The sequence below is a fragment of the Crocodylus siamensis genome, chromosome 1 (assembly GCF_052110815.1).
Source record: "Crocodylus siamensis isolate JL-2025a chromosome 1, ASM5211081v1, whole genome shotgun sequence".
Lineage (NCBI taxonomy): Eukaryota > Metazoa > Chordata > Crocodylia > Crocodylidae > Crocodylus > Crocodylus siamensis.
Genome location: NC_143395.1, coordinates 235,115,468 through 235,187,556, shown reverse-complemented (window position 1 = coordinate 235,187,556; position 72,089 = coordinate 235,115,468).

Below are 72,089 nucleotides of genomic sequence, written 5' to 3'. Positions count from 1 at the left end.
AAATGCTGTAGTTTAATCCAGATTATAGAATCTTCAAACTCATGTTATCATTCTTTATTAGTAAAATGAATAAGTTATCTATTACTCACTTTCAAGTATTCATTGTCACATAGTATTTAAAACAAGGATGGGCAAAAGAACAGCTCACCAGGCCATTTTATCCAGCCTGCAGGGCCCCCCAAAATTTAGAAAATTAATATTTATCTGCTCCTGGCTGCCTGTCAAAGATGACAGGAGCCAGGGGCAGTAGGACCCAGGGGAAGCCAGTGGGACCCAGGCCCAACCCTGGCCCCAGAGTCTTCTCCTGCCCCCCACCCAAACAGAAGCCTCTGCATGCTGCAGATTTCACTGCTTCTCTGCATGTTCACCTGCCATTCAAGCACCATGTGGCCCCTGGCTGCATCACCGGACCATGAAGCCCATGCTAGTACCCTAGGGCCAGTAGCGGGAGATAGGATGGGAGTGTGCATCCATGTCCATGTCCATGCAATGAGTGGGAGGGGGAGAGATCATAGGGTAAGTCTCACTTGCATCCCCCACCATACTCATGCATGCACACCCCCTCACACTGCCATACACACAGACCCCCCCATGCCCCCTTGCACAACCCAGCCACCCCCCCAGTCTCCACGAACCCGATATTCACCCACACCCCACATATCCACACACATACCTACATGCTCCCTCACTCCACACCCCACACAATCCCTACATTCACAGCTTCTCACAAATTTATACCCACTATGCCCCCCACAATGTACAAGAGTAATACTTCATTTTAAACTACTGTGTGATCACTTCTGTGCATGCTACACAAACACATGTAAATCAGGATACACATTTTTTTTTAAACAAATTAATAAACGTTGTAGATGTTCACTTTTTAGAATATAATTTGGTACTTTTCTGGTTCTGAAATGGCATACCCCTTTGCTGAAAGGAGTACTCCCAGGGGCAAGGGGAGGGATTTTTGGTGCCAAAGGCTGGGGTTATGAGGCAGGACTTCCAGTTGCAAGATAGCGACCAGGGGGTAGAGCTACTCATGTGGCCCTTGACAGCTTGCCAAAACTTGGTAAGTAGTCCTATGCCCAAAGTAATTGCCCGCCCCGATTTAAGAGCTGTACACATGCCCTCTTCAATAAATAATTTTCAAAATATTTGGAGTGATAAAGGGTTGAAAACATGTTAAATTGCCAGATTTATAGTTGCAAAGGGGTGGCATAATACATTTATCATACCAGATAATTTTCATTGTAAAAATCGTAGCCAAGATTTTCAGAAGTAAAGTGATCCTTTTGGAGTATTTATTCTTAAAGATCCAATTAGAGAATACTTTGAAATAGGCCAGTTTCCAAAAAATGTTGGGCACTCACATTCGGAGTCAAATTCATTTGAAGTATCTTTAGGTGAGTACGCAAATGAAATGCTTTTGAAAATGGAGAAAAATCCTTACTTTCTTTCTTTATGCACACCAGTATAATTAGTCCATAGTGGTGAACTGATTAAATCAGGGAAATAGCATGACTATCCAGACAGAACTATGTTCAATGTTTGTGGTTTTAGTGTTTCAAACCAAAAATGTGTGTGATATGTTACTTTAGTCCTCTAATCCAAGGCTTTATGTGATGTCCCAGGTTCTCGTTTGGTCTTTTCTTGACAATTCTTTTTTGAGAGAATAATTCTTCAATGACCTTTTTTCTGTCATTGGTAAAAGGAATTCAAAATACTTTGAGGCAAAAGCAACCAAGGAGCTTATTGACTATAGTGTTATAGTTTACTTACAATAGCATGCAATATAGTGGTACCTAGATGTATTCAGTCACAAAGCAGTCATGGGCCCCATGCTCCTGAAGTCCAACGATGCAACTGGGGGCCACATGGTGCTGGAGTGGCAGGTGAGTGTGCAGCGAAGTAGTGAAAGCTGCAGCAGGCAGAGGCTTCCAGTTTGGGGTGGGGGGGCAGGGGTGGAAGGAGGCTGGGGGGCGGGGCTGGGCTAGCCTTGCCCTGGGTCCTACTGTCCCTGGCTCCTGTCATCTTTGACAGACATCCAGGAGCAGATAAATATTAATTTTCTAAATTTTTTAGGGGTCCCACAGGCCAGATAGAATGACTTGAGGTGCTAGAGTTGGCCCACAGGCCATAGTTTGCCTGCTTTTGACCTAAACCCTGTGCTATCAAGATTGTGTGAAAAATTCATTGAGGTCCTTGATTCACTAACTCTGCCAAAAACTAGGGGTGCACCAATAGAGATTTTGGCGGCCAATACCAAGACCCAATTTTTAAGCAGGCATATCGGCCAATACCAATCCAATTTCTGATATAGCTGCATGCAGCTGGTAAGTCTGTTGTGGTGGAAGGGGAAGTGGGAGGGAAAAGGTGGGGGGGGCAGATCAACACCCTGCCCAGTGAAGGAGGGAAGGGGCAGGGGCAGGTGCTGCCCATCCAGGATGGGATGAGGCATGGGACTGAGCTGCGGCTTGTTCCAGAGGTTGCTTCTGCCACCGTGTGCATGCTGGGAGGGCATGGTGGGGTGGGGTATATGCCCCTGGATCTGGTATGGGGCAGGCCGGCTGAGGGCTAGAGCCAGGGCTGCACCACCAGGCTCTTCCTCAATGGGGGCTGGGCACTGGGCAGGGGCTACTGAGGGGACTGCAGCCATCCCAAATTTTGCCATAGCCTCCCTTCCAGGGTAGGCACAGTCCCAACTCTTCCCAGCATGTGGGTGGAGGTGGGGCATTGAGCCAGGCCTAGGCTCGGGGCAGGTGGTGGCAGCGCTGGGAGGGGGCTATGGGGAAGCTATAGCAAAATTTGGGGTGGCTGCAGCTCCCTCTGTAGCCCCTCTCCCAGCACCACCACCTGCCGAGCCCAGCCCCCACCAAGAAGAGCCTGACACAGCCGCATCTCCAGCCCGCCTGCCCTACCCCTCACAGATCTGGGGATATGCTTCCCCCCCCACACCCTTCCGGGATGTGCACAGTGGTGGGAGCTGCCTCCTCCTCACCCACACCTCCTGGATGACCCAGAGCTCAGTCCCACCCCACCCCAGCTAAGCAGCACCTGCCTCTCAGCCCCTGCCCCCTCCCTCACCACAGGCTGCCTTGATCTGGCCTGATCCAATATTGGACCAATGTATCGGTGCACCTCTACCAAAAACATTTTTGCTCAGAATGTAAGACAACTGAGCATAAGAGGATTTGGACACCTACAAAGCAGTAGTTATGCCCCCTCCTCCACTCTACTATTTTTATGTTAAAAACAACCAACCAACCAATAGGAAAACAAAAAAAACCCCCAAACATTTCCTATCCCTGTTCTGAACCCCTCCATAGGCAAAGATTCTGATAAGGAATTTTAACTAGGTATCCTCAAGTATGGTAATTTTTTCCCCCAAACTTTGATTTTTGAAGGTGCCTAGGAAATTTAATGAAATTTGTAAATAGAAAAGTAAAACTACAAATCTACTGAATTTAGTGTCTGATGGGAAATTAGCAAGTTCTAAAGAGGCCAGCACTGAACACCTTCCCCATATTAAATATATGCCCAAAAGATTTTGGGACTAGATGGCAGTAAAATCTGGAATGTGTACCTTGCGGGGCAAGGGAAGGAAACTTTCTACACAAATGCAAAAATGCTGACTAGAATTGTCACCTCTAGCTGTCACAGAATCATAGAAAATTAGGGTTGAAAAGTGACATCAGGAATCATCTAATCCAACCCGTGCTCCAAGCAGGACCATCCCCAACTACATCATCCCAGCTGGGGCTTTGTTGAGCCAAGCCTTAAAAACTTCCACAGATGGAGATTCTACAGCCTCTCTACATAACCTATTCCAGTGCTTCAACATACTCCTAGGCCATGTCCAGATGAGTACAGCTGTGTGGTGTGTAGCACCACAGACCTGTCTGTGACACTACAGACTGCACATTCAGGTGTTTCCTGTGCTGCTAAAAAAAAAACCTATGCAGAAAAAAGTGGGCTGGTGCACATGGAGGCAACATGTGCCACCCAAAACCAGAGCCTGGATGCCCAGAGCCATGCTTCAGCTGCCAGCCAGGCTTCCATCTATAGAAGTACCACAGCTGCAGCTCCTTGAGGGCCCCAGGACCCCAGGTAAGGCTGCTGGGGCCAGCGTAGTTTACAGTGGGTAACTGAGGCTAGGAGACACCAATGTCCAGATACAGTACTTAAAGCCATCTAAGTCCCAAAGACTTCAGCTGCAGTTCGGTAACTAAATACCTTTAAGGGTCTGAACCAGAACAATACACAAAAAGTCTAGTACAGAGCAATTAACTGAACTCAGAGCCAAGTACAGGGCCATTCTTCCCTGTTATTCTGTGTCTCATTGTATGGTGAAGTTCACAGTAACCAGGGCTACATCAATAGAACTTTAAGATGTTTACAAAAACCCCAAGAAGACTTTTTTGAGTGTAATCTTAAGCATTATGAAGATTAAAGGAAACAAAATTGTAATGATCTTTCTACCCAATTCAGTTATACATTAAAATAAAAAACAGAATAAATAGCAAGTAATCATAAATTATAGAACAACAATTCTGCTGCAGAATTCTGCTAGCATCAACACAGAGAGCAAAGCAAAGTTGTTTATGTATCCACAAGCAGCCCAAAATAGAAGTTACAGCTCTCAAATTGGAGTTCAAACTGTTGTATGTCTTATTCCACCGCATTAAAAATCTAGTTATAAAGATACTCAAACAGGAAAAGAATTTCCTAATTTCCTCTGGCCTAACTTACATATTAAAACAAGCTATTCTTATTCTTTACTGCTTTTTCAGACTGACCAAAAATTTTGTCTTTTTCATTCTTTTAAAATGGAGGCAACTGGTAATTGTGTCATTTCCTACACTGGCTTTAAGTGCAATTAGATCTTTTGTGCTATAGTATAACATCCACAAGCCAAGAGCTAAATTCACCATGTGTAAGTAGTTGTGTAAGTTAAGTATCAGGTACAAGGTGGATAGGAAGTGCCTACGAGGCAAAGCATCATCATTTACATTGGCCTATTGTTCAGAAGTTGTGCAAAATAAGTGAACTGTGGTAGACAAGCTTCATCCCTGGCACAAGTGAATGTAACCTATTTTCTTGCTCCAGGGCTCAACTGAGATTTGTAAACCTTAGGGCCCTGGCACACATTATACTTAAGATATGATTAACCAGGCAATCACATCTTAAGTAGTTACCCAGCCACATGTTATTGCAGTAAAATGTGTGATAAAAAAGGGAATAAGCCACAAAGTTATTTTATACAAAATACATGTGACAAATCTGTAGTCAGTTCCTATCACACATTATAGTTTCATAGTTCCTAGGGTTGGAAGGGACCTGAGTAGATCATCTAGTCCGACCCCCTCCCATGGCAGGAAGGAGTTCTGGGGTCAAACAACCCCAGCAAGGTGTACATCTAACCTCCTCTTAAAGACTCCCAGGGTAGGAGCATAAATTGAACGTGTGGCCAGGCTGGGGCTCCCAGCCATGGGTACACAGCTAGGAGCCCCATCAGCTGAACCAGGCTCCCAGCCATGAAAGCACACCTTGCACCACTGAGGTTGGGAGCTGCCAACTGATCTTGGATCCCAGCCACAGGGGCACACCAGGAATATGGCTGGCCCCCATGGGGATCCTAGCCACAGAAGCTTGCTACTTGCCAGTAGCAATAAGGCATGATGGAATGTGATGTTCAGTCTCACAGTCACATTTCCTTCCATACATGTGGCAGGGCAGGAAGCGCGATTGCAGGAATCATGCATCAGATCCCATCATGCCTTTAACTGCACATATGCCTTTCAAACGTCATTTACTCAATAGGTGTTCTGAGCTCTCTCTCCCAATTAGTTGTCCCTTAATCTTGCTCTTACTGCTCAAGCAGTAAATATCAGCCCTGTGCAGGGCAGTCTGTTCCAAGTCCAGTTTGAAGACTTCAGTGTGCAATGAATGGGCTCTCACAAAGGTCCTATACACAGAATATTACACTTTTACTGAATTCCAAATCTATGCAAAGGGCACAATTTTTTGCCACTTCCATTAACTGGATTACTATTTTCCATTTGATGTTCCGTGTGTATTTGGCACACTGCCTCCTATGGGGATCTGTATGTACGTCCTCTACACAAAATACATTCAGACCTAGAAAACAGGGAGTGGGAGTCAAATTAATCAGAATGATGGCATTATATTTTTTGGTCTCCCAAGAATCGATGCCTATCCTCCCATTTTTGTCCTCATAACAGTGTGTCAGAAGTCTAAGGAGGGGGAGGAGGAGCTAAGCTGGAAATAAATGCCTAGCAAAAAGTTTCAGCTAAGGAGGTAATATATTAACCTGGGACATCGTAGTAGGAGGGGGGAGATGTTGCCATCACTGTATACAGTATTAATAAGATCATTACTGGAATACAGTTCAGTTCTCTTGTTCCCAGTTCAGACATTAATCAATTGGAAAGGTAAAAAGAAATGCTACCAGAATAATCAAATTTGAGGTCTGAAAAACTGGTAAGAGTTTTTAGTCCATCTAGTTTCATTGTAGGAGAATGTTGAAAGGTAACTTAATCTAAAGCCTGTAGCTGTCTACTTCTGGGAAAAGTTCCAGACATGATTCTTTAATTTATCAGATAAAAGCATAACAGCCTTCAAAAGCTAAATACTGAGGGCAAACACATTTAATCATATTATTAAGAACAAAACTAATTAACCAGTAAAACATCTTACCTGGGGATGTGTTCAATTCTCCATCACTCAACATCTTTAAATAAAAGCGTATGGCTTTCTTTAAATAAAATTTAAAAAAAGGAATTGTAGATCCTTTTCTGTAGTCAGAAGATATGGGCTGGATACAGGAATCCTTGTCAAAGTTCTGTGTGGCTACACTGTGCAAGAGGTCAATCAATGGTGTGGGGGAGAAATCAACATGCTTGGGGCAGCCGGGGCGGGGGGGGGGGCTGCGGGAGCAGGCAGGGGTTCCCCCATGGTCCTCTCCCCCCCATTTACCAGCTCCAAGTCTGGCTCCAGCTCCCTGCTGCAGCCACCAGGGACTGGCCATATCATCGAAGCTCTCCAAATCGATTCAATTCAGACCTTTTAATCAGTCCCCTGATTCAACTTGGATTTGGAGATTTGGCCACAAAATCGAGCTGAATCTCCTCTGAATTGAATCAGCAACCAAAGCTTCGCACAGCCCTACTGTTCACTATTTTTCTGATGGAACATTTGAAAATATAAACAGTGTGACATCTCTAAACAAATGTGTATTTGAGAGAGTTCTGAAATGAATTTGTTTCCCCTCATTCACTGTGGGGAAGCCCCTAACCTTTACAACAACTGACACATGCCATACTAGCATCATTATGATTAGATTTCAAGCCACAAGACATAGAAACTCATGAAACAAATATGTTGAAAAGAGAGAGACCTAGCTGGCTTAGCAGTATGATGTCTGCAACACAGCCAAGCAAGCTGTAGGTCTGCATTGATCTTAATGACTTCAGTAAAGCACTACGATACTCATATTATCTGCTACCAGCCACAATTCAATAACAGCCTGGATACAGGAGATGAAAGGAGAAAGCCGAGAGAAAAATGACAGCAATATAAATAGTCCTATAGATATATACTATCTATATCTATAGTATATAGATATAGAGATATATCTATACAGACAGATAGATCTAGTGCATCTCTGTAGAGACATAGATATATACACACAACATACAGAAACACTCGGACGCAAGAGCACGAGCAGAAAACATTATCCAACCAAGCTAGGAACATGGACAAAAACAGAAGTCATGAGCTTCTGAATTCCAGTTTCGCTTTCTAGATCACCTTGTTTCTAGTGGATAAACACACAAGCAGACTACTCAGAAACATGCACTTATGAATCATCAGTGAGTAACAACTGGGTGTCCCAAATCAGGAAGTCTGGTCTCTTAAGGTCACATTTTTCACATTACCTTTTAATGTGTTTGTTTATTTTGACTATTAGTTGTTATTATTACTTTTAGTAGTCAGTTTGAGAAATGTAGTCATTACCTCAGCACAGCTCTTGCTAAAGTACCAGCTGAATATCCTTCTTCCAGTGGGCAGAGAGGAGCAGGATGATACAGAACTAAAGTAACGAGACAGCAGTTCGATTTCCTCTGACTTAAACAGAAGTCCCTCTTCTTGAGCTCAGCAGGGATAAAGATTCAGACTGCAGTGATGGGGAGGGAGCAAGAGCTCTACAAGAAATCCAAAGTAAAGAATTAGCTAACACTTTCACTTCACTATTAACTGATCAGCTCACAGCTAAGCACAGCTTTGGGAGTCACAGAGAACAGCAGATTCCATTTACAGACAGCACACACAGTTTTGCAGCTTATGCTGTGAAAGGGAAAGGCTATTTTCTAGTACAAAAGAACAAATTTCCCCATTTACCTCTTCAGATATCAAAAACTATGACTATATAAAAAACAGGATTTTTCTTAATTTAAACCTCTCAAGATGTTTTAATGTGTGAACTTGAAAACTAATCACAAAAGACAGAAGTAGTCAAAGGTTCAGTAGGATTGATATTGCTATGAGAGACTAATGATATGAATATCTCTGGGCTCTTGAGGTGTATATGGGAAACCTTGGTGTGGTAGATCAGATTTTTAAGGGATGGGGGGATAGAGATGCTTGGTTAAGCAACTTAAAAATATATTCACTCACTCAAAACATTACAGCAAGCAAAAAGCTGCTGCTCCATAAAAATTATAATTATATTTTCTTTTGAAGTAACCATAGTTGAAAAAGTAGATGGCATTGAAAGGCATTGGATAGAACTTCCTTTGTTGTGTAAAAAGGTGATGTAGGCCAGCAGAAGGAAAGACTGGTCAGCATAGAGAAAGGAGTGGTAGTTTTCAGGAAATGATTAAATTAAAAACACCAATGACTAAGATCTTGATTATGCTCCTATACAACTAATGATCAAACCCATTCATACTTTGGTAATAGAAAAATGGAGTGCATACCTACACTTGTAACATTCAGAATGTTCTCACTGTGAAAGAGAAGAGGCACTGGAAAAATTCTCTATATAGCAGCGGTGCTCAACCTCTGACCCATGGGCCAAAATAAGTTGTGCAGAGCCATGTCATCTGGCCCCTGGGGCTCCCTGCAGACCTGGAAATTCAGTGGTATGGAAGCAGTTATAACATTAAACTGGTGCAGCTCTACAAGCTGCACTACCGCTGTAGAGCAGTGGTCTCCAAAGTGGGGTGCCCAGGGGGTACGCAAGATGATCCATTGGGGTGCGGGAAGAATTATTAGAAATTCTATTTTTTTTATATATATATATATATATATGCGCGCACACACACACACACACACACACACACACACACACACATATCTTGGGGGTGCATGCTCAAAACATTTTTACTGATAGGGGTGCACTATCAAAAAAGTTTGGAGACCACAGCTGTAGAGAACCTGTTCCAGTGCCCTCATAGTGGGAATATTCTGCCTAATATCTAAACCTGAGCCCAACTTGTCTGTTAGTTTGTAGCAACCAGCTGTATTTCAAAATTTGTTCATATATTCTTTGTGAAGGTGTTTAACATTCTGGATAAGCACTTTTAAATGCTATAAATATAAATAATAATAGGGGGAAAAAATCACTTTTTTTTTTTTTTTTTTACAACCAATTTTCCATTTTCTTGTCAATACAAATTCTCTTTTTTTCTTTTCACCATGATTTCTGTGCATTTGCCACCTCATTTCTCTCGCACAGTGGCTTTCAACCTTTTTGCCATTTGTGGACCTCTAAAAATTTTAAATGGAGGTGCAGACCCTTCTAAATTGTAAGTGTGGGTATTTACATACTTTTGATTGATCACACTCATCTTTCCCAGACTCCTTAGACATAGTTAGGCCTGATACCACATTCAACCAGGTTTATCTCAAACTGGTTTTAGCCATTTTCAAAACTGGTTTATGTTCACTGAACATCTGTTCTGTTACAGATTTAAACCAGTTTCTGATCACTTAAACCAGTTTGTATGTAATGTCTGTCCCTAGCCCCAGAGGTGCGTGGACTACAGATTAAAAAACACTGCTCTGATGCATTTTCATTCTTTCCCCTTCACCTTTTGAACCTTCCACTGCCAAACACAAACACATTCTCTTTCTTAAATCAAATGCCGTGACAAAACATGACAATGTGCTTTAATAACTAATCTGTTACTAGCCTGGTCATTTGTATGTTATGGTTATGCTACTAGGAGAAACTCCAAATAAATCCCAATAAACCTTTGGTCTCTGGCCCTTACCTATCTCAGTGGAATCTCATAGTTCTACTATTTAGCCCTGCTTGTTCTTCCCTTTGAGAGTCATGACCAATGAAGCAGAGACCAACCCTAATAAGTGCTTTAATGTACCAGTTTATATAAAGCAGTGGAGAAGAGATATGTTTATACAAATGTTTCTATGAACAGTTTATATGAATAATGAAGTCTGATCTAATCTTCTGCTTCACTACAAGCAGAAGGAAATGGGCTTTCCTCTTACAAGAATAGAACAAATCAACTTATATTTGCTGCACTTACCAAGGTCCTGCACACAGTGAGAACATGACCATCTCTCTTGACCTCTCATCCTATTCAGACTGCTTTGTCGACTCCCTAGCAAAGCAGTCAGCAGCTATGAAGGCTCTTTGCTGTAACGCTCTCTCCCAGTGTTCTTTAGACTTTTAGACAAATAGATACCCTTCTTTCTTGCAGCTCCATGCTGACCCTAATGAGCAAAACTGATCACTAGGTATGGCAGAAACACCGTGAAAGAGACCAATCTAAACAGTATTTAAAATGCATCCCTACATTTCTCACAAATGCAAATGTTAGGTTCTGCTTGCAACTGAACTTTCAAATGCCACAAAATTTTCATATTGCACCAAGATTTTGATATCAAGCTGTTTTCAAAAGAAATTCAGATTCAGATGCAGAGTAACAGATCATCACACATCTCAGTTCATAGTTGGTAGGGTCAGAAGAGACCTGAGCTGATCATCAAGTCTGACCCCCTGCCATGGCAGGAAAAAGTACTGGGGTCAAATGACCTGAGCAAGGTGTACATCTAACCTCTTCTTAAAGACCCCCAGGGTAGCAGCCAGCACCACTTTGCTTGGAAGTTGGTTCCAGATCCTGGCCGCCCTGACTGTGAAGTAGCGCCTTCCTGATGTCTAGTCTGAAATTTACCCTCTGCCAGCTTGTGACCATTATTTCTAGTCACTCCTGGTAGTGCTTGATTCCCCCAGTCCCTGCTAGTTCCCTCTGACTAGTTTGTAACAGGCCACTAGATCCCCCCTCAGCCTTCTCTTGTGGAGGCTGAACAGGTTCAGGTCCCTTAGCCTCTCCTCGTGGGTCCTGCCCTGCTGCCCCCTGATCATGCAAGTGGCCCTCCTCTGGACCCTCTCCATGCTGTCCACATCCCTCCTGAAGTGCGGTGCCCAGAACTGGACGCAGCACTCCAGCTGCCACCTGACCAGTGCCACATAGAAGGGGAGGATCACCTCCTTGGACCTGCCTGAGATGCATCTGTGGATGCATGACAAGGTACGGTTGGCCTTCCTGACCGTGTCCCCACACTGCCGGCCCATGTTCATTTTGGCATCAATAGTGATTCCAAGTTCCTTCTCTGCCTCTGTGCTGACGAGAAAGGAGTTCCCCAGCCTGTAGGTATGCTGCTGGTTCTTCCTCCCCAAGTGCCCTCCCCTCCCCCCCACCACATCCAGCCAGCTGGCAGCACCTATGCGGCCCCCAGAGGAGTGCTGCTGCTCTCACCCTGCCTCTGCTCCTGAGAGGCGGCAACTCAGGGTGATGGGTGGTGATGCTCTGTCCCTGCCTGCCCATGTGTACCCCGTCTAGGGCCTTCCAAAGTACCCCCACGGATCCGCGTACCCTCAGTTGACAACCCATGCATTAGATCTGGTTGTTGTGCTTTGTTAACATCAGAATGAGCCTACCCCTTGCATGGGTTGTACTAGCAAAACTTGAACTTCAAAATAAATTATAAAACTTAGGATCAGAACTTTTATTTTCAAGAGGCAGGGGGACAGGCATCACCTACCTCTACACAGCGCAGCCTATGGATTCCATGATTGAATGCAAAGGAAATTTTAGTTTCCTGCCCCTTACGTATATATTAATCTAGGAGGGGAATGACCTACCTCTGAGTTGGTCAGGTTTCCTTATTGCCAGATTAAAAGACGCATTCACTATATTTCAAGCTTTAAAAATTCATCCCACTGCTTTGCAGGTGATCTGCTTGGAGAAAGTCAAAAAGTATGAGGTACATAACAAAGAACTTCAAGGTAAAATAGGCAGTGTTAAGACAGTGGAAACCATGCAGTTGCCCAAGCCCTGAGCTGTCTCACATGAAAATGAGTGGCAGAGAGCAATTTTATGGTTGTATTAATAAGGTTGTGTCATAAAATGTAGGGGTACCCAGACTGAACCTTTGCAATTGGGGTGGGGGGAAGGGAAAGGAAGGTACATCCTAAACACTTCCTTTACATAGCAATAGGTTAATGTTGCATTTAGAAACAGACTTTAATGAATAAGAAATGCAAAAAGTATTCCATAGGTGTAAGGGAGCCAAGTAGAAGGGAAGTTTTTAAGCTTATTTATTTAATAGATTTCATAGACAAGTTTCATTTGAAACGTAGGTCTTATTTCTTTGGTGAAAGATTGCCACAGCCTGGCTCATCATCTAGCATGAATGACTGGTGCCTCCTGAGACTGGGAAGGAGAGGTATCATGGCAGTGAGCAGGGACCACCAGCAGCTGCCAGCACTGGTGTCAGCAGTGGTGAGCAGTGACCTTCTGCAGCTGCCAGCAGCAGTGTCAGCAGGAGGGGGAAGGAGAAATGCAGGGACCACCCACAGATGCCAATGGCCACATCGGCAGTGAAAGAGGGTGGTGGGTGGCAAGCAACAACCACCCGCAGAAGCCAGCGGTGGCAACCAATCTCAGGGGGAGCACGTGCCCTGCCTCCATATCCACCCTACGCATCACCCATGTCACCTAGCCTTTCACCACAGCAAAGTATCCCTTTTCTTTTGCTTCTTAAAAAGTTTTTTGCCGTTCCTTTTTCTGGTCTTATCCAGGCTTAAGGGAATTTCAGATCTGAGGAAGATCCTACTCTAATTTCAAAGGGTATCTTATAACAAAAGGTGAAGACAATTTGAAAACCTTCAAGATAGCAATGTAAGAGAAAATCAAAGGCAGAATATCCTAAGATACCTCATGGTCAACCTATTCACACGGCCCAGGATTCAACCTTTGAACATTTCCACATCACTGGAAAAATTATCATTCTGAAATTTTTTCCCAAGCATTTCTTCAAAAACTTTTATCCAAAAAATCAATTGTTTGAACAAACCGCATGGATTTTTCCTGAAGGAATCTTTCATACACAAGGGGTGCATCTACACATACAATTAATGCAAAGAAATAAGCTCCGGCACTGCCTGCACTAGAGTACACTGCTCTTGAGCACAGTGTCTACATGTGCACCTAAGACAGTAGTATTTTGAACCACGGTGGAGCCCTGGACTGACAGGGGACACAGGTGCCAGCCCCAGGCTCTGGGTGGCAGTGTTGGGTGGCATCAGGTCTGGCTGGGTCAGAAGAATGCTAAAATGTGGGGCTAAGCAGTAGGGGTGAGCAAAACAGGCCATATTTGATTTGGATTCAGCCCAAATTGGGGGCAGTGATTCGATTAATTGATTCAGATCACTGTCCCTGATTCAATCTGGCTGCTTCTGAATCTGAAGATTCAATGCTGATTCAGAGAATCAGTGATTCGGCCATAGACACAGCTTTAAATGTTTTTTCTACATACCTCAAGGTACCAGGCATGGCTTGTGATGCTCCAATGGCAGGGTGGATGGAGTATCCCACAGGAAGTGGGGAAGGAGGGGGCACGTGCTTGGCAGTGAACCCAGAAGTAGACTAGAAGTACTTCTGGTCCACTTATGTGTCTGCTGCCAAGCTCATGGGGGAGCCCCCTGAGCTCTGCGATGAACCGTGGGGGGACCCCAGGTGCCCCCTCAGACCCAGGAGACACCAGTCACCGAGCCAGGGGGTTGCAGGGCACCCCGCCATGCTCCCCAGTGGCCCCAGAAGTGCTTCTGGTTCACTTTCAAGTCTGCTGCTGAGCATGCTGGGGACCCCCCAACACTCCTGTGGGACACTTCATTTGCCCCACCATCTCAGCATTCATAAGCCGCCTGGTACCCTGAAGCATGTAGAAAAAACATTTAAAGCTGTGTCCATGTCTGAATCATCAAATCTTTCCGAATCAATTCAGAGGGTTCTGATTCAATTTGGACACATTAAAAGGGTCTCCTGGTTCGATTTGGATTTGGTGATTTGGCCACCAAATCGGGCCAAATCTCCACTGAATTGAATCAGCAACTGAAGCTTTGCACAGCCCTACTAAAGAGCAGGCAGCCCCTGCACTTTAACACCATCATGCCTCAGCCAGCCTGTCACCGTCTAGATATTCACTTCAGCGGAGTAATTGCACTGTAAGTTAGGACTGTCCCCATCAGTACTATTTTACACTGGAGTTAATTTACTGAGCACTAATACCAGCACACATGTAGATGGTAACCATTTACTAATTAGAAGAGCTAATTAGTCTACTTCACAATCAAGCACATGTGTAGATGAACCCAGAAAGGAGGTGTAAATTGGGATGTCTTAACCCTGGAACAAGTATCCCAGCCCTGATATACAGAAGGGCAGTTTCAGGAGTGCTCCAATGACATCCAGCTGGTTGTAACGCAAACAGTCAAAAAGCCATTTGGCAATAAGTAGAAAACACATTTTATTTACTGCTGCACACTCACTATGAGGGGAGGTGGACAGAAGACGTGTCACAGCCAGTCGAATGCCCAAACGAGGATGTTTAAAGCACTCTGTTCCATGGATACATTCTAACCTATACTGTAGGGAATGGACTGATCTCTCTCATAAGAAAAACTTCCATGCCAGAGTGAAGGCATGGCATTTGTTTCTCACAATACAAGAAGGAGTCACTTTTCCATGCCAAACTATTTTTCTAAGATACTAGGGAAATCTTACTACTGCTGATGTTGAACGGAACAACTGAACTCCCTGGGTATGAGTGCAGACCCCCACCTAAAAGCCAAGACATGCTTTAACAGAAGATGCTTCATCTCATAAATCAAAAAACCGGGGTGGGGAGGGGAGGGGGTTGTCTTCTAAAGCAGCAGCATTTCCTTTGGAAAGTATCATTGTATCTCACCAAAATACCACATGACAGACCTAAATTTCTGCTATTTCCATTTTCAATGAATCAAAGAGCACATTCCTGGCATTAAGAGTGTGAAATGGCATCTTAAGAAAAAAATAAGCATTTTAACAAATCAGTGACATTTCTTTTCTGCTCTACCCATTGTATCAATCTAAACTCAGCTGACATTTCCTTAAATATCAACTATATTTTTACATGAGCTAAATGTCTTAAGTTCTAGCTAGAGTTGGTCAGAAACCTCAAAGGAAGTTTTGGTTAAGTTAGGATGGGAAACCTGGTTTGATGCTTAAAGTGGCAGTTGATCATGCATACGTGTAACCTAGTTGCAACACCAAGTATATTACAAGTCTCACCTTTTGCCTGGTACCCAGAAAATAGGGTGTTTCATGGTAAAAGGAATGCCTTGCAGAGAAATCCATGCTTATTCGTATATGCTAGCTCAGGAACAGCAGCCTTGCCATATTCACACAGCACTGTGCCCAGGCTAATTAGCACTATTTCTCAGCAGGGCCAATTAGCCTGGGCACACTGCCATAAAAACAGATGCACAGATTTCAGTTCAAGACCTAATTTAAAAATCAGTAGCCAAGGCTGTGGATATACGTCAAAACTCTTAGAGCCCCAGTAACAAATCCTGGCTTTTTACTTCAGGTTATACCAGTGGTGGTGTTATTGCCAGCTGGCTGTAACAGCTGGCAACTTTGGAGGTCCCTGGTATAATGGCTGAGGTGGAGGTGTCATGTGTACATCTCCTGTAGGACATATTGTTAACAGGATATAACAGAGATCTTTAATCTATTTACTGCATCTAATTAATTTATATTTCATTAATAACACATCTGATGCAAATCTTACAATTTGTAAACACATGCTGTAAAACAAGGGAATGATAAAGAAATTATAAGAAATAATTAAAAAACCACCTGGAGCCAAGCAAAATGAAGGACTGGTCAAAAATGTGTGTCATAAAAGGGCATGAGAAGTGTTTTAATGGGAGTTTGGTAAAGAGAGTAGGAAAGATTAATATCCTAAACATTATTGTCCAGTAGTTTAAAAAATGTAGACATTGGCTTGGAAAACCTAGGCAACTTATAGTCCCGCTAATAAAAAAGATAAAAAGAGACCTAATTAAAGGAAGCTTTTTAAAGCCGGGAGAAAGAGAGAAGTAATGACCCTTAGAGATTTGCCTTCTAATTACTGCACAAATAGCTAGTACTATTTAAATACTTGATGCTCTTGCAATACATAAGGATTTGTAATGTGTATGTTATGAGTCAGTGGCTGCAATCATTCATGGTCAAGGATGGTCACTCCCCCAGATCAAATAAAGCATTGTAAATGAGTCTGCTGCTGGCTAAGAAGGCTGATCCTTTAGCCACAGACTCCCTGGCAAATGCCATATGTGGTGGCTAAAGGGAGGATCAGACCACAGATTTCTCTCATTTCCTTCCCTTCCATTTCTGTCATTTTTCCATCTCTCAGGTGAGACAGCTTTCCTAAAAGATGTGCCTTCTCTTACTAGGCATCGTCATGTAGCCCTGCCCCAGGCTATTTTTTTCTCTCAATTTGTAGTGCCAATGTTACACTTCTTAATGTTCATCTTGAGGGTGTCCTTGAAGCATTTCCTCTGGCCCCCATGTGTCCTTTGTCCTTGGCTGAGTTGGGAGCATAGCAGTTGTTTTTGTATATACATATCAGAAATGTGCACACAATGTCCTGTCCATAGCAACTGATGTTGTATAACCAACTCTTCCATACGTGTGGTGTTAAAATCAGTGAGGACACTGGCATGTGTGTGACAGTCCTCCCGCTTTATGCCAAGGATCTGGAGGTAGTGCCAGTGATGGCATTCCAGGCTTTTCAGGTGGTCATTGTAGATCACCCAAGCTTCACAGTCATAGAGAAGAATTTGGAATACCACAGCCTTGTATAGCAGGGGCTTTGTTTGAGTCTTGATGTCATAATTACTGCCCAGATGATGATTCAGTCTTCTGAAGGCAGAGCTGGCACATTGGATGCTAACCTGGATCTCCTCATTGATGTTGGCCTTCTTCGAGAGATGGAGTGTTGAACACTTCGCATACTTCAGCAGCCATCTCCTGTCTATCAGTGAGGATCTTTGCCAAGAGGTTGATTGGCCTGAAGCAGGCTGGTGAAGGACCTTTGTGTTTCCAATGTTTAGTCCCAGGCACAGGTATGCTTGAGAGAAGGACCATTTGTAGGTTCTCCTCAGCATGTGCAACACCACCACAATCACTGGCATACTGAAGCTCTACAATCAAGGCCAAAGTAACTTTGATTCACGTCAATCCTGTACTTGATGCTGATGCCATGTTGCACATGGTCATGGATGAGCACCTGGATGACCACAAGAAAGGTAGAAAACAAAATTGGTGCAATCACACAGCCCTGCTGGATACCCATTTGAATGGCAAAGGGCTTCGTAGCAGAGCTGCAGCACAGGATGCAGTCAGTCATTTGTTCACGAAGGAGTCTTAGGATGGTGGTTAATTTCTCTGGGCAGCCAAACTTCGATAAGATTTTCCATAGAGCTTCACAGTTAACAGAGTTGAAGGCCTGTTCAAATCAATAAAGGCCGTATACAGTTCCTCGTATTGTTCTCAGCATTTTTCCTGGATCTTCTGGACCACAAAAATCATGTCCATGGTGCCTCTTGATTGTCCGAAGCTACATTGAGACTCAGGAATGATTTCATTGGCAATAGGAAGCAATTGGTTCAGCAGAATTGGAGCAAGGATCTTTCAAGCGATGGAGAGGAGGGTGGTAGTTTCCACAATCAGACTTATCTCCCTTTTTAAAAATGATTTCATAGATTTCATAGACATCAGGGCTGGAAGGGACCTCGGGAGATCATCGAGTCCAGATGATAATATTGACATTTCTTAGTTCAGCAGGAATTTCCTCAGTGTTCCAGATTTTAAGGAACAGTGTGTGTGTGGAGTTGGTCATAGCTTCCCCACCAACTTTGAAAACCTCAGCTGGTATGCCATCAGGGCCAGAGGCTTTATTCTTCATCTGTCTTGTCACCTGCTGGACTTCTTCAGAGGTTGGTGGACTGGCAAGTGCTTCCCTTACTGGTTGCTATGGTATGGATTTGATGGTTTCTTCAGTCACCATGGATTCTTGGTTCAGGAGTTTTTAGTAGTGCCCCTTCCAGCAGTTTTTGATGGACTCGTCATACTTGAGTAATGTACTGCTATCTTCAGATCTAAAGTGGGGTAAGTCCACAAGAGCTTGGTCCATGCACACCCTTAATTGCACTGAAAAAGATCCACATATCATGACTGTCAACAAATTGTTAGATTTCTTTCACCTTCTCTTCCCACCACTTGTTTTTAATTTCTCATATCTTCCTCTGGGCTTCAGCTTTAAGCCAATCAAAAAGTTCCCTGCCTGTGACTGAACCTAGGGTGGTTTTGCCACATACAGAAAGCTTTTTCTCTTCCAATCGAGAAGGCCTTTGATTTCAGCTTTGCTTTCATCAAACCAGCCCTGATGGCATGTATAACAGCAGGAGGAACCAGGGGGCAGTCCACAACGCTATGCTGACAATTAATTTGGACAACAAATCCCACAAACCCTCAGAGGAAGGGAAAAGGAAAAGGGATGAGGAAGCTTAAGGCTGGAGTAAGGTGGAGAAAGAGCAGTATTCGCAAGGAATCTGGTCAGCCCTTGGCAGAGGAGGGCACAGTGGAGATCTTACTGCCTCAGTCAGCCAGGACCGTGGATTGAAGGAGCTAGACTTGGAAGCAAATTCAGGCTGTTGTTTGAGCGCTGTAAAACTTGCTTGGGGACACCCCTCCAGATGGGTGGGAGGGAAATTAAGGTGCCAAGTATACCTTACCACAGTGCTAATGTTTCTTTACCTCTTACCTGTTTCCTCCCTTTGGCTTGTTGGCTTGTGACCTTAGCCCCTATGATTGTCTGTATAAGAGTGGGAACTCCTCCTTGCTTCTTGTCTCAGCTTCTGGGGCTGCAGGATTGGCACAGATTGTTACAGCAAGAGGCATCCTAGGAACACAAAATCCGAGGTGAATTCTGATAAAGCAGAAAGCAGTTTTAAAATTGATTTTTTGAAGCTGGTTTGTAAGTACTTAAAACTATTGTAAGTGTTAAGCTTCCTTGTGTGTAAGGAGAGATCTATTAGAAACTACAAAGCAAAATACGCACAGAACCTAATCCTGGCCACCTTTCAAAGGGAAAGTTTCCACTGAATTCCCTTCCTTGTCACACTACGACAGTCAGAAGAGTTCCGTAACGTTGAATGGTGGCAGGGGTACATCTTGTCTTCATTTTCCTATTCTCCTTCAATATTCCAACATCCATTTCTCAAAGAGATTAATTATCAAGGTATTTTTCCTATATATTTAGTAAATGACAGAATACCTGCAGAGAATAAATCCTGTAAGGAGCAATATTCAGAGGAAAGAAAAGTAGAGCATGCCCACTTAAATCTTGTGTCCTTGTTCTGAGGATGCTTGAAGCAGGAATTTACTTTGCAGGCTGAATCCTGCACAAAAATCAGTGTGCACACTGGGAAAGTGCAAGAACCTTGATAACCACAGAAAAACCTCACAATAGACACAACACTGTTCTGATATGTGAATGCTATCCAAGGTCTAGGCTAACCCACCTTGGAAGTCAGCTTGTTTTCCAGGCCTTGCTGTTTAAGGCCATACTTTTCCAGCAGTGCATAAAAAGTAATGGCATCTAATGAAAGAATGGGGTCTGTGAAGGAGAACAAGCAGCAGCACAATGCAGTTCAGACAGCATTTTTCTTCCACTTTTACCTTTGGCAATCCTGACATATGCCATCAGGGAATTCCCATGTTCTATCACCATCCTCATATAAAGTAGAATTTACACTTATTTTTCTTTGACTGTGATGGGCCAATGTTTGAAATCAAAAAGAAGATGCCTAGGCAGACAGGAACATTGGCCAAAACCAACTTAATGGACGTTTCATGTGAACAGCAGAATTTTGCCCTATGTAACAAAAAATTCACTGAAGAGTTATGGTATTATTAAGTACATAGAGGCTTAAATGTGAGATTGATATTTCTTGCAATATATTGCTATTTGGGTTTTCCATACAAGATAGATGTTAAGATTATGTCTGAGGTCAAAGACATTTTTTCTTATACACAAGGATCAAATACTGTACTAAAGTCAAAGGGAAAAGGGGAGTTTAAATCCTTGCCAATCTGCTGCGTATAAGTTTATTGCGAGTGTAGAGAAAAAATTCTAGATTGTTTTCCAGATCTTAAAACAAACTTTCAATGTGATGTTTCTATTAACTTAGACAATGCTTTGAGTAGCATTTTCCCTTTTTTTCCAAATTATTTACATTATTAGTCAAAAGCAAGGGTTGGTTCGTTCATATTTTGGGTGAAATGGCTTAGAAAAAAAAGACTTGCATTAGCTCCACAGTACAATTATCCATAAATTGCCACTTAATCTTTACTCATATTCTAACTACTGTCTTGGAAGTATTGGAGATAATAAAATGGCAGTAAATATTTATGTTACGAATAAATATAACATGCACATTCTTTCACTGTCCACATTTTTCACCAAGCTTTGCAACTAATACCACAGCACTACATATTCACAAACTATCAAATTCATATGCCCAAAGGCAAAAATATGCCAGATATTGTGCTTAAATTTGAAGAAAACCACATTTTAAACAGTAGGGCTATTATTCTAATCCAAAAGACAATAACACTAATAATAGGTTTTTTGCTTTCATAAATGTAAATAGTGGTAAAAACATCCCACAACTTTGTAGAACATGGACAGATAGCCTAAACATCTTAGTAAAGCCGAAGTTTCAATAATTATGTTCCCATTTCCTAAATTCCCTTGTCACTTCAGCTGGATAAGATGCATTGGAAACAGTTGGAACTGTAAGGAGCAGCAACTCCTTACAATATGGTGAGTACCATATTTGATGTCAGGGAGCATGCCCTACATCCCACACTATTGGACACATTTGTGCTCTGTGCATCAGATTCACAGAACTCCAAGGGCTGGAAGGGCCCTTGAGTCACCTACTCCAACTCCTGGCACAAATGGAGGATGTACCATTTCTAACCACCTGGATAAATTTCTTATCTGGGCCCTCCTTGAAATCCTCTAATTAAGAGGATTCTATTATTTCTCTGAGTAGCTTCTTCCACCGTCCTACTGTTTTTACAGTTAGGTTTCCTGAGATTTAATCTAAAACTGCTGCAGTTTAAACTCATCATCTCACATACTGCCCTCTGGGAAAGTAGGACAGTTGTTCTCCTCCTCCATGGCAGCCTTTGAAAGATTTGAAAACTGCTGTCATGTTTCCCTTATTTTCATTTCCGCCAAAGTGAACATACCTATTCTTCCTACCTTTCCTCTTATGGCTTGCATTCCAACTCCTTGTCACTTGCCTCTGAATCTTACCTAGCTCTTCTATTTCCTTCTTAAAACAGAGCCCAGAATTCCATGCAATACTCCAGCCGAGGCCTAAGTAGCACCCCTCTACTTGGTGCTACCATTTTCCATCTCCCACATGCAATATTTCTGTTAATGCATTCTTTCTTTGCTTTTTTGCATATGCATCACATTGCTGTGGTCCATCACCGGCGCGTTATTGTCCAGGTAATTATCTCCCATTCCGTTTTGGCACATTTGTTTGTTCCTCCTAAGGTGTAGGCTCTACGGGCTCTAATCCTTGGTACAACCACTTTAAGCAGAGGCATAAATTACTATAGACACACACAGAGTGAAAGGCAAAAAGGGACTGCTGTGACCATCTAGTCTCACCTCCTGTATTACACAAGCCACACGACTTCCCTGAATTCATTCCTGTTTGAACTAAAGCATTTATTTTAGAAAATCATTCAATTTTCATTTAAACCATTTCCAACAATGGAGGAACTATTACAACCCTGGGTGACTTGTTCCAGTGGTTAATTATTCTCATTCTCAAAAATATACACTTTATTTCTCATCTCTACTCATCTATCCATAAAGTTCTTAGCTGAGTTCCTATCAGTGGTCCACTCTAGGGGTAGGAAGGCAATGTCCTCATGGGGCTTTATCCTCACATGCTTCTCCTGCATGCAGTGCAGATGCTCTCTCACAACCTCATTGCTGGCCACTGTGTTGATTCCTCCTTCAATAGTCCCTGTTGATCCCCTGCCAGGATTAGGCTTCTTTTCCCTGCCCAGCTCAAGTTGCCTGCTATTCAGCCTCCCTTTGCAAAAAGTCCACTTCCATGAGCTGTTTCTGGTCCCAGTTTCAGGCTATTTTCTCAGCGTAGTCCCTTCTGACCCAAGGATTATTGCCACCCCAACTCCAAAAAAAAAAAAAAATATTATGGAGCCCTCTACTAGGTGAACAAGTGTCAGCAAAACCTGAGTTAGCTGCCCAAACAGGAAAGGGCAATCCAGAATCACCTTACCTCCATGCCAGAGCCGTCAATTCCCCTTATCAAGACCCCTAGGACAAACTTACCCCATAGCCGGCTTGGGTGTTGCTGCAGGGGATGGCGGATCAGGCCTGGAGAGCTACGGTCCCATCTGGGTCACCAAAATTGTCAGCAAAACCTGAGTTAGCTGCCCAAACAGGAAAGGGCAACCTGGCTTGCATCGTGGGCACTAGCCGTGATAATATTACTCAAGAGACATGACAGTGCCAGCAATAATTTTTTTATTACTTCTGCAGAAGGGTAGACTCCCGCCTTATGGGCAGAGAGCTACCCCGAGAGGGGTTTGACCTTCCATATTTGTATGTTTGCTTTACATATGGTGTAATGAGGTTAGTCATCGTTACATATTTTTCTGTTAGTTATAATTATCTCTTGCGATTGTCATCGTCATAAGGGCATCTTCCCCTTTTCAGTTGAGGGCACCTTCCTCTTTCCAGTTGGGTCAGGGTCGAGCCTCAGAATAGGTGTCTTCTGTATTAGCATTTACATTTTCGTAAGATTATATTTAGTATTAGTATTACACATCTTAATCATATGTGCTTGGATTAAAACTGCCTACTAGTCAATTTGTTAGACAAACATTTAAAATACTGAACTTATGAACTTATAAACTTCTCATGCTTGAACTTACGACTTACTCAGTTAAACAAGTTAGCCTATCTTTTATATCAGAAGATAAACACATTCTCCACTGGGTAGGATTGATTCAGAGAGGGTGGAGGGAAGATCATGGGTACGGTCTGGTTTAAACTACAGGCCCAGCTCCCTAGTATCATGGCCCAGTTATGGCAGAGACCACCATTTTCTTGCCCATATTGTGGTACCCTCCCTTCCCCTCCCACTAGCTAAGGGGACAGTTTTAGGGCCACCTGGCTGGCTGAGCCCAGCTCCCAGTGCCAGGCTGGGGGCAGGGATCAGTAGTGTTCAGTAGGGGAAAGTAGGTAAAATAAAGCCTCTGAGGCTGAAAATCTGCCCACAGGCCATAGAGACCCCTCTCCCCCCTCCATTGCATAAGCCCTGCTGAGACAGCACCTAGTACTTCCCTCCCACTACCTGCCTGGCAGGAGTGGGGACTGGGTGTTGCACAGTGGCACAGGCATCCCCATGGCTCTATCTTGTTGCAATAAAATGCTATATTATGATTACTTGCTGAGGAACTACCCAGTAAGCAGGCATATTGTGGCATTTTGTTGCAAATCACATTTTTTGTGAAAATCATTTAGTTTCCTGATTTTCATGAAAAATGCAAGATTGTGATTTCATCTAGGCTCTAGTCATTGGCAATGAACAATGTGTGTATATCCTGTTCTAAACAGAGGAAAGTTCATATACCAGCACCTGGATACAGCCTGTAAAAAAACACTCCCAGAAAGGGACCTACCTGGAGAAAAAGCTGTAATTTTAGTAAATTACTTTTTGTTGATTGTCTATAGGTTGACCTCGTGCTTTTTAAGATTGGAAACCCTTGAGGCAAGACCTGTTCACTACTCCATACAGCACTACCACAAATGATTAGCCACCTCTGAGTGGTCTTGAATTACTACTGGCAAAATTACCTATCTTCATCCAGGAGCAATGTACATATCACTGTTTAAAAAGTCATTTTCCAACAATTTTAATACCAACCTTTGGTGTTTTTCTATGTCTTAAAATCCTAGCAATACTGCTGTCAGCTTCTGTTGCAGAGATTGCTTGCATTTTCACAGCCTGGGAAAACAGCCTTCTTTATATGGCACAGTGCATGAAAAGTGTCATAATACATTTTTTTCTTTCTATGCAAATGAATAATATTAAAATATGAATTTTCTGAACACTGAACATCTTGAAGGTACCAAATCTGTTTCCACTAATGTAGAGTGGGGTTTTAAGCTTCATTTAATGGATCTAGAAGGATTAAAAGAAGAGTCCTCCAGAGACCAAGACTGAATATTTTGAAAGAGGAAAGGAAAGGTACAGTCTGAAATCCTGGACTTTTTCTTGTAAAACAGGTGTAAGACATTTTTCTGCATATATATTTTTAAAAATTTAAACTTCCCTTGAAATATTTTTAAATAGCAATTGTCATTCAGTAGCTAGAAGTTAGGGGTTCATGTAAAACAGAGAGAGAGGGATGTTCATCTAGTTGTTATGAAGTTCAGTAATATGAAAAAGTAAATGATGTAAGCTAAACTGTAATGTGGAAACTCAGCTCTCTGTAGCCCACTAGAGAAAGATTTAAGAAACAGAGACAACTACCTGCATATAGTAGCAGTGTTTCAGTGCAAAAAACTGAGGGCACTTTTACCTGCCCTTTAATAAGTATTAAGCAGTCACAAAGGAAAGTGCTGCTACCATTGAAGAATGCCACTGTATCACAAGTGCAAGGTTTCCTATATTATCTCATACATATATACTGTTGTAACTCAAATCTTGTTCATGTACATCACACATTGGGTTTATGTTTTGGCTCTAAGGAGATCATAGACATCTTTGGTCCCTGAAGGACTGGATCGACATAAACAGAAAACTATTTACAAACCAACTCATCTACACTCCTATATACAATGCACACTTGTGCCCCCAACCCTTTCCTTAGCCTGAAAACACCCTCAGCTGTAGCTTTCCAACCTAACTAAAAATGCATTTTTCCAGCCAGCATGTTCAGGTTTGATTTTAATAAAAACATGGCCCTTGTATGGTGGAAAAGGTACCATGGATTCAATCTTAGTGGCACTGAAACCCAGCAGCAGAGTACAACCTTTAGTACCATATTGTGAGGGGAGGGGAAAGATTGCCAGGAACCATATCAATCAAATTTCTCTGAGACATTTTCAGTATTGTTTACAGGCATATGGTCCATCATTGAAATGTAATGCAGCTACTCCATACAGTTCTTAACATGTGTTATTGACACACTGTGCAGCAGTCTCACTCTTTAGACAGCTGTCCAAATAGCAAACTAGTTTTCCCTACAGTCATTTGGCTTTTGAGGCAACTTGTAACTTTAGGGAATGCTAAGAACAAAAAATAAGGAAATCCAAGCTTCCCTTAATTGGGTCCATAAACCTACAGCCCCCAAACATATTTGGTACAGTGATTCGCAGAGCGCTTTTAATTTTTGCTAAAAGTAGCAATAATTTTGTTTCTGCTGGAAAGAGATTAACAACATCAGCTACAGCCAGACATGATGCAGACTATATTGTGAATGTTCAGTCTTCCAAGGCACCTTGATTAGTTGGAAAAGAAGCAGAAGATGTTTATGAAGTTTGGATTCTGGCTTCATACAGCCCAGCCCTTCATTTTCACCATAACTGATTTCTCATTATGCTGAGGTTGGAAAAAATAAAACTCAAACAACCTTGGTGAAGGTTAAGATTTCTAAAATAATTATCAAATTCTCATTTCAACAGGTCACTATGATGTGCTAGCTAAATCTGGAATTAACAGTATGCAAAATTTAAAGCAGTTTTGTTATGGCAGAAGGTTGAAATACAAGTAGAAATTATTATGCTACAGACTGGTTTAATAAGTGATAATGTAAGACACTTGTAATTGAATTAATGCTGAATAACCAAAGTGCTTTAAGTGGTCTTTAACTTAACATGTGATCACTCTCTCCCCATGTAGAGACTTACTAAAGTTTACCTTGTACAGTTAATACCTGGAACTTGTATAGTCAACACAATTATTTAATTTTAGTTTTAAAAATGTTTCTTAATAGCCCGTTTCAGCTGCTTTAGGCCTTTGCATAATAATTCAAAATACATAAATAAAAGGAAAGGGGAAAGCTTCAATACACATTAATTTTAAAATCTGTTTTGATCTGAACCCCTCAAAACTACAACCACTTCCCACCTTCCTCTTAATCCACATCTCTCTCAAAAACTCAAGAAAACAAGAAAATAAGGAAACATAGCAAATGGAATTCCACTGAAAACCTCATGAGATTTGACAATATATATGACAATACTAATTGTCACAAGGTGGCTCCAGGTGGAATCTCTTACTAACTCTTCTTCGCTAACATGTTGACACTTGATGAAATACTAATAGCTGGACTAAGTATGGTATGATTTAGAAGCTGAGTATATTTAAATTTGAAGGGTATTCAGAAATCTCACCTTCATTCCAGATATCATTTTTTGTTGCAGCTGCTACCTACAGGGATTACTAATATAGGTCATCAAATGTATGTTATGTATGACTGTAGTGGCCTGAAACCTATTATATTGCATAAGTTTGTTTGTAAAGTACCTAATAGTACCGATATTAAATAAACCAGCAAAATGCCCGTTGTGAATGATGATGAATGACAGGGAATGGGGATGTGGAGCTGGGACAGAGACTCATGTCTGGCCCCATGCAGGCCCCCCACCACTTGGGGTCCAGCCCCAGTCCCCCCAACTCCCACCGCTGCTCTGAGTCCTGGCCCAGTCCACCCCTGCTGCTGTTCCACATCTTGCCCCACTCCCCCATCCCACCACTGTGTTGGGTCATGCCCTGCTCATCCTGCCACCACTGCTCTATGTGCAGGGGGAGGGTGGCGTAGCATGGCATGGGAATCAGCCACGGTGCAGGGAATGCCCAACAGCTGCAGCTGCATGACGTGGGCAGTGAATCTGGGTGGTGGCACAGAGCACGTTGGGGGCCTGGTGTGGGAAGTGACTATGGCATGGGGCGGACCCACAGGCTGTCCCCACATGGTGTGGGGAGTGGCCCCATGGTATGGAGCAGAGTGTATGGGGTGAGTGGTATATGGGGGGTGGCATGGTGCATGGGGTGTGTGCCACAGTGGCGTGTGGAGGGCATGGCACACAGCTGCCGGGCGTGGCACTGGGAGCAGCCCTGGGTGTGGTGGGGGGCATGCAGGAGGGGCATGGTGCATGGGGAGGCATTCTGTGTGAGCGTGAGAGGATGACACATGGCCGCAGGTCATAGAATCATAGAAGTAGGGTTAGAAGGGACCTTGCAGATCTTCAAGTCCAACCCCCTGCCTGGGCAGGAGAAAAACTGGGCTCAAAGAGTCCAGCCAGGTAGGTATCAAGCCTCTTCTTAAAGACCCCCAGGGTAGGAGCCAGGACCACTTCCCTTGGAAGTTGGTTCCAGATCCTAGCCGCCCTAACTGTGAAACAGTTCTTGCGGATGTCTAATCTAACCCTATTCTCCAACAACTTATGGCCGTTATTCCTTGTTATGCCGGCGAAACAAGGTCTCTCCCAAACCCTTCTGGTCCTCCTTAGTGAGTTTATAGACAGTCACCAGGTCCCCCCTCAGCCTTCTCTTGTGAGATATAAAATAATTCATCCCCCAATCTTTTAAAATTGTAATATGGCTTGTAACACAAATTCCACTTAACCTGAACACAAAGATCCCCTACTCACCAATCACAACTCCAGTGGAGACAAGGCATTGCAGAATACAGGTCCAATTCAGGAATTCCTGGGCTTCCTGCCAGTCATACCTCTTCACCACATATTTTAAGGTCTATTGCATCTTATTGCAACACTTTCAGAGAAGCACGGAAATCATTCCTGCTCAATGTAGCTTCTTATACCCACCCATCCATCCACCCAAAGCAGCATCTTCTCAACATGCATGAAGGAAGAAAGCAGCTAGAGTCATGCTGAAATGCAGGGGCAAGAAAGGCTGTGCCAATTTCTATTTGCTCTCTAAAGTTAGAAATTTTCCAACACCTTCTTCTCACCACAGCATACATAACAGTAGAATCATTCCAGATTACTTTAGGCACTGTATTGATCCGTGGGTGGACAGCGGGCAAACTATCTGTCTCATTGTAGACTGACAGAGGAGGGCAGGAAAGGGGAAGGGTGGGGAGGGTGGCAAAAAAGCAGGATCAAAAAAAGGGAGGAACAAGGAGGAAAATGTTTTTGCTTATTACCTCTGACATTTTGCTTTTCAGCTTTTATTACATATTAGCCTACTTGAGGAATGTGTCCCAATAACACTGAACATATTTAGCCAGCACTAAAGAAAGGATAAGTCAGAAAAAGGTCACTGCTGATTGTACAAACCATTTCTACATATGTAACCAGCAGTTAAGGATAGTCACCTACTAGGCCACCCAAGTGAAAAATTCATAGATTCATATTCAAATGCAGTAGGCCATATTCACACTGCTTCCAGACCACTCAGGGAAGTGCCACAGGGAAGAATGAAATACCTATTCCATGAGTCCTACATACTAACCAAAATTAAATGTAGCTGCCTGTACAGTACTGATGGATACATGCCATAAGTACGCTGCCTACAGTGCACTTCCTGGCACTTGTTCCACTCTAAGGGCTGCTACATTACATGTTCTCAGTGTGCGGTACACAATAGCAAGCACATGCCACACTTGACTGAACTACTCCCAGTGCATTCCAAATACCGTTACTTTCACCAGAGGTATTTAATCCCACTTTGAAGGTATGTTCCACTGGCTAGGAGGAGGAAAGTATTGTCACAAATTACACAAAACACACCCCAAGATTAGAGTACAAGTACCTTCTAATCCTTAAACACCAAACCCTAAGCTAGAGGTGCAAGTAGATTTGGAGATGTTCTAAGAAGATATGTGATGCTACCATCACAGATTATACCCCTTTCAGGGAAAAACTCTGCCAGAACTCCCCAAAAAGAAGCCATATTTGGTTTCCTTCTCCTCAAGGAGCTCCTGACACCAGCTCTAGCATAGCTTCCCAACGGGTAAGCCCCTGGGATCCTGGCTCTTCCCTTCCCCTCGCTAACTCAATGATCCACAGCACATCTACCTCAGAAAGCTTCTCTTTTTGGTCAACTCCCAGGCAGGGGCCATTTCCCTCTTTGTGGGGAGTGGAGATGTCAGGGTGCCAACTGATGCCCCAAACAGCACAGCAGACAGCTCCACTCCAAAGTCTTTATTGTGCCACTGCACAATTGTGCCTCTGTCCTTCCTCAGACTCCAGTCTGTCCTCCCTAGCATTACTTTCTCTCCATTTTTGTCCTCCCTATCTTCTTCCTTTAGCACAGTCAGCCACCCTCCCTACAAAAACGTTATGAAACTACAGTAGTCAGTACGTAGACTAACACTAAATTAAAGCAATGCCACACATGGGTGACCCGTGCCCCCCGTGTCTGGGGAGGGGAGATTGCCAAAGGGGTGGGGGGGTCCCCCATGTGGCCTATCACAGACCAGAACGGAGTGAGGAGAGGGGAAGAGTCCCCCCACAGCTGATTGCAGACTGATCGCGCAGCACAAAACCACCACCAGCAAAATCAAAAGTGCACTTCCACTGGCTCGTCCGGTTTCACGACTGGTGCTTCCAGGGGGTGCAGCATGGCTAATCTCAAGGGGTGCACATGCACCTGCATGCATTGCCTATGCATCACCACTGCTGCCACATGAAAACAATAAGAGATCAGTACCTGCAGCCTGGTGCCAGGCCCAGACTACCACTTTCCCCTGAGGTGAAACAAGTGTCTAGATATTCTACTCATGAAACTATTTACATCAACACATGCTCACACTGAGCTCCACAAAGTGTTTCCTACCAGAGCTGCAAGCCAGAATTCAGCCCACTCAGCCTCTTTGGTCACAGAAGAACTTCCAGCTGTAAAAAAGTATTCCAAGTGAATTGCATTAGCAACTACGCTTATATCATGAAGAATGGTAAGCTTGCACATTGGGGTACTGAACTTCAATAAATACTTTAACAGCTAAAAGCAGATCAGAGTGAATAAAGAAAGAACAAATAAGTCCAGCTAGAACAATCTTTGTTTTCTTTATCACTGAAATTTGCACCTCTTTGTTAGTATCCCCAAACATGCCATTATTAACTTTCACATCTCATGAATCCATCTTACTGCATAACACTACAGAGCCATTCAATTAATGTTCTCTGCAATGCTATCATTTTAATTCATAACTAATTACAATTCCCCAGGTAAAAAAAAACACACCATAATATCTGATATTTCTTTTTCACTGACAGAAATGAAAAGTTCATAGAAGCTTATGCAGCAGTTCATAGGACTAGCCCTATGCACTGACTCTGGCCCAGTCCAGATCAGGTACAAAGATACACAGTCCAGATCATACAAAAAGTATGTATAGGAGACAGCACTATTGTAAGGCAACAAAATAAAAAAAGATTATCGCAATAACAGTAACTTCAGCTGTCCAGCTCCATGATGAAATTGTGTTTGCCCAAATGTAGTCAACCTTTATTGCTAATACGATACTGGACAAAGTAAATTACACTAATGCTTTTAAACAGTTTACAGTTAATCTATTCGTAAGATCTGTTCTAAATGTCTACAGAGATTTTCCTTTGCCTCTTGAAATGACATTGATTATTTAATAGCGCCTTCCAAGAAGTAGTCTTGATATTATTTAGCTCCCAAATCTTTAAAAGATTATTTGAGAGAGCAATAAAGAGCTTACTGTAATAAATCTCTGTTTGGGTACCTTGAATTCACTTGGGATCATCAAAAAATTAAAGACAACTTAATTTAAAGGAAAAAAAATATAGACAAAATGTAGAACTACACAATCTTCTGAAAGCTGCCTTATACCTTCCTTCTCCCCACACACTTAAATTAGTTAACTTTAGTAACCACCATAAGACAACTTGCACTGGCAAACAAGTTCTGGAATGCAGCTACTATTTGTTTAATATTGTTGAATCATTAGATTGAACAATAGGACCAAATTTGGGAAAACTATGTCTATCGAGGTTTTCTGCTCAGACAGGTTATGAAGTTCCTAGGACCACTAGATAAAATCGACTCACAATATTCTGGTTTTCGATTTTGTGTAACACAATGATTTAGGTATACCTTAGTAAGCACAAGGCTATCCAGGATGCTGGCTTCTGCAGGCAGGCTTTGCTCCCTGAGGGCCTCCTCAGCCAGTCTTTCCTAATAAAACACAGTCCTTAAACAATAAACAAGCAAACAAACAGACCCTAACCCTACTGCCCTGTCCAAGACATCAGGAGGAGAGCCCTTTGGTTCTGGCTGCAGCACAGAAACATGGCCCTCACCAACACTAAGTTGCTGTGCTCACACTTTATTTCATCCTTTCTTGCGTGCTCTTCTGGGAGCTTTTTAAAGCTCCTATCAGGACACTCCCTACCTATCCAAATGCCCTGCAGGTGGGCTCTTGCTATACAGAAGACTCTTCTCTCTTAAAGGGGCAGACCATCCTGTTACAATCTTATACTGTGCTCATCAGTACAATGAGCCAAGTTCTAAATGTCATGTCATGCCTGAAGTGATATACCTTCTTTATCCCTCCTACTTCCATCACCCACTCTCCTTGTCATGTCTGTCACATCTATCTTCTTTTCCCATACTACTTCCCAAATAGTCTCATTAAAATCAAGGCCTATAATGAAAAATACTGCAAATGCTGTCAGTGATGTCACATTTTGTTAGTACACAAGCAAAGCATTAGGATGCCAGTATTCCCCACCTTACACTGAAATTCCACTTTTCATTGTTTGAATGATTCTATGTGCCATCTCCTTTCTTTTCTCTCTTATCTGAGTGGAACACTTTCAAACTTTACACTCACCCTCAAGATGACTGCTTCCGTGCCCCTAGCTGTTTTTTTGTGTTTCCACCCCCATTTCTCCTATACCTTTTCTGAGGTAGATGTACTAAGACAGTACGGATCGATTCCTTGTCAAGCACGGATCAATTCCTTTTGAGGGGAAGCGGAAAACTCTGCCTTGTTTCCCCAAGAAACAACCTTATTCATTCAGTCTCACTCTCTTGAGAGGGCCCCATAAAGCTAGGCTTGATATGGCTTTTCAAGGGGCATCTTTCTGGCTTTGAGACCCTGGTCTCAGTTACATCTCAGTCACCGTCTTCCTGAATGATCCATAACACCCACCCACCCACACACACACACACACACACTTCTGAGAACTGCTTTTTGATCAGTTTCCAAACCTCTTTCTTCTTTAAAGAAAGGTCAGTGGTGTAGCAGTGGGAGAGGAGGGGGGCAGCAGGGGGAGGACCATGCCCCTGGGCACTGGCCTGGGCAGGCGGGGCACTGGCTGGGCCATCCAGGGAGTACTCAGTCCCCTGGCAGCACTTCCACTTTTGCCACCGGCACTGATCGGTGATCATCCACTCGGGACCCCCCTGCTCAGCCGTGGATGAGGGGCAGAGGGATGCAAATGTAAGCATTGGCTCTCGGGTACTGGAGATCCACACTGTGTGATAGAGAGGTATCAAACTACCAATGTCCTAAAAAGCACATCACATTTTGCTTATTATCATGCCATTCTGGTTCTCTCTATCCTTCCTTCAACTCTACTTTGTCTGCCCTGGAACCTTCTCCCTGTAAACCTTGGCACTTTCTCGTTTTTTCACCCAGGTCTCTCAAAGCCTTACTTATTCTCCCCACATCCAGTCAGCCACACTTATAACAAAAGAGTTACAAAACTATAGCATTAACCAGAGAACAACAATCACCCAAAACCATGAAAGAGTTATGAGGAACCAGTGAGAGAGCAGTCTCTAGGCCCTGGCCAGACCCAGACTATCATCTACCCCTGAGAAAAGGGCATTCAGGTATCCTGCTTATGAAAATATTTACAAGGTTTACATCAAACCTGTTCACACTGAACCATGCAGTGTCCCCAACAAGAAGTACAGGCTAGACCTCAGCCCATTCAACCCTTAACATCACCATTATTCATAACAATATTTTTTTTTCTCCCGCATTTCTTCCAAATAATTTTGTAGGTAGACAAACTAAGACAGTACACAGAACTTCAGGTAGGACACATCACAGTAAATTTATAGAAGTCATCTTGGGTACTATATGCTCTCCTATTCCTTATGCACCCAAATATATTTTTTGATTTTTAATGACAGCTGGTTTTTACTCTGAATGGTTACAAAGTATGTGCGCATGCAAAAATGCATGCATAACATGTATGTATAAATAGCTCACATTATGCTTTCCAAATGTCCATTAACTTGTCTTTATTGACAAAAAAATTAAATCAACCTGCTGCCCATTCACTTTGCTTTGCCCAGTCTCTTAAGGGTCTCAATATAATTTGTTTATGACATTGTTTAACTATGAGGGTCTCAGGTTCAGCAAAATGCTTTTAGTTAATTATCATATGAAAACAATGGGTAAAACCATAAGCATCTTACCTCAAAATCTTCCATCTCATAGCCTACTTCCTAAGAAACACCTGCAACATCCATAAAATGACACTGTAACAGTGCCATCTACAACTTTTCCCACCACCTTCTTCATTCTTTTCCAAAATCATTTATTAAATATATTTAACAACATTGTAATAATAGAATTTTAGAGTTGTCCACCTTTGGCTATATTGAAAATTGACCTTTTATCTCCATACTTTTATTTTTTTGCTCCTGGGACAGATCTGAATGATGACTTTGCCTCTCCTCTCCTTGAGAAGCACTATTTTTTTTTTCTTTTTAAGGACTTGGGTCAAAGACTTTAACAGTACAATGTATTCTCCTGTGGCTCTCCTCTATTGGCCTTACATTGATTGTGTCTGCATTAAAACATAGCTCCTTTCCCTCAAATATTGTAACAAATAAACCACTAGAAACTTCACAATACAATCTCTGTCACAGATAACAGCATTCAAACTTGGAAAGGAAAAGCAAATCTTCCTCTGTGGTTGAAGAATGCCAACAACCAGCCTCAAGGCTACCAGGTTCATCAAACCTAAGCAACACTACTGGGCTGGAAATTACCTTCTGACTGATCAAAACCACAGTTTAGTACTAAAAGCTGAACTGGAGGAAAGATTTCTTAAACCAAACAACACAAGCAAACTTTTCTTTCTTTCAAGCACATCCAAATGAGGAAAAAATGGTATGCTGTGAAGAAGAAACTAAAAAAACAAAGCAATGGAGAAGCAAATGAAAAGACGTTTCAACAACACAGAGGCAGGATTTCAAATGCTTGGAAAAAAGAAAAAACAGAAGGCCATAAAGGAATATATCATCTATTTACAAAGGAGAAAGTAAAAGGTATTAAAGCAGTAAAGGGAAATAATATATTTACAAAGAGGAGAGTTAAAGGTGTTAAAACTTTGAGACTGACAAATAAATAGCTAGTGGCAAGCAAACTATGTTAAAACAAAATGGCTGTTAGAAGAAGTTTAGTTGTAACAAAAGACATTCAGCCTTCTATTCAGAGTTAAAGACATCAGGAAAAAAAAATCAAACATTATTTATAAAAGGATAAAGTTAACCAAAGCCACAAAATAAACACAGAACAACAGTTGTTTTAAAATAACTCAAAAGCATAGCAGTCCCTAAAATCTTTGAAAAGTAGACCCTCTTTGCACCATTACAGATCAGAGAAGATAATGTGCCCTTTGAATATGGCCATGAGATTAGCATCAGAGAACATGCTTATTCATGAAAGATATAAAACTATATCTTGTAAAAACCACTGCTTTTCTCTAACTTGGGGATCCCAGCACTGAGGGTAGTGTATTTTAATGTAAAAGCTCAAAAGATGAGAGAATTAAGTTGGTGCAGCTCTGCCAATAAAGCAATATTAAACCTTTATTAGGCTATGCCGCTAGGAGTTACCTTCTATAAGCCTGCATTGTTCTGCCCATCCATAAGTATTTTCAACAAAAACTTCTGGGAGCTACACTAGCACAACCACATTCAAACAGCACCGGATTTAATATTTAGTGCTATGGTATTGCAGACAACACCAGGCTTGCACTGCCACACAGATGCGTGATAAGTGCAACAAACCGGATGAGTGCGCACAGATGCCCTGCCTGGGTAGATACCAGGTCTTCTCACATACACATTCTAGGCATTTGCATTCTACAGAGAAGGAACAGAAGTGCAAGCTGTTCTTTCAGTTTATGGCTAACCTCTATCTGTTTTGCAGGATTTTTTTTTAACGGAAAAGATTAACAGAGATGAGAAAGAAAATCCAGTCCACTAAAAGAGTTTGTGGCTTCCTTGTTTCTTTGGGTCCTATCAAAAGATGACTTTGTGTGACAAAGTGTCATGTATGCTTTTCTGAAGGAGTTCCAAGATTTTGATTTTGTTTGTGTGTGTTTTTCTGACAAAATCTCAGCATTAATCCAATTAATTAAAAATATTTTAATCCAATTTCACAACAATTTTTAAATGGTAAAAGTCAGCCTTTTTTCTTTCATTTCCCCCATTCCCTTTTTCAAGTTGAAAGAAAAGCTGTTATCAAAGTGATGTTTTAGGTGAGGAATAATGCAAGGACTGTTTTTCACGTACTGTTCGCTGTCACTTGGTGGAGCTCACAGATGGAAACAAAGAAAAGGAGTCAACATACTGGGTGCCTATACACGTACAGCGAGGCTGCTTCAACATGCTGCAATTACAGTATGTTGGAGCAGACTTAATTCATGGGGTCTGCTGTAGCATGGTAATTGCCACGCTTCAGCAAACACCAGTGTCACATGCATCAGCATTTTCCTGCTAAAAATGGTGGTGGGGGCATTCTAACAAAAGCTTGTTTGATGAGCCTTAGTTAAAGTGCCCTCACTGGCATTTTGGGAATGCCAATACATGATGATCTGGGTGCTTTAATTAGAGCAACTCCTAGAGCCACTCTAATTAAAACACCCCTCCCCCCCCACACACACACACACACCCAGAGCACATTTATAAATGCCCAATACAACTAACCAGCTCTCCACAGACCACCAGCAATCCCCACAGAGTTTGAGGCCTCAGTGCAAAAGAATATTTTTGTCTTGGACCAGGCAGCATAGCCAGGTTTCCAGTATATCTCAACTGTCACAAAGCAGCCATTACTGCAATTTGATGGAATGTCTTTGGGGATGGGAAGGTAGGGAAAATATCTTTTTCCCTGAGGGAGAAGTGATGAACAGGTACTTTAAGACAGAGATTTAGGACAGTTGTCTGAAGAGCTAATAAAATCTCAGATTCCAATGTCTCAAAGCATCCATTTTACCAGCAGACTCTCTCTCTCAAGGGTTTCATTGAAGTTCAATTGCCAAGCAGAGAGTCAGGATGCAGAATGGATTTGGTCATTCTCACTATAGCTAAACGTCCCTTTAGGAGAGAAGCTGAGAAACTGATAGCAGGAAAAAATCTAAATGGAGGCAGAAAGTGAAGCCTTGTTGACATTTATGTGGTATACACATTCACCCTTGGAGGACAAATATTCAAGCTCTCAGGCTCAGGTCCATAAGAGATGCACATGAATGCTTGACAATTTCCTCCAAACGGCCTTTCTCCTCCATGGCTAAGTACAAACAGGCAAAAACCCTGAGGCTGAATCAATTCAATTTTTGCAGGTTTCTGTAAACTGCCTAGACTGAACCAATAAGAAGGTGAACTGACATTCACTTTTCAAACCTGAAAGTGAGCCAGGCCCCTGCAGTGGCCCATACCAGGAGGTGAGGGGCACTAGGGCATACCTCTCAGCCACTGATGGCCACTGCAGAGAGACAGGAGATGGGCATTTCTCCCAGCCATGCCCCTTCTTCAGCCTCCAGCCAGCTGAGGAGGGAGCATTGGAAGAAATCCCCCCACACACCAGGCTCCCAGCCAGGGTCTCCCTGGTGCCAGGGAAGTGGGGGAGCCCCCATCAGGGCATATCTCCCCCATGCCCAAAGCTGTTTCCACTAGCCATTACCCATCCCCAGTCTGGGCCAGCTGAGAAAGAGGTATGGGGGGAACCCACCCCCCTACCCCCGTCACCCAGCACTGAACCCCCAGGCAAAGTCTCCACGGTGTGGGGGTGAGGAGGAATGACTTCCCCCTGACACCTTAATGGCCAGGAAATTCATATAGTGCTAGTTTTACTGCCCAGAAAGCTTAAAGGTGAAGCCACAGTAACAACAGGTCAGGGGGTTTTCACCATTTGGGGAGCAGCAGGGCTTGCGTGTCTGACAATGCTGATTTGTCAAAACTTTTTTTCCATTAAAGAATCTGCATTTCTAATAATATTTGAATTCAGAAAAAAAACCCAAATTAGGTTGCAGATCCCCAGCATCCCAGGATGCTTTGGGGTCCCTCTTACCCTCTCCTCTAAAGGCAGCCCACTAGAACACAGCTCAAGCTCCTCTGCTCCACCCCAATGCATAACTGGCCCTATCCTTGGGCTGTCACTGAGTCCCTATCACAGCTCCTCTGCCAGTCACAACTCCTGGATCCAGGCAGCACATAGCCCAGAACAGCCAGGTAGTAACAAGACAAACAATGACAGATAAGAAGAATTCACACTGGCAACGTATCAGCAGTCCCCTCTGATGCCTGATGTACAGCAAGTTTCTCTTTTCACAAAGTTCAGCAACATCAGGCATCCCTGATCAGCACTGTCCGAGAGGTACTGGGAAGAACCCTGGAATTCAGTCCTTGGGCTCCTTGAGGTCCACGGGCCACTGATCCAGGCCAACAGCTAACTAATCTTTTTCACAGAACTGTATCTTCCTTCTGAATGATTTCCAGATATTCCAGCCAATGTATAGCTTCTGAACGGTACTGATAACGTACAGCCACTCAGATTCTTTTTACTTCAACTGTCCTTAGACTGACCAATAGCAGTACAAGCCTTGCATTCCTTTGATAAGGTTCATTTTAACTGCGCCACAGGGCCTTACTACTTCAAGGCTTTGCTAAATTTACTAGGCCTTACTTTATAAAATGCCTGACTACATCTTAAACTTTAAGTAGGCTCTTAGCAACAACATACAGCTTAATATCTAAACAAATACAGAAAAACACTTGTTTTAATCTTCATAGAGCCTTCAGCAAGCACCTTTATCACACAGACATAATTTCAGCTGTCACACATAGCCCCGGCTTGGCTAGCACCCAGCCTAGAGCTGGCAACAGGGTGCAGGTGGAGCCAACGTGGACGCTTCCCTCAGAATCAAAAAAGCCCCAGCTCAGCCAATACACAGCCCATAGCTGGTGGGGAGGCCTAGTCCAGGATGCTTGGCTGCTGCAGGGTGCAGTAGATGGCCCCATGAGGGATAACTGGGGACATGAAGGGACATACTATAGTGATCCACTGCTGCATCATATCATGACCAGGTGCAGGGGCACAGCCTGGAGACATAAGTACCAAGGTCCCAGGGGCATGCAGCAGACAGAAGCATCCCATGTTGGCTCCCCCTGCACACCCCTGCCAGCTCCAGGCTGTGTCCTGGGCTGAGCCAGAGCTGTGTGGACCCCAAGGGAAAAATCTGTTTGCTTCCTCCATGCCCCCTGCCAGCTCAGTTCCCACCATCCCCAACCCCCACTACTGGCTGGGATGCCAGGCATGCTGTGATGACCTGGTCTGACAGCCTAGGGCTCAGTGCAAGGGAGGGTGGGTGGTTAGACCAGGGGGTTGGAGGCATTTGCCCCACAGCCAGTCAGGAATGCCCCAGCTTGGCTGCCTTCAGCATGTCTGGCAGGCTGGAAGGCATGTGGGAGTGCTCGCCACCCTCTGGCCTCAGTCAGTGTGGGCATATATTTCCCTACCACCACCAAAGGAAGAACACGTGCTCTGTTCTCTCCCAATCCAGTCTACAGAGCTCTACAGAAACCCATGTAGGTTGGGATTGATTCTGCCTTGGTCTGTGCTCAGCCAAAGCAACCATTTACATTGATCAAATCCACACACAATTCAGGGGTTAGGCTTCTCCTGATTTAGTTGCTAATCTCAGCATATTGACAAGAGGACATATTGAGACAATGCACAACAGCTGGAACATATGAGATATGCTTTCTGACCCTGTATATAACTTGAACTGGAGCCCTGGCACTCAGTGGAGTACAGGACCTTGTCTACTGAGGCACTCCCAGTCAACATAGGCTATGAGCTGATGGAGGTTAACCATACTGGAGAACAAACAGACTGCAGTCAGGAGTGGAGCATCATGTGTGGTTTCCCCTGCTTACAAGACCACTAACAATGGTTCTCCCTCAAGCCCACTCTGAAATAGTGCAGCTCCAGATTGTGTCCCACTACCACCACTAGCAGACCATCACTGTTGAAACTAAACTGAGAGAACACTTCCTGTACATAACCTACGCTATGTTACTTCCATACTATGACCATGCCATGACATTTGCATGCTTGCACAGCAATTTAAAAATTGAGACAATTGAACCTGAAGACCTTACAGGCTTAGCTGTAACACTTCTCCTATCATCCTCATTAAAAAGCTAAAGAAATATGAACTGAAGTACTGTAAGGTGGATATATATTTGATTGCATCATCATGCTCAATGAGTAGTCCTCAATGGCTCAAGTGGGGTTCCCCAGAGGTCTGTCCTGAGCCTAGTATTGATCAACTCCTTCATTAATGATTTGGACAATGGGACTGAGTGACTGCTTAGCAAATTTGCAGACCAGATCAAGTTGAGTGGTTACAGATACACTGGAAGGTAGGGCCATCCAGAATGACCTGGATAGACTGAAAAAATGGTCTGCAAATAGATCAGCTGAAATTCAACAAAGACAAGAGCAGTCTTCCACTTGTGAGAGAATAACTGCATGCACAAATACAGATAAAGGAATGACTAGCTAGGCTATAGTACTGTAACCCTGAGGGTAAAAGTAGACCATAAAGTGAACAAGCCAACAATGCTTTCTTGTTGCAGAAAACCCAACGGCATACTGGGTTGTAGTAACAGAAACATCACCTTTAAAATCAAAGAGAGTGATTCTTCCTGTCTATTCAGCACTGGGGAGAGGCCTCACCTAGAGTACTGCATCCAGTTTTGGGCCCTGCACTTCAAGAAGGATGTAAACAGTTTGGAAACGGCACAGCACAAAGCAACAAAAATTATGAGCCTCAGGAACAAGACTTGTGAGGAAAGGATGAAAGAACTAAAGCTGTTTAGTGTCAAGAAGAAATGACTGAGGGGAGAGGGATGGATTTGATAACAATCTTCAAATACCTGAAGGGTGAATATGAAGAGAATGGAAATTAACTCTTCTTTGTATCCACAGGGGACAGAACTAGGAACAATGAGTTCAAGCTGAAGCAGAGAATTTAAGTTGGAGATTAGCAGGAACTTTCTGACTCTGAGGGTGGTCAAGCACCAGAAAAGCTCCTAGAGAATGTGTGGGATTTCCACACTTGGAAATTTTCAAGAGCAGGTTGAATAAATGCTTGGCTAGGATGGTTCATTAGGGATGACCCTGCTTCGAGCAGGAGGCTGGACTATATGACCTTGCAAGGTCCCTTCCATCCTTATTTTTCTATGATCCTATGTTGAGCATTCTTCTTTCACTGTTTCCTCATGCTTTCTCATGTTTCCTCATGCTTCCCCTTCTTTCAGTCTCAAACCATTGCCTCTTGCTTTATGTTTTGATTATAAGCCTTCTGTGGCAGGGACTTGAGGTTTTTTTGGGTGTGTGTGTACCTGGCACGAAGTAGGGCAAACAAATTAGGATGATCATATTTTCCAAATTCAAGATGAGACGCTTCACTCCTCTCCGACTCCCCAGCACACTCAGCTATCTCCAAGCCCTACATTTCAGGTAAGCATGCTACAGTGGGGGATCAGGGGTAGCGTTTCTGCTAAAACACGACAAATGTATAACTGTCCCTGTGAAAAAGGGATGTACGTTAACCTTATGATCAAGGCTCCTAGGTGCTACCACAATACAATTCTGTAGTAACAACATAGCCAGCAAATCCAAAGGGGGACATGCAGATTCGACACCCCCCCCCCCACTCTCCGCCAGGGCTTGAGGGCCCTGATTCTGCATAAGAATTTGGGGTATATAGGATGAGGCCCCTAAAACCTACAGAGAACATGCCTGAGACACTACAGAACATGGGTTTCTTGATATCTTAATTACTTCTCTGAAACCCATAACTGAAGTGTCCAAAAGCTTCAGAAATATTTTCACTGCACTCCTTCCTCATTTTTCAGATGAGAGAGAGTGGCACAGAGAGGCTGAGGGTTTGTCCATACAGTGCAACAAAGTGCTGTTACCCAGCAGAGAGATTTAGTTTGGTGCAGCTGTGCTGCTTCTGCTGCTGGAGCAAATAAGGCTAGAAACAGATGTTGCCAAATAAAGTGGATCAGCTATGCCAGGATGTGTTCTGACACAGCTTATCCATTTCATTGGGTGAAACATACCTTGCCCATTGATGCTGCAGGGCAACAAGTGATGTGTTCTCCAGGGGCTCACCGAGCTTGGTCTTCTACACCCTGGGAATTCCTGCATGGGATTTGGCCTTACAAGTTTTTCCCACTTACCAAGATGTACCATGGAGATCCTGGGGGCACTTCTCAGTAAGCTGGAAAACCCTGGCTTTCCCCATTTATTGAGAAGGTGCCTCAGAGATCCTAGGGGCATGTCTTCATGTAGGAAAAGCCAGGCAGGAGCTCCCCAGGGCTTGAAGGCTTTGATCCTGGATAGAAATTCTGGAGTGCACAGGATCAGGCCCATCAAAGCCCACAGAGCACATACTTGGGGTGGCTGGAGAGCAGCTGGTGCTCTTGTGCCATAAAATAAAAACAGATATCCGCAGCTCCAATAGCAGTACATATTGACACTCCTTTCACAGCCACAGATTCTGGGCATTTGTGGTACAACAAGGGCTCCATGGACATCTGTTTTTACCACAGCAAAAAGATGACAAAAGATGATGTCTGTTTCCACCCAAAGTAAAGGGCTTGCTCCACCGTTTCTCCACGGAAATGACTTGTGCCACATGATCAGGTTACTATAGAGCATATAGAAGGTCATACCAGAAATCACTGGCAGATGCCTTTCATATCGTTATACTGGAAGTAACAAGGAAATTTGAAATACTTCTGTAATAAAAAGCATCAGCTTGAAGAAAATAATTTATAGGTTACAAAGAAAGATAAGCCATTGGACTACAAAATTAATTGAAATGTTATATGGTAGGAAGAGAGACTCAGAAAACCTGTTATAATAAATCATACTACATACAGAAAGGAGGTAGCAACACTCATCAGAAACCACTGGAGTGAAAAAAAAAAATAACCCACTCATTTACCACATGTTCAGAGCCAACCTAACAAGTGAGCTTTATTCAAAGTGCACCAATAACTCATTAAAGTACATACAGCAAAAGGGGGTTGGTGGGGGGAGGGAGCGAAAACAACAAAAAGGCTCTTACGTGAGCAAGGCAACTAATCTTTTGGGAAGTGTCAAGCAGAAGCTTTTCTGTCTTAATTCAGAGTCAGCTGGTAACACAAAAGCAAGACATCTCTCAAACCAGTTCCCACGTTGCAGCTGGTGGTTTTTGTAGTAAATGCTCCAAGAAAAGCTCCTACTAAACATGGCAACATGTCACTGTCATCCAAAGCTTTATAAACAGCCGCTTTAACCAATTGTGTATTAATACTAAACAGCTGAGAAGCACAAGGCTGATGGGATGTCGATACCCCCACGTGAATAATTTTAAAGCCATTACTTGTTTAATTTTCACCTACAGAAACTTGAGGAATCCATTTTTGTAGCAAATTCATGTTGTCCCCTGTATAGTTCCATAAAACATTCCAAGAGAAGCTTAGACACTCATTATGGGAGAACTCCTGGATAAATACATTCTAATTCAAGATACCCAGCATTAGTTTAACCGAATCGTTACTGAAACTTCTGCTTTAATCTTGAGAAACTCTTCAAAGCACGGTTGCTGCAAAATAAGGCATATTCAGTGCACATAGCTTACCAGTGTTCAAACAGCATTTTAAAAGATTTTCCATTTAAAAAATACAACTAAAAAGGTAAGACCAGGTCAAGTCATTATTATTTCTATTCCTGTGGCATTTAGAAGTCAGACATGTGCCTCACTGTGTACAGATGCACAGAGTGGGAGTCTCTGAACCAAACAGCTTACAAGGTAAGCTTTTATATCTGATATAGTCAGATATAGAAGAGGACAACTTAAGGCAAGAAAACAACAATGTGAACTTTTTCAAGTAGAGAGGGCAGCAAGTGGAATACTTCAGCATTTCCAGTTTTTACCATGTTTAAAAGATGTTAAGAATATGACTTGAAGAAGTTTAGTGAAGAAAAGCAAATTACTGCTATGACTCTAATTTGAGGGGCTTTTTTTAAAAAACCAAGTGGGCTGAAGATAGCACCTGCTTGCAGGATCATCATTCAGTTTCTCAGTTTCTCACTGGAAGCAAAACAAAATAAAGGTTAGAGGATGTCACATTATCATACTGTGTGGGTCATAGAGTGGGAGGGCCACAAGTGCGCCACTGCTTACTCCTCACATTTCAGCAAAACATGCATGTGTTGATGGAGACAGGTTTAAGTTCAAAGTACTATTGCTGGTCTGGAAAAAGGGAAATGTGTCTGAATAAAAATTAGAAATGGTCAGTCCCTACACATTCTGCTCACCATTTGTAAAAAAAGGTTTTGCTCCATTATGCTGATATTCAGTGAAGTGAAAACTTTTTCCCCATGCATGAACAGCATATGTTTTCAGAATAAGAGTCAGCCAATCATCCTACTCTACCCTTTGAAGGATTTGCCTTCCATCCTTCACCATAGCTCACCTCCTCCTTCTCAAAACACATGTATTGTAGCAATCTGATCCAACATTCCTACACATGCCAAATTTCCACTGAAGGAAGCCAGGATCTGAAGGGCTAAGGGTAGCAGATCCTTTTTCCTTTGCTGGAAACTCCTCTGCCTCATCTCCCGTTTCTTCTTTCTTTCCTCATCTATTTTGACTTTGAGGGGTTGTTTCTCTGTTTGTTTGTTTTAAGAAAAAAGTTACCAGTCTCTCTAGGATATAACCTCCTTTGCTTCATAAGAAACGTTTTGACTTTTTGAAACATTTTTTTCATTAATTTTGAAGAAAGTATTCAAATCATGACTGAATTATGATTTTCAAAAATAGCAGTGAATTTCCCTACAGACAATACACCTTTTGAAAGAGACCCCCATTAGAAAAATTATATAGATCCCTATAAAAACAGTTTCAATTCATGAGTCCGGCAAAGATGGAAAGGAGATTGAAACTTATTAGACTCTAAGGCCGTATGTAGACAAAACAAGAGGTGTGTGTCCATAACACTTTAAAGAGGGCTAAATGCTTTTGCACTGCTTTAACGGTGTCGGTGTTTGCACACCTCAGTGGTGTATTGTGCACCAATTCCAGCCACTGTAGGAAATTCAGTGGCGTAATGTGCTTTAAATGACTTGGGGTGCAGCAAACAAACTCCTCCAAGGAGTTTTAAGTTTGCTGCTCCTACAACTGTGCAGCTCAGGGGTTCTGCAAAAAGCCCTGCAGGCTGACTGGCAGCAGGCTGGAAAAGCAGGCTCTGCCCAAGAGAGGGAAAATGAAAAGTGGCAAACGTGAACTCCTCCCACCCCAAGCCTGCCTGAGCTGCACAGGGGCCCGGTGCTTCCTTCCACAGCTGTGGTGCCCCCCAGGACCACCCAAGCCAGGTGCCTGCTGGAAGGTGCTGCTTGAGGGGTGCAGGCTGCTGCTGCTGTGGAAGGAAGTACCAGCTCCCACTGCAGCCCAGGGACTTCTCTACCCATCAGCAGCTCACCCTCCCCTCCTTGCCACTGGAGAGCCAAGTAAGAGTTGGGTGTGTGCACGACAGGGGGGTTTAATCAGCCCTAAATTGAAGCAGTGTTTTTAAAAACCCACTACTTCAATTTAGAGCCCCCATTTCATCTACACATGCCCTAAAGTACTTATCAGGAAGCAAGAGGTGATGCAGAAGGGACGGGTTCCCCATTAGCCAAAGTGTAATTAGACTGGCAGCATATAAAATTAACAAGGCTCAAGGGATTATTAGACTAAGAACTGAAATCACCTCAGATGCACAAAGATCTGATAGGCTGTCAGTTAAAGAGAGCTGTCTGACAGGAAAGAGATGGACCAAAATTACTGTCTCCTTTCATGTCAACGTGTACTCTGAGGAGGTAATGTGGTGTCAGACCAAAAAAAGCTAAATACCAGCAAAGCACACAGCCAAAAACTGAAACCATAAATAAATGGATACCAATGCAAGAAGTTGGGGGGAGGGGGGAGAGGAAGGAGAGATGATGAAACCTGGAATTGTACAGTCCAGTCCTTCCTATCTTATTTCAATTTAAAATCAGATGCACATATGTGTGTGAACGTTATACCTTAGATGTTACCAAAGAGAACCACACGAGAACATTATCTGCAAATACACAAGCTTCAAGTTTTAAGCAGAAGAGAATTCAATTAGTGCCTTTGAGGGTGAAATCTGAGTAGTCTCCTCAAGCTAAAGCTCAGCACTTGTCCTACCACACAAGAAGTTGTGTAGCTGGAAGAAGAAGCAGAGTGCTGTACTGCCTTAGCATGGTTCCACACACAGGCTGCTGACTTTTGCTGATGGACAAGGCTAAGTCAGTAGAAAGCAGTGCCATGCACTCACCTGAGCTCTGTGCACTCTAACACCCAACCAGAAGCAAAATAGCTACAGCAATGCAGTGCTATGTCTGGACTAACAAGCTCTGCCTTTCTGCAGAACTAACAAAACTGCAGTGTCATATAACCTGCCTACAGTCTGCTGCTTTCAGCTATGTTACTTCCAGTTTGATAGATTGGACACACAGAGCAGTACTGCATGATTCAGTAGTATACAATCTGGTACACTGGAAATATTTGCAGGCACTGAGGAGGGGAGGACCAGAAACCAGACCAGAATCAAAGTTAGAGGTGTGTATACTCAAAAAAAGGAAGCAGGTAAACAAGGAAGAGCAGTGGGCCTAAATGACAAGGCTCCAGAGGTTATCAAATTTTGGCACAGCATAGAGCACAGGGCTGATCTCGGGTGCATGCTGAATATGGCACTGAAGCCAGACTGGCCCAGTGTCATGGCTCCAACATGCAGGCCCGGAACCAGCCCCTGCACACCATGCTATATATGCTCTGTGCTAGTGCAGCCCATGCTAGTGCAGCCTATGCTAGATGGGCTCCATGCATCATATGTCATACATGGGGCCAGGGCCAGGGCATACTACATGCAGTGCATTGTTCTGAAACCCACAGGCAACATTATAGGCTAGATGATGGGGCTTTTCAGATATGATCTTTGGACACCCTTACTTTATAACCTTGAAAAGAAGGCAAGGCATTGCTGACAGGGCTAGGGACAGACATTCAAAAAGCCTGAGCCTGAATTAATTTAATCTTTGCAGGTTATTCTAACCTGTCTACACTAAACCAGTTTGTAGTGGCACAGACCTCCCAGACATGCAGACACATGCCTGCAGTGTCTCAGGCTAGAAGCCAGGGTCACTAGAGGAGCCCTCCATCCCCTGCCCAATGCTGAGCTGAAGGGGGCATGGCCAGGCTCCAGCAAGATGCTCCAATTAGGGAGCCCGGCCTTGACCAGCCCAGACGAGAATTGATAACACAGTGTTTATCCCCCTAACTCAATGTTTATCGCCCCATTAAGAAAAGAGGGACATAACTAGCTACTTATTGATTCTCCCTTTTTCTGCTCTGCCACAAAATGTGGTATGCTAGCTAATGCTGTGCATCTGTGTAAGAATGAAGGGAGTGGGGAATCATTGCTTTGAGAAGAGAGGGGGAGCAGAAGCCAGGCAGATGCCTGCAGTCTCTTCCAAGCTCTGGCTAGGGAGCAGAGGGGAGGGGCCAGCCCTGCTGTGGAGCAGAGAGCAGAGCCAAACCCAGAGAGCCTGCCGGGATGCTGAGGGACTCTGATTTAACTTAAACCAGGAAAGGGTCTGGGACAGGCATTGCATAACCGGTTTGGCCCAAATCAGTTAAGTCTGATACTACACTGAACTAAGTTTATCTCAAACTGGTTTCAGTCAAACTGGTTTATGTGCAGTGAACATCCGTTCTGTTACAGGTTTAAACTAGTTTCTGATCACTTAAACCAGTTTGTGTGTAATGTCTGTCCCTAGCCCAGGACATCACTGTTAATCTGCTCTATATCAGAAGGAACTCATTGACAAAAGGACCATTAAGCAAAGCATTAAAAGTCATGATTTCTGCTTAAAATGAAATGCAAAACAAAGCCAGTTATACTTAGGTTAACACTTCCATGCAGGACAATTAACAAGCAAAAGTACATTCCTTAAGATAGCTCAGTGGATCCCTGCTTTTCTTCATAGCAGGACTCCATACAACAAAACTTGCAGAGCTCTTTCCCATCTAGTCATAAAGAAAAAAGTAGAAAGTGAGATTCCTTAAAGCTAATTTGTACTCCACCTGTAGGCCTCAGCATCAGCTTGACAATACATGAACTAGAAGGCCTTTGGAATACAAGACGTGTGTCTGGAAATAAAATAAGATCATCTGAAAAACAATTATTGCTTTCAACAGAGCTTTCTAAGCTCCAGTATTGGTGCAGGAAAAACGGGACAAATTATCCAAAGCAATACATACACTCCTGATTCAAGATAAGATAAATGCAATAGACAGGTTAGAATAAGTAGTCAGCTTTGTCAAGGACCGAAACACTAACGAACACATTTTTGTGTTTGGAGACAATACCTGCTGTCTGCATACATCTAAGCTGAATGCGTACGGATACATTCCAAGATTCAGTTCCCTGGACAAATGCTAGGAAGCAAGAAGTTCACCAGAATGGACGTCCTACTTCAGACTGTTTGAGTGAGCTGGCCAATTTAATGATAATTAACTCTATATATGTTAAAGATACAATTTGTGAGCTGATATTTTCTTGCTTGGATATGTCCAGGCTACACTATAGTTCAATAAGATATGAGATAAGGGACAGTATAACACATGACCACCTTTACTTAAGGCTATTTTGTTAGGACTCCCAGAAAAAGGACACATGAAAACTTCCACAACTATAGGGAAAGTTTAAGAGAGCAGTTCTCACCTCAGCCTCTTGGAGCAGTCCAAGCTAAAGGTAAAGGTACCTCATGAAACTGCTAGGAATATTTCCCCACTCCAGTGCCTTTCTATCCCAGAGACAAATTAAGACCTAGATTATAAGATTCAGCAGCAATAGTTCAGTTCATTTGCTCCTGCACCACTTAAAGTTGCCCTATGCCTCCACTTTGAGATTGCTGTCCCATATCCTATTTATTTCCCCAGCACCACCATCAAAACTAGGTACCTTTCTAACCAGTTTTTCTGCTTCTATAGGTTTCACACAGCCCAAATTGTCTCCTCCAAGCCAGATGCCATCTTACTCCAGGATATTATTTCATTTTCATGGATTTGAGGGTGTAAACTGAAGTTGTTGATCATGACCAGACTGCTTACTTCAGATAAGTGAGAGATGCAATGGTGTTCAGACATAGACAAGGTTAAGAATCACTGCTCTAAGGATTATGGAAGCCCCTACCACCTAGATGTTATAGGATACCCTATAACCCACCTAGATTGTTTTACTCAACTCATTTTAGACAAAGGAAAACCCACAGTAACAAGCTAGCAGACTTATTTCAGGAAGATACACAAGGAACCCCCAGTAAACCTGAGGAGAACAGCAGTACATCACTTGCCCACAAAACCTCACAGAAGTGGGGAACAGGGCAGCAGTGCTGAGTAAATGGCCATGCTCTCATGGCCTTTTTCAAGACTCTTAAGATCAGGAGGGGTAGCAGGAAACAAGGGGAAAGAGAAATAGTTGAGGACTAACTTTACAGAGAATTGACCCCTTCCAACAAGATTTTGTCCCAAGCAAACAGCATCAGCATCCCAAGCAAGCATCATCCTTGCTCAGTCTGCTGTATCTCAGAGTTTTACGCATCTTCTCTGTCACAGCCTGTATTCTGCTCATCTGTTTGCTTGCCTGGTTGCTGTAAAGTTCTGTAAGAAAAAAAAAGTATGGATGCCATAAATGGCTCTGCTTAAAACTCACATATCTGGCACATTACATTTCTACAGTGAGTTGACTTCTTTACGCATTGACTCCTTTACTACCAGATTGTAGTGCTTTCAAAATTCAAAAAAGAGAAATACAGAGTACTTTAAGTAATACAGGGGCAGGTCCAGGGGGGTTATTGTGGTGTGGTCACACCCTCATTCTGCCACCACTTTCTCTGGCCAAGCCTGGCAATCTGCACAGCCTCACCCTGCAGCTGGAGTCCCCAGGTCAGTGTGGGACACTGGTGGGCCAGGCAGGGAGCAGGCACAAAAAATAGGAGGACCTGAACACTGTCTCAGCTGTCCTGGGCATGGTGGGAGCCCCAGAGCCACACCTGGCCTGATCCAGACATGGGCTGTGGCTGTGCAGTAGTCAGCCAGACAGAGCAGTGGCAGTGAGTGGGTTTCTTCTTCCTGTACTTGATACCCTCTCTGCCCAGCCTGTGGGAATCATGGAGAGCAGGTGCAGGAAGAGGAAATCCTCCCCTTTCATGGCCACTGTCTCCAACTAATGCAGGCACAGGAGGAGCCCTAGAGCTGCTCCTGCCTTGTTCCAGCTATACTGCAGGAAGCAACTGCCTGGGGTGCTGGACTTCGCCAGGGAAAATGGTAGTGGGCAAGCGCCTCTTTCCAGCACCTGCTCCCAGCCAAGGGCTCCTCACAGTGTGAGGAGTGGGCACAGGGATAAGGGCCCATCATCAATCATCTCTACACCTATAGTTGAACCCAAGAGCACTTCCTTCCTGCAGCCACCCCTCTGCCCATCAGGTCCAATAAGGTAAGAGGAGCAGCTCTTTACTAAATCCTACATCTGCCCTTAAGTACTCCCTATTTTCTCCTGTTTCGCCCAGAGACAATGCCCACAGGTATGTGTGGACTGAGACAGGTAATTTGGCAAACTGTGAAAAGATTAAGAGAGGAAAAAAGTCTAACTGTCTAATAACATATTATTTATAATAAAAATAACACACACACACACAATGATTCATAGCTGCACTGAATAGCAGGAGCTTGGTTATAGTCACAGTCGTGACTAAAGTCAGTCAGAAAATTTGTGTAGTGCTCAAAACAGAAACAATTCATCAGCTTCAGGTGAAAGTCATCATATCACAGACCTATTCACCACTCCAGTCTGCAAAGCAGAGTTTAAATATAATTGAATATATTTCTTCCCCCTGCTAAGAGAAATGTTAAAGGCAGGGTGGCTAATCCATGGCGCACACACTGCAAGTGGCACAGGCAGTTGCTATGTCTGGCATATGACCCCTGGATGCTCAGTAAAGGGATGCACCAGAATGGAGGCAGGAGAATGTGAACCCCACAGTGCAAACTCTGCCAGGTACACCTCTGAAGGGGGAGGATCAGTGGCACTCAGTAACGATCAGGACTTAACTTGTGGCATGCTTTCCAAAAAAAGTAGGCCATCACAGATTTAAGGCAAGCACTGCCAGCTGTAGTATTAATACCATGAGTTTACAATTTAGTTGGAATACATAAAGACCCATGGCACTAACAGAGTAAGAGAAATAAGAATGTCAAAATCAGAAAGAAAATACAAAGAATGTAAAAGCATTTACCTTGTGTGGTTGCCTCTACCACACAAACTATGAATCAAAGTTGTAAGCATAACTCCCACATTTGGTAGCATTCCAAATAATTTGTCTCTGCCCTAGTGCCAAAAATGTGTTTTCATTATACTGACAGAGAAACTGAGCTACCACTGACAACTTTAAGTCTTGGATTTAGTTACCATATAGTATCAGAAAACAAATCTGTAAAGATGGGATTAGTATTGGTTTCAAAGAATATTAACTCAGTCTTACAGCATTCGGTATTAGATGCGAGATCTATCGGAAAAGATCCAACTCTAATCAAGCATAGTCGTTTCGGTACTAAATTTTTTATTAGCTGTTTATTTTGCCATTAGGATTTCTTTAGTAAAGTGAGATTTTATTGAAAGTAATTAAGAGCATAGATAAATGATACACTTATATCAGCATGGATAGATGATACAAACTCCCTAGGTGCAACTTACTCAAACCTGGTACAGAATTACCTCAGGGGAAAAAAAAATCAAAGATTAGCTACAGCAGTATGCAGTCATCTGTTTCATCTGGGGAAGCTGGACCTCAAAGGAATTTACAGTAGTACTCAAAACCAGTGCTAGTTACATCCACATATATTTGTCTAAGTCCCAAGTGAGAATGGTTCACTTCAACAGACCTTCACCCACAAAAGTATCCTGAGACATTTTACTCTATTCCCACTTTACCTAGGCAATTAAATACTTTTTTTTTGAGAAGGGAAAAATGTGTGTTGACAAAAGTCTTTAAAGGGTAGAAAAAAAGAAGTGAGAGTTACAATACTAAGGAGAAGGTCTCACATCTGTATGGTAATTAAGCATGCATTTTGAGGTTTGATTATCAGTCAGGGAGAAAATACAAGTAAGTAACCTGTTACACAGCTCATTAAATTATAGCAGTAGTCAAGCATCTGTCCATTTCTGAGGGCACTTACAGGGAGGCTATGTGAGCCTCTTAAGTGTGTAAAGAAATTTAATTTCAAGAGTGACTGCTAGTAGTCACCTACATACACCCTTGTAGCATAAAGACTTATTGGGTCTTCTTGTCCCTTTAATATTACAATAAATATGCCAAACAACAGAATTATTAAATTTCTAACTTTTCCCAAGAAGAAATCTGCCTGCTTCCAGATCAGCAGAGAGGGAAAAAAAAACCCCAGAAACAAATACCCAGTTCATTTGGGGGAATCCAGCAACAGCCTAAGGTTTCTGGAACAAAGAACCTGGACAAAGCAGAGATGATAGGGAAACAGGCTGTTGCCGGTCATTACTTAGACTTGGAGTTATCTAAATGCAAAGCCCACTTTCACCACTGATTTATTTAAACACACGTGCTTACTGCTATTATTTGTCCTATGTTCCAACACCATTCTCTGTTTATGCAGCTATGGACTCCTGTAATTACAATTGGTTATGCATATTCAGCAAGTTTTCTCTGTGAAAAATAGAAATTTCATCAAAATTCAATGTCATTTTCTATTAAAACTTTCAGTTTTCTTAAAGGGAGTATTAAAATATCATTTAACAAAAGAGTCATGTCATTATTTTTAAACTCACAAACTAAAACATGTCTATATTAACATTTTCATTTAATTTCAGGGTTATAGATGGAAACAAAAAAAATCATTTAAAAAAGTCTGAGGAAGGTTTCTGAACCATTTAATGCATTTTCATTTGAAAGCTCTCCTGAGGAAAATTTTGTTTTCTGACTCACTTCAGTCAATACAGAAAGCACAGTGGAAGGGCACAACAATTTGTTGTTGTTTTTCTTATATGCACAGTGCTGGGCACAATATATCCTTATCTCAAGGTAGCTTGTTAGTTGCTATTGCAACATTATTAACCACCACCAATTATAATAATACTGAATTGCATAATAATATTGCAACCATTATACATAATATAGTAGCGCTATTTTCTTTCTAGTTGTAGCATATAATCTTTGCTTTTAGCACAAGTGTGTATCAATAGTAATTGGAAAGCTATCATTTTAGAGCCATTTGAAACTAGCAGATGACATGCCTATAGCACTTGCCTTCATTTTCCTGGTAAAGCTGGCATGTTCCCAAGTTTCTGAAAGGCTACACACAATAGTCCACTGACCTCACTGGGTGGCACTCTGTCTCAAACTCATCAAGTTAGTACTTTCTTCTTTGTAGCTAATAGTTACCCTTATTTACTCAAATCCAAGATGAGGCGTTTTCTCTGTTCAGCGTAGGGAGAGGTGAAAAGCTCATTTTTGTGTCCAGGACAGGCTTGGGCCAGACATCCACTGCAACTCAGGCTCCTGCTCCTGCTTGGGCTCCAGCTCCAGTTCCAGGACAGAGCTGTTGCTGCCACTGGTGCCTGGATAAGGTGGGGTGGCTTATGCTGCAGGAGAGGGAGCACCTTGTGGCAGGAGAACAGGGAAGACTACATGGTGCAGGGGAAGTATGAAGGAGACTCCTACCATGTGTCCCCTCCCCTGCTGCACAAGGCACCCCAGCCTGGCTGGCCAGAGCGGTGGTGGCAGCTCCAGCCCACAGCAGTGGAGGGAGCACATGGAAAACTGTGCAGGTGCAGGGCAGCTGTGGTAGGTCCAGCTCCAGTCACAACCTGGGACAAGGACCAGAGCTGCTGCTGCTGCAACTCCCATTACTGCCTAGCCAGGCTGAAGCCAGAGCCAGCTATATGACCTTCTTGCAGCTGCTGCCTTCATGCCTAGGAACTTCCAGACCTCACAACCCTGCTCCTGTTGCCATTAGCTGGCCAAAGGGCTTGAGGAATGTGCTGGAAAAACTGTTTTCATAGAAGATACCTGTACATGACTTTAATTGTGGAGAAGCTGCTGCATATGAGCTTCTGCATGGCTCTCAACAGAACAGGACCTTGATCCAATGGCAAAGAGGCTAAGAGAGAGCTTAGTTAGAGAGCTTCTGGAGGGGCTGGATGTGTTCAAGTCAGCGGGTCCAGATGCTCTCCACCCCAGGGTGTTGAGGGAGCTAGCTGGGGTTATTGCAGGGCCCTTGGCACGGCTCTACGGGTGCTCAGGCCAGGTGCCAGATGACTGGAAGATAGCTAATGTGGTCCCCATCTTCAAAAAAGGGAAGAGGAAGGACCCGGGCAACTATAGGCCTGTCAGTCTTACCTCTATCCTTGGGAAACTCTTTGAGAAGATTCTCAAGGAGCATACCTGTGATGGGCCAGCTTCAGGGATGATGCTCAAGGGCAACCAGCACGGTTTCATTAGGGGCAGGTCTTGTCAGACCAACCTGATTGCCTTTTATGATCAGGTCACAAAGGCAATGGATGAAAGTGTTGCTGTGGACGTAGTCTTTCTAGACTTCAGCAAGGCCTTTGACACTGTCTCCCACCCTATCCTCATTAAAAAACTAGGCGACTGTGGCATTGATGCCTACGCAGTCAGATGGATTGTAGATTGGCTGAAGGGTCGTACTCAGAGGGTGGTGGTGGATGGGTCATATTCGACCTGGGGGGAAGTGGATAGCGGAGTCCCCCAGGGTTCAGTCCTGGGGCCTACACTGTTCAATTTCTTCATCAGCGATTTGTACGACGGGGTGAAATGCAACCTGTTTAAATTCGCTGATGATACCAAAATTTGGGGTGAGGTGAGCACGCTAGTAGGGAGGGAAAGACTGCAACAAGACCTGGATAGGTTACAGGAGTGGGCTGACATAAACAAGATGCGTTTCAATACTGGCAAGTGCAGGGTGCTGCACTTAGGCAGTAGAAACCAGCAGCACACTTATAGAATGGGAAACTCCCTTCTTGAGAGCATGGAGGCAGAAAGGGATCTTGGAGTCGTTATTGACTCCAAGATGAACATGGGCCAACAATGCGAGGTCTCAGTTGGCAGTGCTAACCACACCTTGTCATGCATCCACAGGTGCATCTCAAATACAGCCAGGGAGGTGATCCTCTCCCTATATGCGATGCTGGTCAGGCCACAGCTGGAGTACTGCGTCCAGTTCTGTGCGCCCCATTTCAGGAGAGATGTGGACAACATTGAAAGGGTCCAGAGGGGGGCCACACGCATGATCTCAGGACTACAGGGCAGACCCTACATTGAAAGACTGCAGGATCTAAACCTGTTCAGCCTTCACAAGAGAAGGCTGAGGGGGGACCTGGTGACTATCTATAAACTCACTAGGGGGGACCAGAAGGGTTTAGGGGAGACACTGTCTCCCCTAGCGCCCTCTGGCATGACAACAAACAATGGACACAAGTTAATAGAGAGTAGATTTAGATTAGACATCCACAAGAACTACTTCACAGTTAGGACTGCTAGGAGCTGGAACCAACTTCCTAGGGAAGTGGTGCTGGCTCCTACCCTGGGCGTCTTTAAGAAGAGGCTTGATGACTACCTGGCTGGAGTCATCCGAGTCCAGTCTTTTTCTCCCGCCCCGGCAGGGGGTCGGGCTTGAAGATCTACAAGGTTCCTTCCAACCTTACTTCTATGATTGTATAAGAAAACTGGGGATCTTATTCCACTGCAGCTTTCAAGGCTGAGGACTGGACAGGCTTATTATAGTGGTGACCCATACTTGCCATGTTACAGGACCATGAAAGGATATATGTGGCTTTTCAGAAGGGAGAGCGTTGCCATCTACTGTCCTCACCCCATCCTGGTGGTGCTGCCACTGCTTGGTCCACAACTGCTTATTCATCAGCATTACCCCTGCTTATTTCACAGATAACATTCCCTGAAAGTCATTCCACTATATGCCATGTGTGGACATGCTGGGTTGCAATACAGCTCTGCCCCACAGGACTATTTAACTAATCTATATTACCATACAAGCATTTGCCCTGAAACAGACCACTAGGCTGGCTCTTATTTTCAGTCACTCACCACTGAAACCACATTGTCTGCAGTTTCTTTCAAAGACTCACAGAAGTCGCTTCCTTTCTGGAATTCCTATATGTTGCTGTTACACATTCAATCAACGTTCTTCATAAGCTAAACCAATGTTGAATCAAAATGCACTCAGCTGTAATGCTTAAAATTAGATGCTGGCCTTTATTTATTAAAATTTAAAAGCTACCTAAAAAGACCCCTAATCCATGCCCTAATACATTTAACTCAGCATCACTAAAATTCAACAAACACTCAAGCAATTGGCTGCCTACAAAATAAAAAAAACAAACTTCTGTTCTTTCATCCTATAGGACAATGGTGCCCAACCTTTCCCCCAATCGGCTAGATGAACAGTACCGAATTTGTCCATGGGCAGGATCTGGCTAATGGTCCCAACCTACCACCCATGTAGGGAATGGCAGGACTCTATCTGGCGCTAACTGCCCACGTGGGGATTGGGAATTTGGAAGTGGGGAAGACTGACAGTATTCTTCCCTGTTGCCACATTTCCTGACCAGGAAGTGGCGGAGAAGGCGGGAGGGAAGGGTGGAAGTCCTATGAGCCAGATGTCATGGTTCCACGAGCCATATTTGGCTTGCAGGCTAAAGGTTGAGCACCCCTGCTATAGGAAACTAAACTTTTATCCTTCCTCACAAAGGTCATTTGCAGCATCCTCGAAGCATCACCAAATTTTGGGCAATGCTGATCACAGACCTCTATTTAGAGCTGCAATTATTCATTTGAGATGAAAAGACTGCATAACAATGGCAAAAGTTATGCCAGTTCAACCAAATAGCCATCTCATGAACACCACCACCTCTTTTAACTATGACATTTTCTTGTATGCTTGAATTTTCTGTAGATAATAGATTTCAGTCCTGAATTGTTTAAGTAGTTATTTTAAGTGTTCTTATTAGTATTTATTATATAACTCTACAAGTATCACCTGCCCCAGAATTATAGAGAATTCTGCTTCCATTGGTTTGGTGCCCTTATAAATCTACCAGCACTTGAAAGTTTTATTGTAAACACAGATGCCCAAAATGTCTATTACTATGCCAGAGTACCATCTAAATCTGCTATGTAAAAGACAGATAACACAGTAGTAAGAATGCTACTGTCCAGCAAATAATACCATCCTCACTGTTACCAGCAGTGGTGATGATAAAATGGTAGTAGACCAACAGAGGAATGATTTTCTTTTTTTGACATTGCTCAGAAGCAGAATAAACTGGGCACAACTTTAATTTCCAGCCTCCCTTTTTAAGAACATGCTGTACTAATTACCATGCATAAGGGCAGTCACCCAGATACAGACAGATCTACAAAACAGATTTTAATTCCATCTTCAAATTAGGAAACAATAATTACAGTCTAACCTGCCAGAAGAGTCACTAATTTTCCTTGGATGAGCTTCACAAACAACAGAAAGAGCTATGATATGGTTAAAATTCTCAGCTAGACTTAAGTGAATCTAAATAGCTAACCTCCTTTTCCTTAGCTGTATTCAAAAGTGAATGTTGCATATAAAGTCAGTAAACTGAAGATTACAGTACTGATCTGGAGGGAAGATACTGTGACTTGATTAGTATAGTAGAAAAAAAATCACCTATTTACATTTTTGGACTTGAAAGGGCATTATTCCGATGAAATGCCATTAATCTCAATGCATTTACTGGCAAAACACACAGGTTGGAGAAGCATAAGACTCCAATTGCCAAGCTAGAACAATAATCACTGTGTGATTATTGTGACATCTAGAAAATTTGTTAGAGCACAGCAGTGCAGCATAAACTATGCATTTATGGTAACCGATTCCTTTGGAGGTTTCAATATTCCCTAAAAATTATCCTTAGTAAATAACTCTTGTAATTATTTTCAGACTAGGCGATGACAATATATGAAATCCTCAACTTCTATTCCATCCAATGTTTTCATAAATTCAAGGGGTCCCTCGCTCAGATAGTTGAAGTCTTGGAAATCAAGTCTGGGCTCTTCAAAGAGTAGATGAGTCAGTTGTAAAGGCGGCTCCCTGTTTTAAAGGCAAGAATAAGACTAACAAAAATTGGTAGCATCTACTCAGGGACTGGATAGTAAACCTCATGGGAGAACCCAAGTGCTAGGAAGTTAGTAATGAACCACTGCCACTGCATTGGGAGATGGGTCCAGTTTTACCCATTGCTGTGCCCTTTCTGTGTAGAATACAACTGAGGGGAGGAATATCACTGTTGCTTCTCTTGGGTAAAAGTTTTTTGTTTGTTTGGAGGGCAGGAAGAGGTGAGGTGTGTTTGTAGGGGGAGGTTAAAGGAGCGCCACTGCTCTGGACAAAAGGCTCCCATAAAAATTTGTGGGGAAAGAGTTTATACAGTGTTTCTTGATGCACATCTTTCTCCCCTAATATCCCTATACTATGAACAGCACTTACTGGTATATCAAATAAGTAATATTGAATACGTTAACATTACCGTGTGTACCTGAACAAGCTGCTTGTGCACATTGAGCAAAAAAACCAAAATAAGAATGACAGCAAGTCTTGTGGTGCTAGATTAAATGTCCTTGTACTGTTGCCCTGTGGGGTCAGGCCAACTCTCAGGATCTCAATATTGCATTGTTAGACAGGAGGGTGTGACAATTACACATATACAAACACACAAATGAATTAGGTACATACATACACACTACCAACTCAGGCACATACACATCCAAAGCAGCCTAGGCACATGCATACCTATCATCAGTTCAAGCACATATACACTCCACACCAAAAATTAGACAAAAATCAGTTGTCAATACCTACACACTCCATACATGACTCACTAATTCATATATCACATACACAATGACATATATATACACATATACATACACACACGTGTGTGTACGTGTGTATTCACCAGTTCACACACATACCACCCACCTACACACACACACACACCCACACACACAGGTGAGTTCCTAACTTGGATGGTACAATGTGCATTTAGGGTACCCGAGGTAAGGTTAAGGTGAGAGAGAAAGTGTAAGGAGTGAAAGTTGCTGGAACTAGGATTAGAACTGGTAAACTAGAGAGAAGCTGGGCTACAGAACTGAGGCTTGGGGTTAGTTAAGGTCAAGTGGCCCCAGGGTTACTTGAGGTCCCTGGTGCAAGAGAAAAAGCCTGGTGGCAAGGAGGAGACAGCCAGAAAAGAAATTGAGGCAGAAAGCTGGGAGCTTGGGGGGCAAATAAGTGGTGGCAAGGAGGAAACAGTCAGAAAACAGACAAAAACCCAACTCAGTTTCAAAACAACAGGTTTTTTTTAAAACAGACACACACACACACACACACACACACACACACACACTACACAGCCCCATGAAGTTATTAGTTCCCACACACACACACTAGCAGCAGCAGAGACTCAGTAGGAGGGTTGGAGTCCAGGTGGGGAAGAAAAGCAGAGTCCAAGTCCTTGGTTGAAGAGGGGGTGGGGGTGATAGCTACCTATCCAGGCTAGAAAGGGGTACTTGTCCAGTACGTGTTGTCGGGGGGGGGGGCACTGGCAGGGCCTCTGGGTGGATAGGTGGTGTGGCATGGTGCTGGTCCAGATGGAGAAGGTGTTTCAAGAAGTCAGTCTTCACTATCCGTATTTATGGGGCAGACTACCTCTGATCTCCTATGGGGAGGGCCTGGCCAGGCAATGTCTGTCCTGTCCCAGAGGGCTCCAGGTGTTCCTCCTGAGCACGTGCAGCCTTGGCACAATGGTGGGTTGCCTCATCTTTTGTTTCTTGAATGCTGAGTATGGTTCCAAGGGCTGGGTCGTTGGTCCAGATATTGGTTTTGATGGTTCGGTTATTCAGAGGGGGCCATTGTCTCTCAAGCACCCTCATTCATCCCCAGTCATTCAGGAACCAAGTTACATAGGAGGGGTAGGTGTGAGTCATGGGTTACACAACTGCGCCTGAGGACAGGATGGAGACTTGACGAACAAAATGGAAACTTGACATGACTTATGCTAACTTACTATATGATTTAGGCCTACATATGCAAGTAAAACAGTAAGATAGAACAGTAAAAATCAATATAAACATAATTATACAATATAAAGAAGGAGAAAAAACAAAACATATACAACACTACCAAAATATAATACTGTAGCTTACCCCATGTCTTAGCTCACTTATACTTATCTATAGGGAATAGAGAGGCAAAAAACAAGTCATAAATGCTTAGGGGAATGGGGAGGGAACGTATTTAAAAAAAAGAAGAAAAACTGAGTGTTTTGCTACAATGCTATTTTTTTAAAACAGTGCTACCATATTTATTGCCTCTCCCCTCATACAGATCTTTATTCTTTACCCTCACCCCCTTCAATATGCCTGCATAATTTTTTTTTTTCCATTTTCAGTCCATAAATACAGTGAGCTGTCTAAATCTAAAAGCTTCAGCCGCTGAAAACATTAAGATTCTTACTAAGGTGACTCAGTCTTAGTACTTCAGGCAAGATTTTTAATTTCTTGTAATCATAAAATAGCACTGCTTCTTGATCAGCCTCCTTTAGATCACAGAGCTACTACTTTCATGTGACAAAAGATAGGCAAAAGAATAAAAAAAAAGTTATATACATTTGCTCTCCACAGTTACAGGTCTTTTCCTCTTTCTTAGTTGAACATAATGAAGCTCTAAACAACAACACAATGGGACACGATATTTTCAGTAATATATTCCCTATAGAATGCTTTTACAAGTTTTTGTGCTTGCAAACCTGCAGTTGATAGAATTTTACTAGTCAAGAAAAATAGCTCTATTGTATGCAAGTGTACATAAATTCAAAACAGGTAAAAGCAAGACATTAAGACTTTTGGTTTTCAAGTACTGGATTGTTTGGTTACTACAAAAGATAAATAAATAGTCATTTGCTCTGATAAAAACCATGTAGAAAATGTGAGCAGATCCCAAAGGGTGCAGGCAGAAGTTAGGTTCGTCATACAACTGTCCCCCTGAAAGTGAGCTACAGCTGTGCCATGACACATGCATGGTTGCAGAGCACTTTTAAACTGGCTGATTGTGCAATAAATTAACCCTCATCAAATGAAGGATCAAATGAAGGCACTCCACTTTGGCATGCCTTAGGGAACTTGTGCTTTCTAGAGTTAATTTGTGGTCCCTACTCCTGGGGCTACCAGCAGAAAGGAAGGGAGGAGAATGGGAGGGAAGCGAGCTCCTGGCTGGCGTTGGCCTGGTCCGAGTTGGAAAGTGTCTGTGTGGGCGGGGGGGGGGGGGGTTGAAGCCTCCTTGCATTGTTGCCCCCTGTAATTCCCCCACCCCCAGCTCAGGTCAGGCAAACCCTTAGGTCACTCCCATCCCCCCAATTCTGCTGACAGACCCCAAGCTGGATAGGAGGGGTGGCTCTTCAACTTCAGGCAGGAACCTTGGGCTCCTAGACAGGCTTGATTCCCCCACCCCAACCCCACAGGAGAACATCTGTTGGGTTAGGGGGGCAGTCTAACTTTATGTAAAGCACCATCTGTTAGGGGGGACTGCATGTCTACCAGCACCCAAAATTATGGTATCTTAAAGTACCAAAAAGACACTTGATCTATTGCCTCACTTATTCTAAGCTCTCTTGCACACTTAAAGAAAAAAAAAATTATGACTTAGTCTCTAGAAGTATGAACAGGAGCAAAGTGTCATCTCTATGTCCAGGGTGATAGAAATAGGCCCCCCCACACTTTCACTGTTACAAATACTGCTTCTGTTTCTTCCCACCTCCAGCCAGAGGCAGCATTGCTTTTGGAACAAGAAACAAGGTGAGAAGCTCACGCCAGAGCTCACCTCAGTTACAGGACAGCGCCATGGCCTCCAACTTCACTGAGGCCACAGCCAACATTAGACCAGCCTGGGACAAGATAGAAATCCAGAACTGCTAGGTAAGAGAATAAAGCTAGGAGTGTTGTATTAACTAAAATTTTTGTCATAATAAAAGCACCTAGCCACTTTTAGCAACACAGTTTCCTTCTTGTTTACTGTCAGATTCAAGATTTTAGACTTGCTCATAGCAGTTCTGTGGAATCAGTAGAGTTACATGGGGTCCATCAGAAAAAAAGATCAGAATCAAAAACCTAATTATTTACAATCTAATCCAGAAACCATACCCATGGAGTCAGATTATATGGTCTTTGTTAGGTGGGACAGAAAGGAATCAGAACCAGATCCACTGTCTAAGTTTTGAAGAAGACATTTGTAGGAAGACAAGTAATTTCTGTGCACAATGATGTAACCAAGAATTAGTTTTCCAAGTACTGCAGAATCAGAAGTGCGGAAAGTGTGTTTGGTTGAGGTGACAGGGAGAGAAGTTTAACAAGCAAAGTTCCAGTAATATGAACCAGAACAACTATTTAGTAGTAACTCAGTTTATAAAGCTATAAAAAGACTAAAAAAACCCATCACTTTAAAATAGGAGCTAAGTGATTGGTACTTGGGAGCTTGATGTTGAGGGCATCTCTTCTGACTATTTAAAACCTGATCTCAAATGAAAGTGTGAAATTTTAAATACCTTAAAAAAGGATTATAATGACCCAGTCTGTTTTTAGCAGCTAGGTATGGCACTTCAGAGACTTAGATCTTTGCAGTCCAATATAATTGGATGCTGGTACCTGAAAGGCTAGTGTTCATTACTTAGAAACCTTTCATTTCCACCCCCACACACACACACCATAGTGTCACCATAATAATACTAATTCCACAGCGCGACAAGAGATCTTTACAATACTTAAAAAATACACACAACCCTATCAAGAATATTTGCACGTTCATGGTAACTGCTCCATATTTTCAGGTAAGCATTACACAAATATATAACATTCAAAAAATCTCAGTAACACCACAGAGCTGGCTGTAATGCTTCAAAAATGTAAAGCAAATAACACAAAGAGACATAACAAGCAGGGTTGGCACCCTGGGCAGCCCCTGCAGGAGATGCAGTGAGAGGAGAAATTGGAAGGGAGTGGGCTCCAAGAACTTGATGGTGGGGGCAAGTAGAATGCAAGAGGGGGCATACGAGCCTTTATTGTACCAGCAACTCAAAAACAGTCACTCCTGATATCACATGGTCTGCCTGCCCTAGCCGTTGCTCCTACAGCAACAGCATTATGTGTGGGCACATGACTGTTGCTGCAAGAGCAATGCTATAAAGCTGCTTTTGCTACCAGGGCACATACTTTGAGCGGGGGGAGGGGGGGTGCAATTCTGGAGCCCCTCCTAAGGTGATACCTGGGGCAGTGCCCTATTTGACCATTCCTAGTTATACTATAGCACACAATTTTCAGGATGCTGCTGGTTCCATGAATATAAATAGAGACACTCAAGCATCAGGTTAGCCTGTACAACAAAACATTTTAACAACATGAAAAGGACTGGTATTTGGATTTCTTTCATCATGCTAATGAAGGAAATGAAATGAAGCCATTGACATCTTCCTGGAAAGTTCAGATCTTTATTTCAGGCATCTCTGAATTATCATTACCTTCAAGATCAATTAGATTAGTCCTTCAAAAACCACTTAGGTTTTTGAAGTGGAAAAATATCTTCTCACAGCAGTTTATAATATTTCAAAACACTGTACTGCTTAGGTCTAGTGCAGTGTTTTTCAACTTCTTCTCATTTGCAGACCCCTAAAAAATGTAGAATGGAGGTGTGGACCCCTTTGGATTGTAAGTGTGTATATTCATGTACTTTTGATTGATCATAGTCATATTTTTTGGACTCCTTAGACAGCTTGCAGCATACACCAGAGCTGTTCAGCTGGTCACCTGCAGGATGCATCTGGCCCACGAAGGGTTAATATGAAGCCAGAAGTGAAGTTTGTCATACAACTGGCCCCCTGAAAGCCATCTACAGCTGTTTTGTGACACACGTGCATAACTGCAGAGCACTTTTAAAGTGGCTGATCTGTCTCCCCCACTGCCAGAGCCTTTGGGGCAGGGCAGCATGGCCTGAGGTAGCCTGGTAAAACTTGCTGCCTGGGCAGTTTGGACTGCCTGTATGGTAGTGCCAGGTGTAGGCAGGTGGAGAGAACTCAGGCAGGGGAATCATATTGCTCATGCACCAATGGAGGCAGTAGGGAGAGGATGGGAAGAGGGCTCTCCTACCAAGTTGTGGCAGCAGGGGAAGTGGGCTTACACCACTGTGATAGGGGAGAGGGAGTGGAACTTGCCTGCCCAGCAGCTGCAAGAGAAGCTGCCATAGCAGGGGTGGGAACGGCTGCACTTGTTGTGGGTCATGAAAACGAGCATGGCATGCAGTCCCCATAACATGCAGCCCCAATGGTGTATGGCATAGAGGCCTAGGACTGGTGCAGTGGGCTGCCCCCAGCTACTTTGAAAATGGACAGCCCTTGTGTAGCAAAACCCCAAGTTTCTTTCTTTTTTTTTTTTTTTTTAATTATTCATCTTAAAATGCATTCCCTCCTCTTCCTCAACCATTTCTGACTTCTCTCCTTCTCTATTCCCTATAGATAAGTATAAGTGAGCTCAAACTTAGGATAAGCTTTAAACATTTTTATTTTGGTAGCAATTTTTTGGTTTTGGATATCCATTGTTTTATAATTATTAGGTTTGTATTAATTTTTCTGTTGTATATTGTATTATCATCATTTTTGTATTGATTTTGGTTGTTTCATATGGATATTGTATGGTTTAGGCCTGTGTTTGTAAGTGAACCAGAGTCATGTCTAGTTTCCATTTTATGTCAAGCCTCCAGCTTCTGTCCTCTGCCTGGGCAGCCCATGTTGCAACAATATGATTCATTGTACCCCTCCCACGTAAATTGGTTCCCCGATGAATGAGAATGATCAGGCCTGATTGAAATACAATGGTAGCAGGCCTCTAACTGAATGGCCTGTAATGACTGTGCCATCACCTCGCATTGATTCATCCAGGAACTACAGACCTCACCCAGAAAAAGAGACAAGAACCCAGCATTTGAAAGACAAAAGACCCTGAAGAACCAGCAACTCGACCATTGTACCCCACCATTACAGACACCCGAAACTACACATCCCTGTACAGAGCACATATGCTCACTACGCCAGGAGCTGATCCTTGCCTGGGCATGACTCCTGTCACTAGGGTCACACACGGTCTGCCCCTATAAAGAGGGGCAGTGAAGACAGACCCAGTGGGAATGCCATTTCCATCTGGACCAGACCAGCTTCATGTCACCTATCCACCCTGGAGGCCCTGCCGGCGACCCCTTCTGGACAACACTGAACTGAAAGAGACCCCAGCTGGCCATCGAGGATCAACTTCCAGCCTGGGATAGGTAGATATTACCTGCACATCTCCTCCTACAATTTGGACTCTCTCTCTCCTCTCCTGGACTTCAGTGGACTTTAGACCCTGCACGAAGCCTCTTTAACTGCTGCTGCCAGTGGGTGGGTGGGTGGGTGGATTCAAGGGAACAAATTTGGCATTGTGACACCATCTCCCCTGTTCAACAAAACCACTGTTATTTGCAACCCTGAGGTTGGGTCATGTTTTACTGAATCCCAGTCGCTTCCCTATCTTAAATTCCAGCCTCATTCTCGCTCTCTCTTAGCTCCAGTTCCCACCCCCTCTGCTAGATTCCATCTTCCCTTTTCTGCCTCTCAGCCTCTCCTTGCTTTCCTGCTGCTTTTCCTGTGATTTTCTCCTGCCCTTCTCTTTGTTTTCAGGCTTCCCCCCTGTACCTTCTGTAATCTCCTCCCCACCCTCACAGCTTCCCAGCTCCTATTAGCTGTTCTGCAGTTCTCTCCAGCTTCCAGCACCTACTGCCGCTCTCTGCAACTTCTCTAGCTGCCCTGGAGCCATCCTCTAGCTCTCCAGATCCAGAGCCCCTCTTTAACACCCACATTTTCCCTTAGTCCCCAGTTCTTCAGCCCAGGCCCCTGTAGTCTACCAGTTCTAATCCATATATATATCATTGTGTGTGTGCATGGTATATGAATTAGTAATCCACATATGTGTATTGAATGTGCAGGTGTTGGTAACTGATGCTGTCTAAATTTGGTGTGTGTAGCATGCGTGAACCTAGACTAATTATTTTGTACATGTGTGTATCTGAGTTGCTAGTGTGTGTGTGTGTGTGTGTGTGTGTGTGTGTGTGTGTGTGTACACACGGCATTGTGTGCATGATATACGAATTAGTGATCTGTGTCTAACTTTTGGGGTGTATAGTGTATGTGCCTGAGCTGGTAGTGTGAGTGTATATGCCTAATAGGGGTATATGCACTTAGTGAGTGTGTGCTTAATTGATTTTTATGTGTGCATGTGCAGTTGTACACCACACCCTCCTGTCTAACAGCACAATATTGAGCTCCTGAGCATTAGCCTGACCCCTCAGGGCAACACTTGCATACACCCTTGTTAGAGAGAGGTAGTTTGCTCTGTTAGCCTGCAGAAAAGCAGAAGGCAAAGTAGATTTGCACCTGTATAGACTTACTAAAAGAGAGATGGATACTTACCCCATCACCTGGATTTGCTTTTAGAAACCCAAAAGGTCCCTCAGTGGGTTAACTGCTATGTTTTCCTGTCTCTTGCCTACCTTGACTCTCTCAACAGTGCCCTCTCCTTTTTCCCCTCCCCCCTTCCCTCCCCTTTGTATTCTAATCACTGCTTTCTATTTAGCAGATCTGTTTCCTGAAGTCCTTTCAGCATCTGAAGAAGTAAACTTGCTGCTTATAAAACCTTATGCCACACAAATTTAGTTAATCTATAAAGGTGCAAACCTACACTGCCATACACCATCATTATCATTGACTTCCTGATACAAAAAATAAAAATAAGAATTAAAAATCAAGAAGCAGGATTACAGTTATGTACTGCTGTTAAAATTCAAGTTAAAGAGTAGACAAGCCTAGTAAAATAAGGTCACACTGTATAGTGAAAACTGCCAGGTAAGACTAAATAAAATATATACATACATGTCCATGTAAAGAGACATGGTAAAACCAAAAAAGTATGACCTATTTATTTTAGCCTATTTTGCAATACTAAACTAAAATTCTGGAGCCTATGCCACAGGTCTTCATTGCATATCGAAGAGCAAGATTTTCCCAAAATAGGGTAGATGGTGCACATAGTGAGTGTCTAACATTAGAGTTATTGACAATCAGAACAAAATATTCAGTGACTGGAGCACTTGACAGCACCTGTCACAGATCAGGAATACATACCTTAACAGTTGATACACCTGGTCACCATTTTCCCTTGAAAGGTTTGTGTGCACATGCAAATGTGTGCATGTGCGTGTATTCATTATTTCTTTTTTGGGAAAAATATTTTATACAAAGAAAATGTTTAAACTTAAATATAATCCCACATGCCCACAATCCAAAATGTTTCTGGTCACACCTAAAAATGTTTCAGTTGAGAAATGCCATTAGAATCATGTTATCACAATTCAGTTCCGATTCATAACACAACTTCTTTCTAATTCTAGTCTCCCTCATCCCCAACAGATTGTGCCATTTCTGACCTGGATCAGTACATTAAGGTTCAGTTCTTACTGCATGAATTTAAATTCTCCATAAATCATGCCTAAGTTTTGCCTTTCAGAGAAGTTTTTAAAAACAAAGGTTCCCAGCTGACAGGTCATGGTACAAGTCCCCTGCTCAGACCCCCATCCGTTTGCCCAGGCAAGTGGTTTCTGGGGCACATGGGGTTAAAGCTGGAGGGCAGGGAAGCAGCTGGCTCTGTGCACCCCATCCCACTCCCATACCAGTCCGCAGAGGGAAAAAAAAAGATTGGGAACCACTATTCTAAAATATTAGCTTGCTGCAATGTAGTCCCTGCAGTACACTATTGCTTTTAAATCCTGGATAAGGTAAAAAAGCTCATTTTATAGCTGTAATATTTAACACAGTAAACCCTTGAACCTTTTAATACTAATGCATGCGACTCCAGGGAGAATACAATCTACTTTCGGCCCACCTAAAATATTCTTAGCCCCCTTGTTCCTTTAACCTAAGTACACAGATTCAAAAAACCCAAGGCAGAATTGATTCAGTTGTTGAAGGCTTTTTAAAGCTGCATAGAGTAAACTAATAAAAAATTAACTGACTTTCAAGGTGTTTTTTTTACATGTGTGCTGGGTGGGGGGCTCTCCAATTAAAGTGCCCACAGTGTCTCATATATCAGCATCCCCACACTTCAAAATGGCAGTAGGGGCACTAACTAAAGCTGGTCAAATGAGCTTTTATTAAAGTGCCCCCAACACCATTTTAAAGCATGGGGATGCTGATACCTGAGATTCAGAGGCTGCTGGTGAGTGTTAATTAGCATGCACCAACTGTGTCAATTCAATCAAGTCTGCTCCAACCTGCTGTAATTATGGCAGGTCAGAGCAGCCTCCTTGCATGTCTACAGGCACCCTCAATGTCTGGATAGCCAAAACAAGCAGAAACCTGTATTGTTCCAGGCTAGGAGCCTAGGGAGTCCTCATGTGCACCACCCCTCATTGTAACTGCCTAAAGCTGCTGAACCCAGTACAGCCCACACCTGACAGAGGCACAACACAAGAAGCATGCAAGAAAAGCTCCAAAGTTGGGGACACTAGGAAACACTCTTGCAAGAGCTGAGGGAATGACTCTCAGTGTGACAGGAAATCGAGGGCTGTAGCTCTGTATGTGAAGGAAAGCTACGTGTCCCTGCAAGCTGATGTTGGCGACCGGCATGGACAGCTAGAGACCTCTGGGTAAAAATTCGTGGGGAATTCGGCACAGGGGACACAACGGTGGGAGTCTACTACAGACCTCCCACTCAAAGTCCCAAGCTTGACCAGGAGTTCGCCCGGGAACTGACTGAGGCCACTTGCTCCAGGACCTTGGTTGTCATGGGTGACTTCAATTACCCGGACATCTCGTGGGAAGATCACTCAACTAAATCTGAGCGGGCGCAAAGCTGTCTCTCGTGCGTGGATGACCTCTACCTGACTCAAGAAGTCTATGGGCCAATGAGAGGTAAAGCGCTGCTTGACCTGGTACTGGCTACGGGGGATGACCTAAATTGGCGACCTAGTGATTGATGGGAAGTTGGGTGACAGCGACCACGAGCTGATCACCTTCACCATCTGCCGTAAAGCTGGCAAGTCAGTCAGCAACACAGAAGTCCTTGACTTCAGAAAAGCTGACTTTGACAAGCTCAAGAGGCTAGTCAGTCAGGCCCTCAGGGACCATGACCCCAGGGAGTTGGGAGTTCAAGAAGAGTGGTTGCTTCTCAAGGAAGCGATCCTCAGTGCACAAGCTAAATCTATTCCAACACGGAGGAAAGGCAGCAAGAAGGCACAGCAGCCCTCCTGGCTCTCCAGAGACCTAGCGGACCTACTGTGGCTAAAAAGGAAAGCCTACAAAGGATGGAGGATGGGATTCATCTCTAAGGAGGATTACTCCCCACTGGTCCGGTCCTGCAGGGACCAAGCCAGGAAAGCCAAGGCTGCAACTGAATTCCAACTAGCTTCAGGCATCAAGGACAACAAAAAGTCCTTTTTCAGATATGTGGGGAGCTGGAGGAAAAGCAAGGGCAATGTTGGACCCCTGCTAAACCAGATGGGGCAACTGACAAGTGACGCCCAGGAAAAAGCCAACCTATTAAATAGGTACTTTGCGTCAGTCTTTCATCAGTCCCGTGGGACGCCCATGCCTGCTATGGGACAGGGAAATCTGGGTGAGGGGGATCCCCTACCCTGCATCAATGCTGACCTCGTGAAGGAACACCTTGAGAAGCTGGATACCTTCAAGTCAGCTGGTCCTGACAACCTGCACCCCAGGGTACTCAAGGAGCTGGCGAGCATCATAGCCCAGCCCCGGCACGGATCTTTGAAAACTCTTGGCGCTCTGGTGTAGTGCCCAAAGACTGGAAGAAGGCCAATGTGGTGCCGATCTTCAAGAAAGGGAGGAGAGTGGATCCAGCTAACTACAGGCCCATTAGCCTGACTTCTATCCTGGGGAAGATCTTAGAAAAGTTTATTAAGGAGGCCATCCTTGAGGGACTGGCCCAGGCTAATATTCTAAGGGACAGCCAGCATGGGTTTGTTGCGGGTAGGTCTTGTTTGACTAATCTCATTTCCTTCTATGACCAGGTGACCTATCACCTGGACCAGGGAGAAGAGATTGATGTCATATATCTTGACTTCAAAAAAGCCTTTGATCTGGTATCCCATGATCACCTCTTGGCCAAACTGCCCAGTTGTGGCTTTGGCTCCACCACGATACACTGGCTGGGAAATCAGCTTCGTGGTCGGACCCAGAGGGTTGTGATTGATGGCAGTCACTCATCGTGGTGCCCTGTGACCAGTGGGGTCCCTCAAGGCTCTGTCCTGGGACCCATACTGTTCAACATCTTCATTAACAATGTGGACATTGGAGTCAGGAGTGGACTGGCCAAGTTCGCCGATGTCACCAAACTTTGGGGCTAAGCATCCATGCCAGAAGATAGGCAGGTGATCCAGGCTGACCTGGACAAGCTCAGCAAATGGGCAGACGAGAACCTCATGGTGTTTAACACCGAAAAATGCAAGGTTCTCCACCTTGGGAGGAAAAACCTGCAGCACCCTTATAGGCTCGGCAGTGCTATGTTGGTTAGCACTACACAAGAAAAAGACTTGGGGGTCATCATTGACCACAAGATGAACATGAGCCTCCAATGCGATGCTGCGGCTAGTAAAGCGACCAAAATGCTGGCATGCATCCATAGATGCTTCTCGAGCAAATCCCGGGATGTCATTCTCCCCTTGTACTCGGCCTTGGTGAGGCCGCAGCTGGAGTACTGCGTCCAGTTTTGGGCTCCACAATTCAAAAAGGATGTGGAGAAGCTTGAGAGAGTCCAGAGGAGAGCCACGCACATGATCAGAGGTCAGGAAAACAGATCTTACGATGACAGGCTGAGAGCCATGGGACTCTTTAGCCTGGAAAAGCGCAGGCTCGGGGTGATCTGATGGCCACCTATAAGTTTATCAGGGGTGACCACCAGGATCTGGGGGAACGTCTGTTCACCAGAGCGCCCCAAGGGATGACAAGGTCGAACGGTCACAAACTCCTGCAAAACCGTTTCAGGCTGGACATAAGGAAGAATTTCTTTACTGTCCGAGCCCCCAAGGTCTGGAACAGTCTGCCAGCGGAGGTGGTTCAAGCACCTACATTGAACAGCTTCAAGAGTAAATTGGATGCTTATCTTGCTGGGATCCTATGACCCCAGCTGACTTCCTGCCCTTTGGGCAGGGGACTGGACTCGATGATCTCCCGAGGTCCCTTCCAGCCCTAATGTCTATGAAATCTATGAGTCTCAGTTGGAGGGCTCGGGTGCCTATACACTGTGCCAGGAACATGAGGAACAATCAGAAGAAGCTAGCCCTCCTACTCTCCAGTGGGCATTATGATCTAGTAGGGATTATGGAGACCTGGTGGGACTCCTCACATGTGTAACCATAGAGGGCTACACCCCACACAAAAGGGACTGAGTAGGGAAGAAAGGTGGAGGTGTAGCTCTCTATGCGAGAGTGCAGTACACCTCCCTGGAAACCAACATTGGCCCCATAGAAGAGTGGCTCAAAACCCTCTGGGTCAAAGTACAGGGTGGGGTGGGGAGCACAGTGAGAGAGACCTAACTGTAGGTGTATGCTACAGACCACAAAACCAGGAAGAGGAGCTCGATTTGGAGTTCTCTTGAGAACTGGCAGAGGCCGCGCATGGCACAGGACATGGTTATCATGGGTGACTTCAATTACCCAGACATCTCTCGGGAAGAACACTTGGCTAAGATGGATCAGTAGCATTGTTTCCTGACCTGTATTGAAGAGCTCTACCTGACTCAGGAAGTGCACAGACCAACCAGAGGTAAAGCTCTCCTAGACTTAGTCTCAGCCAAAGGAGATGAGGGTAGCTCGAGTGACAGCAATCACGAAACCATCACATTCACTGTCTGTCAATGCAGGCAAATCAGCTATCAGGGTTGAAGTTTTGGACTTCAAAAAAGCAAATTTCAACAGACTCAGGGTAATAGTTGGGGAAGGGCTGCAGGACCAGGGACCGA